Raw genomic sequence first — 72,089 nt, forward strand, 5'->3', positions numbered from 1 at the left:
TCAAATCCAACTAAAAAAGGAGTAATATAAACTCAAGGCCATAAAAGACATAGAAGCTCAAAAGTGCGGACCGCAAAATATCATCTGCGACCGCAAATGATGAAGGAAAGGGTAGCAGATCTTTATGCAAAGTGCGATGGCTAGGAACAAAAGTTCAGAGAACCTGCATTCCAAGTCTCCCAGAAGTGCGGTCCACATAGGAATTGTGCGGCCACAGAAGAAGTGCGACCGCGGTTACAATTCTACGGACCGAAAAAAGAAGGCCTCGCGGCCGCAGGTCAGAATTATGCGGCCGCAGACCTCCAGTTCCTACAAGTTGAAGAAATCTGCGGACCGCATATGGAGTTGTGCGGCCACAGAACCTCTCGAAGGGCATTTTTGTCCGAAATTTCTAGCCTTGTATAAATAGACGAGTTTCACAATTTTAGGTCAACTATTGACATCAGCAGCTACAATAGTCGTTTCTCTTTACTTCTTTTAGTAGTTTTTCATAGTTTGCGCTATTTATCATAGATTTTATCATTTTAATCTTGCAATATGAGTTTAATTATCATTTCTTCTTCTTTTTCTTCAATTTCAAGCATGTGTAGCTAGATTTTCACTAGGGTTGTGACCCAACCCTAGTGTGTAAACCTTATGGGTATTTAATTTAATGCTTGTTTATGGTTGTGTGTTTATTATTTAGCCTTATTCATGCTTTATTTTGTGGAATTAATGGTTACAAATATTAGTTCATGCCTATTTGACTGGGTCTCTACTTGAGAAAGAGAGACTTATTCTAGAAAAGCTTGGCTAATAAGAAATTGGGTCAATCGAGAGATTGATAATCCCAATTAATGAGTTCAACCTAGAGATAGTAATAACTCAACTTGAGCTTTTATCAACCGTTTTGTGCAATACCCATTTGGACTTGAGAAAGCCAAATTGGGCAAAATAACTCTCTGACCGAGAGGTATTGAATGGGTAATTGAGTGTTGATAGCTATAATACAGCCCGGTCAATAAAACAAGCATTAAGATTTATATCCCATTAGGCAAACACCTAGGCGATGGTAATAACCCTAGGCTTTTTACAAAACTTGAAAAACAACAAAACCAATTTCTTAGTTTTAATTCTCAACTCCCACTCTTAGTTTTAAATTAGACTTAAAAACAACTTCAATTTGTGGAAGTGTAAATTGAGTTAGTCAAATTCACATACTACAATATATACTCCTAACTCCCATATATAGCTCCCTGTGAAAATCGACCCCGACTCTTGTTGGGTACTATCATTACATTCGACCGTTTCATAACCTTGAATTGAGGTGTGAAATTAGACGAGATCAATGTTTGACGCCATTGTCGGGGAGCTAAAAGCGGTGTTAGCTATATATTTAGGTGTGTTTTGGGGAATATATTCTTTTCCTTCCATGTTACTAACTTGTTGAGAAATTGTAGGTGCAATCATGACAAACAATAAGCTCGAAAACTTACCTTTGGGGGATGTGGACGTTGAGGATGATCAACTGGATAAGGTCCCTCTTGAACCTCAAGTAAATAGACGAGGCCGACCACCTCATGACAATGTACCCGCTCCAACTCCACCTCCACTACGAGCGGCTCCACACTGGGCATTGCCGAATGAAGGGTATGCAAGTGATATATTCCCTCTCCGTATTAGGGCGGGCAACTTATAAATAACCAACACGATGCTCACTTTGCTCGAGCAATGAGGGTTCTTCACCGGTGCACCGGGTCAAAATGCATAAAAATACTTGAAGGGGTTCGTAGATACGTGTTGGGGCAGTAAACAAACAAATATTTCTGAGGATGCTTTGAGGCTAAGGCTTTTTCCTTCTCTCTACGGGGGAAAGTTTTAGATTGGTTGGAACGTTTGCTAAATCATTCCATTCATATTTGGGATGAATTAGTGGAGAAATTTATTTCTAAGTACTTCTCTCCCGGGCACATGGCTATTTTTCGGGATGAAATTCTAGCATTCAAGCAAGATCCCAATGAACCACTACACGAGATATGGGAGAGGTATAGAAAAATGGTGAAAGAGTGCCCCAACAACGATATGACAGAAAACATGATTCAACAAACTTTCTATTGGGGGATCAATACAACCAAGCAATGTGTAGTGAATCAACTTGAACTTCATGACTATGCCTTATGCGGAGGCGTGTGATATCTTGGATAAGATGGCGGATACTTCATCGGCGTGGTAATCTTGGGCTAATGTTCCACAAGGTGACCCCAATGTGATTCTCCTTCAGTAGGAGTTACATGATCATGGACAAGCCATAGCCGAGTTAACTACCACCATGAAGCAATTGGCAAAGGATCAACTTCTAGATGTGCAAAACTCGAGGCAAGTCAATGCAATGGAGGGAGTAGGTATGATGGTGAACAAGCGAAGAAAAAGAAGTCCACAAGTGCAACAAAGAGAGGAAAATTTTGTGCAAGATGATAGTGGATTTAATCAAGATGAATCTTACAATGACCAAGAAGAGGAGGTCCAATATGTGAACAACTTTCAAGGGCAAAGAAAAAACTACCAAGGCCCTAGCCAACAATAATGAAGACCTCAAAATAATCAAGGCAATTGGAATTCTCACAACCAAGGTAATTGGAGTGGTGGAAACAATCAAAGCAATTGGAATAACAACAATAGTCAAGGCAATTGGAGTGGAAGCAATAATCAAGGAAATTGGCATAACAACAATAACCAAGGCAATGAGGGAGGCAACAATCAAGGTGGGTGGAATAACAATCAAGGAAATCATGGGGTCGGGTTTTCAAAGGCCCCGATGTATCAACAACCGAGAAACCCACCTCATTATCCTTCCCATGGTTCTATTTCTTCCAACAATGAAATGGGCCATATTGAGAACATGTTCAAGCAAATGATGGAGAAGAATGTTGATTCTGATGTTTAACTTTCTTCACACAACACCTCGATTCGTAACTTAGAAGTGCAAATGGGACAAATATCTCAAGTTTTAAATTCTCATCCTAAAGGGGTACTACCAAGTGACACGGTGGTGAACCCAAAGGGTGGGAACAACACGGGGCATTCCATGGCCGTTACTACAAGAAGTGGAAGAGGTGGGAATGCACCTACCTCAAGTCAAAGGCAACTTGTGGATGATGAGCAAGTGGTAGAAGAAGAAGAGATCCCGAACAATGTGGTGAAATCAAATGATGAAGTGCGGATTGATATTGATGATACGGTAGAAGAGACTCAAGAGGAAGTGAACCCGTCTAGGGATCATGTTATTGACATACCGGAATTGGTAGTGCAAAAGGCTAAGGCACCATTGCCTAAGCCACCTCCTCCATATCCTCAAAGGCTCGCCAAGAAAAATGGCGAGAACCAATTCAAAAAGTTCATTGACATGATGAAGAGTCTCTCGATAAATGTACCATTAGTTGAAGCCTTGGAGTAAATGCCCAGTTATGCAAAGTTTATGAAGGATTTGGTGACAAAGAAGCGATCGATGAATTTTGAAACTATCAAAGTCACTCATCAAGTGAGTGTAATTGTTCATTCGATGGATCCTAAATTAGAATATCCCAGTGCTTTCATAATCCCTTGTACCATTGAAAGTACCGAGTTTGCCAAAGCTCTTTGTCATCTTGGGGCGAGTATCAATTTGATGCCCTATTATATTTTTAAGACTTTGGGAATTTGTCAACCAAGACCCATATCTATGAAAATACAAATGTCCAATCGTACAATAAAGAGACCGTTGGGAGTGATTGAAGATGTATTGGTACGTGTTGATAAGTTCATTCTCCCAGCAGATTTTGTTATTCTTGATTGTGAAGTGGACTATGAGGTGCCGATTATTATTGGAAAACCTTTCCTTACTACGGGGAAGGCTCTTGTTGATGTGGAAGCCGAAGAACTCACTTTCCGGGTGGGTGATGAAAATGTGGTGTTCCTCGTATGCAAATCTATGTGGCAACCGAATATAAATGAAGTGTGCTCTTTCGTGGACTTGGTGACCGATGTGATTATTGATGATACAAGTGCCAAGATTAATGTGGGTGATATGTTGGAGGCCGTCTTGCTCAACTTTGAATATGACGAGATGGATGGCTTTAGGGAATGTGTGAATTATTTGCAAGGAATGGGGTCGTACAACTATGCACCCCGAAAACTTTCCTTGGATCTTGAAAATAGGAAAACTCCTCATACAAAGCCTTCAATTGAAGAGCCTCCTACCTTGGAGTTGAAGCCATTGCCTCCACATCTTAGGTATGAATTTCTTGGCCCTTGTTCTACTTTACCGGTTATTCTTTCCTCTTGTCTGACTAACGTGTAGGTTGACTCTACATTGGCAGTGCTCCACAAGAGGAAGAAAGCTATTGGGTGGACTTTGGAAGATATTCGAGGGATAAGCCCCGCATTTTGCATGCACAAGATTAACTTGGAGGAAGATGCCAAACCATCCATTGAACATCAAAGGAGACTTAATGAATCCATGCAAGACATGGTCAAAAAGGAGATCATCAAGTGGTTAGATGTCGGGGTTGTCTACCCCATTTCCGATAGTTCGTGGACTTCTTCAGTGCAATGTATTCCAAAGAAGGGGGGCATAACAGTGGTCACCAATGACAAGAACGAGTTGATTCCCACAAGAACGGTGACCGAGTGGAGAGTATGTATGGACTATCACAAACTAAACAAAGTCACGAGGAAAGACCATTTTCCACTTCCCTTCCTTGACCAAAGCTTGATAGGTTGTCCATCCGTGATTTCTATTGCTTTCTAGATGGATATTAGGGATACAACCAAATCTTTATTTCCTTGGAAGATCAAGAGAAAACAACTTTCACATGTCCCTATGGCACTTTCGCTTTCAAGCGGATGCCATTTGGCTTATGCAATGCATCAATAACTTTTCAAAGGTGTATGATGGTAATCTTTACGGATATGGTATAGGACTACCTTGAAGTCTTCATGGATGACTTCTCGGTAGTCAGGGATTCCTTTGATGATTGTTTGGAAAATTTAGATAGAGTATTGGCAAGGTGTGAAGAAACGAACTTGGTGTTGAATTGGGAGAAATGCCATTTCATGGTCGAGGACGGCATCATCCTTGGCCACAAGATTTCAAAGAATGGCATAGAGGCCGACAAGGCAAAGATAGAGGTGATTTTTAAACTTCCACCTCCAACTTCAGTGAATGGCGTGCGAAATTTCTTGGGTCACGCGGGGTTCTACCGACGCTTCATAAAGGATTTTTCTAAAATGGTGAACCCATTGTGCAAGCTCTTAGAGAAAGATACTAAGTTTCACTTCAATGATGATTGCATGAGAGCCTTTGAATTGCTAAAGTTCAAGTTGACAACCACTCCCATTATCACCGCTCCTAATTGGAGTATTCCTTTTGAGCTCATGTGTGATGCTAGTGATGTAGTGGTTGGAGCAGTTTTGGGGCAACGCATCAATAAGTTTTTTCATTCGGTATACTTTGCTAGTAAGACCATGAATAATGCACAAGTCAATTACACCGTTACAGAGAAAGAGCTCCTTGCCATTGTGTTTGCAATTGAAAAGTTTTGCCCATACTTGATGGGTGCAAAGATTATTGTTCATACGGATCATGCGACACTTCACTATCTTATGAGCAAGAAAGATTCAAAAGCTTGGCTGATGAGATGGGTGCTATTATTGCAAGAGTTTGATATTGACATCCAATATAAAAAAAAAGGGAGTGAAAATCAAGTGACGGACCACCTGTCTCGTTTGGAGGAGGAGGGGAGGCCGCATGATGGCCTTGAAATCAATGACTCATTCCCCGACGAGCAACTCTTGGCTATTTCAATGAAGTAGGTGCCATGGTTCGCGGATCTAGAAAACTTTCTTGTGTGTGGAATCATCCCAGATGATTTCCCTTCAAATCAAAGGAAGAAGCTCAAACAGGATTGTCAAGATTATTATTGGAACGAGCCATACCTTTATCGGATTTGTACGGATGGGGTAATTAGAAGATGTGTACCGGACAAAGAGCAAAATTTTATTCTTTAGGCTTGCCATTCTTCTCCTTATGGTGGTCACCATGCCGGAGCAAGAACGGTGGCCAGAGTGCTAAGTTACGATTTCTATTGGCCCACTCTTTACAAAGATACACGTTATATGGTGAAAAGATATGATGAATGCCAATGGGTCGGTGGAATCTCGAAGAAGAATAAAATGCCTCTCACTACCATTTTGGAGATTGATATCTTTGATGTGTGGGGTATTGACTTCATGGGTCCTTTTGTGAGTTCTTGTGAAAACACCTACATCTTGGTCGTGGTTGATTATGTGTCTAAATTGGTTGAGGCCATTGCTCTACCCAACAATGAAGCGAGAAGTGTGATGGTGTTCTTGAAGAAGAATATTTTCACAAGATTTTGTACTCCGCGGGATATCATAAGCGAGGCCGAGGAAATACTTCAAAGGGGAGGGGTGAACCTTCTAGAGGCCGAGGCAAAAGTACTTTACCCCCTGCCCTCCAAAAGATAATCACAAAGAAGGCTACAGCCGGTCGAGGAAGTAATGCGGAGCCCTCCTAATCCAGTTCTTATGCCCCATGTAGGGAAGCATCAGAGGGCAACTCAATTCAAGAGCAGTCGGCTGTCCAATCAAAGCCACCGGGGAGGTATCAACTCTGGGACGAGCCTTCCACATCACATAGCATATCCGAGGGTTTGGAGAGTGCTAGTCAGGCTTCTAAGCCCTCCTTTACACATGTCCCTGAGGCACCAGTGGCTATACTTGATGATATTCTGGATGATGGCCAATGGAGGGATACTATAATTGCCGGCCTTGAGCGGTCAAAGAAGAAAGAGGTCTGGGAGGATCGGTTCGTCAGTCTGGCTGCCTTCACAAGTTTCCGTGGGTGGTGGCCAGTGAGATCGCTCACTCTTGAGCGACAGTTCCAACTAAAAGACCTTGAAAAGTACAATCCGGCAGTCCTGAGGCAGTTCCGAGAGTGGAAGAGGTGGAGTTGGTTCACCCAGAGCGTAGTTGACGTAAAGGAGTATCTTGTCCGGGAGTTCTACGCCAATATGGTGCACATAAAGAAAGGGAAAAAAATGATCAACGTGAGGAATCTAAAGGTGTGATTTGACCAGCACACATTGAACACCTACTTGGGGTTTAGTGATGTTGAGCCTGCAAAGTACTTGGAGAAGCTGGCAATGGGAGATGCAGCTCGCCCATGGCTAGCTGAGATTCTTGCAGCTCCGGGACCACCACCACCATGGGTCACAACAGGGGTTCCTATTCAGTGAAACACCCTAAACTTTGAGGCGAAGGGATGGCAGACCTTTGTCTGCATCAGACTAGACCCGTGCCAGAATGAAACAAACCTTCCTATCCCGCAAGCAGTTCTAGTATCCTCCATCATGGCCGGGTACCCGATCAATGTGGGTGCCATGATGTCGGCCAACATGTCTGTGGTCGCCAGGAAAGTTGATACCTCCTACCCGTATCCCAACACCATTACTGAGTACCTTACGGATTCACGGGTGGAGTCGAGAGAATTTATACGAAGGTTCGGGCTAAGAAGCCCTTCTCATGGTATTCTCTGATGGATGCACACAACACTAAGTGAAAGGGTCAGCCGACTACCACCATAGGCCAATCTGACGAGCCATTGGTGGTAGTTGCAAAGACAACTGACATGCCCTCCACTTCAGCAGAGCCTTCAGCCAGTGCAACAACCATTCCCCCACCTTTAGCCTCAGTGCCTTCTATCTCGGCTTTGAAGCCGGTGCCTATGCCCACTATTCCACTTTCTGCGCTGCGAGTCTCCCAAACACTAGCGCGCCTCAATAACTGGATACAGACAATTACTGTAAAGTTATCTATCATATTCGGTCATGTTGCAGCACAGTCATCCATTCCATCACCTCAGATTGCCCTCACAGTTGAAGAAACCTTGAAGAAGCTCTTGGAGAATCAGAACACAATTATGGCCACTCTGGTGCAGTATGGGTCAGTAATAGAAGAGCTGGGAAAGGAAGTGAAGAAGATGCGCAAGTCCCAAGCCTCCAAGAAGTCAGTGGACAAGCTCTGGAGACAGGTTACCAAGCTTTCAGCAGCTGGAGACATTCCATTTGATATGTTGATTGACCCGCACCACCCAGGCCTAGATCCTACAACACCTACAACACCAGCTGGCCAGTCTGAGGAGCCAGACATTGCTGCTGACACTGCCGAGGCATTTTGTCAGATGTTCACTAACCCAGCCACTCTCGGAGTTGAGGATGATGAGATCCAATTGGATGAGGCCAAGGTCGGTGCCACTGCTGGGGACACAGAGATGGCCACAGAGCCATAGGGAGTTTTCTTCACTCTGACCCTTCCTTTACTATTATTTTGTTAAGCATTGGGGACAATGCTTATTTTTATTCAGGAGGGGGAGGTGGAGTTTATTTGATATATTTTGATGATTCTGAGACATTTGGCCTGTAATTAACTTAATACTATTTTTCTTCTTCTTTCTCATTATGTATATATTCTCTCTACTCTCTTATTATGTATATTCGTTACGCTTTCAATTGTTTTTATTTTGTAGCTTCTTTTATGTTTGTTTTCTTATTAGTTAGTGTTTAACTAAGTAGCTTCTTTTTGAATTAGTAACTTCTTTTTGATTTAATAGCTTCTTTTCATATTTTAGTAGATAATAAGCCTTTGGTTTTCTTAATGCCACGGTTCTTTCCAAAGGTAGTTTTTGTGTGAACCGAGTGACTCTTCCCAACGATGGATGGCGTGACAACCTTCTTAAGGGATTGAGTCCATTTTTGGTGTTTAGGTAATAATAGTAGTAGTAATGAATAAAAAAACCTAATTGAGTCATGCTCGAAGAGTCAAACATGCTTCACTTGGTACCAACGCACTTAACTACGTACTTATGGTTAAAAACAAGGTTTTTGGAAAGACATAACTCTTGTTATTGACCTTGTGACTCTTGTATTGACTTAGGCAATCATCGAGTGGTTTAGTCAAACCATAGTGATTTTCAATCTTGAATATGGTCATTGTGGGCCCTCGACTCTATCCTCTTTAACAATCCATCTGTTTCAAGGCGAAATCTTAAGTTTTACTTGGCTTGAGAAGTGATTGTAGGCTTTTCTTGACTCACTTGAAATTTTCCTTTGCCCACTAATGTTGTTATCCCTAGTCAACCTATTTGAGCCTCAAACCTTTCTCATTTGATAACCATGTCACAAGCCTTTACCCGTTTTGTTGTGACCCTCTCACGGTATCCGAGCTTTCCTTAACACTCTTGTGAAATAATTGTCTTAAAAACGTAATTTTGGGGTAGAGACGAGGAACCTGAAAAAGGTATCAAGGCACAAAAAGAGAAAAGAAATGATGAAAAGGAAATAGCAAAAAGAAAAATGCAAAAAGAAAGTGAATAAGTGGAAAAGTTGAAGGGATTCAAAGAAAACTAATATTGCAAAGCATGGAGAAATCAAAGTGGGAGAAAATGAATGTCGTAATCAAGAAAGAGTGATGTTAAGTCTCTCTAGTTTCCCCCAAGGAAAAGAAAAATGCCTCAAAGAATTGGCAAAGTATGAGCCGAGAACAGAAAATGGAGTGCTTAAGGAAAGATGAACCCGCTCTATCATAGAATATCCAACCGTAGTCCAAAAGCCTTCATTGCATTTCGAAACAAAAAGCCATACATGATTTCAAGCCGAGTGAGCTTACATTAGTGGTGATCTACATGAGGGGAAAGCCTATGGTACTTAAAGCGGTATTTGCGACATTCTTTTGAGACAGATTAGTGAACCTTTCGAAACTCTTTGGATTGAGTGCTACAATTCTTAAGCGAGTTAGGCAAACGGAGAGTAGAAGAGGAGGAGTTTGGGATCCACAATGACCTACATGAAAGAGCGAGCTTCCTTGATGAGTAAAGTCAACTCTTGATACTCAAGTGTCACATAAGACCTATTTGTGCATAAAAGTTTAACTTATTGCCTTGTTGATAATTCATAAGTGGTGTGGGTAATTGTTGGTCCCAATTGATGTGTGAATGACTCACCTTTGATTAGCTGGAATGGTCCTTAACCTGTGGAGGTGGGAAATAATTTATTTGCTTTAGGACAAACAAAAACTTAAGTGCCTACTTATTGTCGCCTTTTAGATTTTGTTTTAGTCCAAAAGCGTTTAATTATGTTCCCGAAAACTTATAAAATGTGCTAAATTGCAGGAATATTGGAAGATGGACTCCCGAGATAAAATCCAACTCAAAAAGGAATAATCTAAACTCAAGGACATAAAAGTCAAAGAAGCTCAGAAGTGCGGACAACAGAATATCATATGCGGCCGCAGATGATAAAGGAAATGGAAACAGATCTTTGGGCAAAGTGCGGCCCGCACATGAATTGTGTGGCCATAGAAGATGGCTAGGAACAAAAGTTCAGAGAATGTGCCTTCCAAGTCTCCCTGAAGTGCGGCCCGCACAGGAATTGTGCGGCGCAAAAGAAGTACTACGCGACTGCAAATGTAATTATGTGGACCGTAGAAGAGCAAAATGCGACCACAGTTACAATTCTGCGGACTACAGAAAGAAGGCCTCGCGGCCGCAGGTAAGAATTATGCAGCCGTAGACCTCCAGTTCCTAAAAGTTGAAGAAATTTGCGGACCGCACATGGAATTGTGCGGTCGCAGAACCTCCCGAAGGGCATTTTTGTCAGAAATTTCTAGCCTTGTATAAATAGACGAGTTTCACAATTTTAGGTCAACTTTTGACATCAGCAGCTACAATAGCCGTTTCTCTTTACTTCTTTTAGTAGTTTTGCATATTTTGAGCTATTTTAACATAGATTTTTATCATTTTAATCTTGCAATATGAGTTTAATTATCATTTTTTCTTTTTTTCTTCAATTTCAAACATAAGTTGCTAGATTTTCACTAGGGTTGTAACCCAACCCTAGTGTGTAAACCTTATGGGTGTTTAATTTAAAGCTTGTTTATGGTTGAGTATTTATTATTTAGCCTTGTTCATACTTTAATTTGTGGAGTTAATGGTTGCAAACATTAGTTCATGCCTATTTGACTTGGTCTCTACTTGAGAAATAAAGACTTAGTCTAGAAAAACTTGGCTAACAAGAAATTGGGTCAATCGAGAGATTGATAATCCCAATTAAAGGGTTCAACCTAGAGATAGTAATAACTTGACCTGAGCTTTTATCAACCGTTTTGTGCAATACCCATTTGGACTTGAGAAATCCAAATTGGGCAAAATCACTCTCTCACTGAGAGGTATTGAGTGGGTAATTGAGTGTTGATAGATATAATACACCCTAATCAATAAAACAAGCATTAAGGTTTATATCCCATTAGGTAAACACCTAGGCGATGGTCATAGCCCTAGTCTTTTTACAAAACTTGAAAAACAAAAAAAAAATGATTTCTTAGTTTTAATTCTCAACTTGCACTATTAGTTTTAAATTAGACTTAAAAAAAACTCCAATTTGTGGAAGTGTAAATTGAGATAGTCAAATTCACATACTATAATATATACTCCTAACTACCATATATAGCTTCATGTAGAAATCGACCCCGACTCTTGTTGGGTACTATCATTGCATTCGACCGTTTCATAACCTTGAATTGAGGTGTGAAATTGGACGAGATCAGACCCCAAGTTAGCTAGAGCATCGGCCTCACTGTTCTGATCTCGGGGTACGTATTGCAGGGTCCATTCCATAAATTGATGCAGTGTTACCTGTAATTTGTCTAAGTACCTTCACATCCATTCTTTTTTTACTTCGAACGTCCCGTTAACTTGATTTACCACGAGGAGGGAGTCACACTTAGCTTCGATCACCTCGGCCCAAGGCTTTTAGCCAATTCTAGACCTGCAATTATGGCCTCATACTCGGCCTCATTAGTCAATTTCACAGTTCTGGTAGATTGCCTAATTACATTTTCCCGTAGGCAGTTTTAATATGATGTAGAGCCCGGACCCCCTCGCGTTCGAGGCACCATCCATAAAAATGGTCAAGATTCCCGAAGTGGTCCTCAAGGTTAACGGTAGTTCCCTTTCGACATCGGGTATTAAGGTCGGCGTAAAGTTGGCCACGAAGTCTGCCAAAATCTAAGATTTTATGGCGGTTCGAGGTAGATACTCGATATCGTACCCGCTGATTTTGGCATATTTGTCCAACCGAATCGAGAACTCGGGTTTATGCATGATGTTTCTCAGCAAGTAAGAGGTCACGACACATACATGGTGGCATTGAAAGTACAACTTTAACTTTCTGGAGGCGCTTAACAAAGCGAGCGCCAATTTTTCCAGGTGAGGATACCTTGTTTCGGTCTCGCCTAGAATTCTACTGACATAGTAAATAGGAAATTGCGTACCTTCCTCCACCCAGACTAAGACTACACTTACCGCTACTTCAATAACCACCAAGTAAAGGTATAATTGTTCGTCTGCCTTCGGAGTGTGCAGCAGGGGCGGACTCAACAGGTACCGTTTGAGTTCTTCCAAAGCTTGCTGGCATTCTAGGGTCCAGGAAAATTTATTCTTCTTTTTTAACAGTGAGAAGAATCGATGGATTTTGTCTGGGGACCTCGATATGAACCGACCCAGGGCAGCTATACGTTCGGTCAACCTTTGAACAGCCTTGACATTGTCAAGCACGGTAATGTCCTCTCTGGTTTTGATTTTTTTGGGGTTGATCTCGACCCCTCAATTGGATACTATGAACCCAAAGAATTTTCCTGATCCGACCCCGAACGCGTACTTCACTGGGTTCAGCTTCATATTGTATTTCTCCAGTATGTCGAAGTTCTCCTGCAAATGTTTCAAATAAGTCCTCAGCTCGCATAGACTTGACTAACTTGTCGTCAATATAAACTTTCATTGATTTTCCTATTTATTTTTTGAACATCCAGTTTACTAAGCGTTGATAGGTGGCACCAGCGTTCTTTAATACGAACAGCATTGCATTACAACAGTAGGTGCCAAATTTAGTGACGAAAAAAGTCTTTTCTTGATCGTCCGGGTCCATCCGAATTTGATTGTACCCTGAATAGTCATCGAGAAAGCTGAGTATCTCATGCCCGGCTGTCGCGTCGATCATCCGATCGATGTTAGGCAAAGGGAAAGAATCCTTGGGGCATGCCTTTTTTAGATCTTTGTAATCTACACACATTCTTAGCTTCTTCCCTTTTTAGGCACTACCACTTTGTTAGCTAACTAGTCCGGATATTTAACTTCCCGAATGGACTCTATTTTAAGGAGTTTGGATATCTCGTCCTTGATGAATGCATGCTTGACCTCAGACTGTGGTCTTCTTTTTTGCTTAACCGGATGGAACTTCGAGTCCAAACTCAGCTTATGAGTGGTTACCTCCGGCGGGACCCCTGTCATGTCAAGATAGGATCAAGCAAAATAGTCAATGTTAGCTTTAAGAAAATTAATGAGTTTTTTCCTGAGCTCGGTGGTTAATGTCGTGCCCAGGTATACCTTTCGATCAGATAAGTGTTCGATCAATATGACTTGCTCCAACTCTTCGACCATCGATTTGGTGGCATCAGTGTTATCAGGAGCTATGAACGATCTCGGAACTCCGTAATCCTCCTCCTTGTCTACTCCTCATTACTCCGGTTCGGCTGAGATCGGCATCGGTGATTGCTATTTAATTTCTTCCTTTCTAGTAGGCTCCGTGTTTCTTGATGTCTAAACCGCGGGCACCGGGATTACCTCATCGACTGCAAACATTTTCTTTGCGGTCGGCTGCTCTCCGTAGACCGTCTTTACTCCTCCCGTCATAAGGAACTTCAATGCCTGGTGCAAGATCGAGGGTACCACCCTCATGTTGTGAACCCACGACCTTCCGAATAAGGTGTTGTACCTCATGTTCCCTTCGATCATGTAGAACTTTGTCTCTTGGATCGTCCCGGCGGTGTTCACCGGCAGGGTTATCTCCCCTTTAGTGGTTTCGCATGCCATGTTAAATCCGTTCAACACCCGGACTGCTGGCACTATTTGGTCCTGTAACCCCAATTTCTCTACGACCCTCGATCTGATGATATTGGCTGAGCTACCTGGATCAATCAACACACATTTAACTCGAGATTTATTGATAAGTACGGATATTACCTGCGCATCATTGTGAGGTTGTACGATGCCCTCGGCATCCTCATCACTGAACGAAATGGTTCCCTCCGGGACATAATCTCGGGTGTGTTTTTCCCTTGTGATAGATACAATAGTGCGTTTTATCATTGGCCCTTAGGGAACATTGACCCCTCTAATGATCATGTTATTGACGTGCTGAGGCTCCTCTTGTTTGGCATGTTTGTTGGCATCCTTGTTCCTGAAGTGGTTTTTGGCTCGATCACTCAGAAATTCTCAGAGGTGCCCGCTATTGAATAATCGAGCAACTTCTTCTCTCAATTGTCAGCAATCCTCTATCCTGGGGCCATGAGTTCCATGATAATTACACATCAAGTTAGGATCTCTTTGGGTAGGGTCGGACTGCAATGGTCTAGGCCACTTGGTTTCCTTGATGCGCCCGATGGCTGATACGATGCTGACAGTATCAACGTTGAAGTTATACTCTGATAATCTTGGTGCTTCCCTACCCCCGAGCATCTTGTCAAAACCATTTTTGCTCATCAGGCCTCGGCTATTGGGCCCTCGATTTCCTCTCTTTCATTCCTTGTGGGGTGACGCCCAGACCCATTTCCCCTTTGGTCCGTGCTGTATGGTTGGTACCGATTCAGACAGGCCTTGGATCATGGTCGACGACTCTCTTATACATGTCGTCGGCCCTAATGGGATAAACAGACCCAGAAGGGGCTTCGAGTTGGTTGTCCTCGACTCTGATCTTTGAGTGGTACCTATTGTGGGCGTCTGCCCAAGTTACCATCGGGTACTCTACAAAATTTATTTTAGATGTTGTGAAGCCAAGGAGCTTTGGGGGTTAAGTCCTTGGGTAAATGCCTGAACGGCCCAATCATCTGTGACCGGAGGTAGGTCCATCCATTCCATCTGGAACCTCGACACGAACTCCCTGAACCTCTCGTTGTCTTTTTGTTTAACCTTGAAAAGTTCCGAATTTCTGGTCTTGACCTTGATGGCCCCGGTATGGGCCTTCAGGAAATCATTTGCAAGCATAGCAAACGAGTCAATGGAATTCGGGGGTAAGTTGTGATACCATATCATTGCTCCTTTGGACAAAGTTTCCCCAAACTTCTTCAGTAACACCGGCTCGATCTCATCATCTTCCAAGTCGTTCCCTTTGATTGCGCATGTATAAGAGGTCACATACTCATTCGGATCTGTGGTTCCATTATATTTTGGGATATTGGGTATACGAAACCTCTTTGGGATCGGCTTCGATGCCGCGCTTGGAGGGAAAGGCTTCTGGTTAAACTTCTTGGAATCCGGCCCTTTCAATATCGGGGGTGGTCCCGAGATATGATCGACCCTGGAGTTGTATGTTTCCACCTTCTTGTCATTGGCCTCAATTTTATTTTCACCTGACTCCACCCGCTTAGTAAATGCTTCGAGCATTCTCATTATTTCGGGATTGACCCCGGGCTCAGCTTCACCTGGTCTCTCGGTGATCTGCTCATTTCTTCGGATGTTTTCCCGGGACTGTTCAGGCTAAACTATGTTGGGGGCATAGCTTTGATTCTGTAGTTGTGCTATCGCCGCATGTTGAGCCTGCAACATTTCAAAGATTAACCATATGCTTACCCCCATCGACTTCGCCTTCGGGCGCTTCTCGAGCTGTTGGTCGGGGTCCCCCGTGAACGCTATTTTCGGGATCAGTTGGCAGGTTGTCGTCGATGGCCACCTGTGAGTTAGCATCAGTCGGATCGGCAACTAGGACTCCGTTTGGATCAGCAGGAGGTACCTCGTTTCTAGGCACCAGATTATTATTTTCGCCATGATGGCCAGACTCAGCGTCAACATTCAAGTGGGCAGACTGAGAATTTGACATTTTTAAACTGACCTGACATTAAGACTTTAAAGAACAAGCGTAAAATAGAGTGTGTTATGGAGATTTGTATCAAATTACCACTATTATCCTTAGCCCAACGGTGGACGCCAAACTGTTTACCCTTAAAACGGATAACAATTAAATTTGTACACGATTTTAAGGATATGTGGATTGATTCAACAAAAATAATTAAGAATATTAGATAAACGAGTTAAAGACAAAATGAATAATCAAACCAATTGTAATGTTACGGCCAAACTCGAACTTAGGTTGAACAATAGTTTTGCCCTCAATCAGACCCTTGGTTCAGAGCCAATTGTGAATGAAGAACAAACAGTAAAGTAAGAACTTTGCAATAGCAAAAAACAAAAAAAATAAATTTTTATTGCCTTAGTTTGCGTGTTACAATGTGTCTATCAAAAAAAAAAAAATCTCCCCCGTATATAGTAGGAGAATTCCATCCCTAGTACAAGTCTAAAAAAGGTAAAAATCTTACTTTCCCATTAATTACTGATTTGTAACCGACATCGAGCGAGATCCACGTCGTGATATCCGGTCAGGTACGAATATCACAGCCCTTTATCCGTCGTGTGTGGTTTACCGTATTTTTCGAGGCTTTAGAATTCGTTCTGGATCCGGAGAGTATTGTTTTATCGCACCCGGTGATGAATACATCATTCTTCTTTCGTGGGTCTCGATACGAAAGATTCCTGGCCTCGATTTCAGTCTCGTGCGTTCGTTCCCTTCTTCCGTTTTCTTCACCGGAAAATCGAAGTATGCTTTATCCCCGATTTTATCGCATACATGGTATTAGTTTTACACAGTTGTTTTTCAGATTTCTCATGAACATTTATAGATGGATAACTGCATACAGTGGCGAAACTAAGTAGAAGGAAGGGGTATGACCGAATTCACTTCGTTGAAAAGTAATAATGAGTCATAGGTTCAGATCACAGGTATCATATTTTAAATTATTTTGAATTTTCTTAAATTTCTAACTCCACCTCTAAGTGCAAATAATGAACTTGTTAAAAATATTCACGCATAAATTGGACCCCAAACCTATCTTGTACAATTACAAATCATGGATGAAACTAGATTCCTATAGAAGGGAAATTGTGCAGGAAGACATAAATGTCTTCCCTTTAAATTCGATAATAAATCAATCACTTTTCCAGCACGGTTAAATACATTAGTATTGCCTAAGTATTATAAAATACATGCTCATGCTGCTAGGGGTGTTCAAACCGAATCGAAAATTACACCACACTAAAAAGTCAAATCAAACCAATTAAAAAATTCGTTTAAGTTTGGTTTGCTTTGGTTTAGTATTGAGTAAAAAAATCTGAACTTAACCGGCATATAAATATATAATTTTATATATACTTTTAAGATTTTATATAGAAGTTTCTTTAAAATATGTCTAGAAATATTTGGGATCCTCTCGTGGGATGTAATATTTAATAAAACTATGGAGTGCATTAATTCTTTTTACTTTACACAATGAGTTGTATCATCACTTTCTTGTCAAGTGTTATTGAAATACGTTAATCTCTTTGTTCGTTCATATTCACATGTCAAGATCTATTAAATTCTTATATATTTTTTGAATTTGAAATGATCTTTCGATAATTTAAAATTAAATAGAATATATCATTATTTAGGTATCATATTGATTTTTATATTTAATTATTAAATTTGGTTAACCTTGAAAGCGTACATCAACAAAAAATATTGTTAGACGACTAATAAAATAAATATGTATTACTAAAAAATATTCTCCCATAACAATATTTTAATAGATCATATGCTTGTCAATTTTTTCAATTTTTACTAAACATATATTCACTTATCAAAACTTTATCTATAACTTTAACAAAGTAAATTTAAAAAAATATTCATATAACAAAAAATTTCAAAAACTTGACAAAATCGAATTAATCCAAACCGATATAGTTGTTTTGGTTTGGTTATGATAAAAATCGAACCAATCTGGTCCATGTACACCCCTAAGTTGGCATTTGAATATAGATTTGGTTGAAACTTGAAAGAAAGAATTTTAGAAGTTATGTTGAAAAATAAGTTGCAGAAGTTGAAGTTGTGTTTGAACCTAGCATTTCATTTGAAAAAAATTAAAGTTTTGTGAGTGGAAGAAAAAATTGTACCTGCAAGCCCAAACTATTGTTTGGAACTTGAAAATTTTTCTTCAATATTTTTTTAAAAAATGATTAAATTCCATAAACAAACAATATTTCAAACTTTTTTTTTTGGAAAAAAGGAAAAACATTTGTGTCCAAACGGGAACTAATTTTCTATTACTATTAAGCTAACGTTTGCACATAGATTTGGTTGAAACTTGAAAAAAAGAATTTTCGTTGTATTAAAAAATAATTTTGAAAGTTGAAGTTGTGTTTGGACATGCATTTTACTAGAACAAACTTGAAATTTTATTAGTGGAAGAAATCTTTTCATCCAAAAACTAGCACAAATCATTGTTTTGGACTTGAAGATTTTTCTTCAAAATGATCAAATCCACGAATAAATAATATTTATATTTATGTAAAAATAAAAAAAATCTATTTCCAAACAAGAGCTAAATTTATTCGAAACTAAGAAAAATTGATCAGTACAAAATCTCTAAGCACACGTCTTGGTGGCTCATGTATTTGTAGGATTGCATATAGATGTTCGTAACACGCATCGAAAGACAATAACAATCATAAGCAGATCTTTTCGTGTTTAAAATTTATTTTACATGTCAAAAATCGGATCTAAGAGAGTCTCGTTTTAAAATTTTCTTTGATAGTGCGAAGACTCTATGCGTTCCACACCAAGACTGATCCTTGCTATCAACTCTTTGATCAATGAAACCCGTGAATAAATTGAACGAAATATTGTGTTGAAATTTTTCTCAAAAATCTCAACTCAACGGTAGAAGAACAAGAAACACTTTTTTTATAATTGTATTTTCTCTTTGTATTGCACTTTCACTTTCACAAAGTATTTTTTTCCTCAAAAATTAATGTGACGAGGAAAAGTTTTTCCTTTTTAGGAATAATTCTCGCTTTCTTTTGCGGCAGCCTAACACCCTTTTTATATCATCGAATAGGAACGTTTTTCCTATTTGGTTAAATAATGGTTAAGGCGTTGATTTTCTTTTAGAGTACAAGTTTAATTTCTAAAATTAAACTTTATATAATTTTCCTTCTTGAAAACCGAATTCATTCCAAAAGAGAATTGCCGACACGTCCTGGACTAACGTTAGTCCAACTCTAATTTGGATCTAACAAATTAGTCATCATTAATATTTATATAAATATCGTATATAAACAAATATTAATTACATGTACTAAATATATATCACATATATATTTTCAAGAGATATAATTTAATTTTCTATTCCAAATAGAAAACTTCAATTTGTTCGCAATATTAATTATATCCCCTGTGCTAGCAAATAATATAATAATATTTTATTTGGACTAACAATTTAATTTACTTGACTAATTAAATTATTTAATTTAATTATCAAATAATTTAATTAATTCTTTAGCAAAGATTAGAACACTCGTTAGTGTGCGACCCATTGGTTCAATACTAAACCGGTAGTAAACTGATCATATCAATATACTAATCAAGGGTAGCGTCTAGCAACACTCCTTAAGGACCGGATAACATGAAGTGTGCAATTTACTCTCAAGAACCCGTAGAAGAATAAAGTAATATTTTCTTCTATCCTTATAGCTCTGAGTCACCCTAGGATATGGTTCAACTGTCAAATCTCAATAGGCGACCAACTATGTGTTCATGTCAAATATAATCGACCATTGAATGACCTAAGAAAATATTTTCTTCTTTTCATTCAATTGCCCTGGCCAAGGTCTTAGTTTGGTCGTTTGTAATTCACGACAACATGGAGCTTAAACTCATTACCAAGAGTTGACAGATTCCATCTTGATCAATCACTAATTCTACAAGCATTTAAGCATACCCAATAATCCTTTCAACTATCGCCCTAGGGCCATAGGTGTCCAGTATCAAAGCACAATAAATAACTTGTCAATTACTATGACGATCTCAGGTCAAAGGAAACTCTTACATCACATTCTTCAAGAGAATATCCTATTGACAGTTTATGGTAATTCTAACCGTTAGAAATTATCCAATGAATCGGTTCAATGATCATATCTCTATATGCATCATCTATCTATGCGATTTAGTTAATGAGATCAACTAATCTTTATCCCATAAAGACGGTCACATAAATATTGATCTAATCGGATTACTAATGTCCAAATTAATAATCCTATGATCAAGAACAAATTTAGATTAAATTATAAGAAACTTCACTCTCATTATCATGATCTCCATCACAATGTCAAGTCTCAAAATTTAATCAAGAACCTTATCAAGTTAATCAAGCAATTTATAATAACAATGATAAATGAATATCAAATGTCATATATTTTTATATCAAATAAAGTTCAGAAAATATGTTCAAATCATCATTTATGATATTGGATCTAGGGCATATCAACTATATCCTTAGCGGTATTTGCCAAGCGTCAAACTCTATATAGCCTTGTTATCTACACATACTCATCAACTGAAACTTAAACATCAGTTACAAGAACTTTTACGCCCTATATCTACATGTTGAATGACTTAAGTTCCCAGTTTTCGTTATCAGTGGGATTGGTGAAAACAGCAAGAGAATTTACTCAATTCCTTGAAGTTTTCTTTTCTTACACTTCACTGTAAAAGGTTTTTCCCTCATATATTTAATGAAAGGAAAGATCTAATATGTCAGTAATTTCAAGTTAATTCATATGTTGCTTAACTATCTTGTTTCTATTAACTCTTGAAAGGCATCATTCCTATAACAATTGAAGTTATAGGCACCTCCACCGGCGAATTCATATTAGTCAAAGGGTGGTCAATAACTGAATTTTATTTACAAAATTACACAGTGTATAGGTGAAATTTTTTCCATTAACAGAAGGATGGCTTTCCGAATAATGGCCAGGGGGTTCAAAGAAATGCTTCAAATCATGTTTTTCACTCTCATATCATATGTGGTAATTTTTTTTAATCTCCTTGTCTCCAATCCCACCTTTGCTCCCGATCGTCGCGTATAAGAAAATAATATTTCTTGTAGACATATTTGACCCTCTTGTGTGGTTAAAATTAGTTTGAGTGAACTCTCACTTTATTTATTTGATGAGTTTAATTAGGATGAATTCATTTAATTTGGCTAGTATAGTTGATGGTCAACTAGAAAACCATTTGTAGTTTGGCAGAAAAATCCTTCATTGTGCCTATGTAACGCTTGTTATGTTTAGTTTGAACTAGATCTAAAAATATTTTCCTTTAAAGACCTATTTCGAAAGAGCTGAAGTATTCGAATTTCGCTTCTTTTTTTTTTTTTTTTTTTTTGGCTGTTAAAGAAAGTGAAAAGAGAAGACGAACATCCTTAGCTTTTGGCTTTCACCGAAATGATGAACCTACTTGAATATATCCTAAGCAAGAAGGTGTGTCGGCCTCAATTTCCTTTCCATCATATTCACGTGAAAAACTTATTCCGGCCTTTTTCAAATATAAACAGCGAAAAAGTTACATAAATAACAGCATGTCTATATATATTATGAACGTGACATTCCTTATTGATTAATTGTCTCATAAACAACAACTTCATTTGATATACGATTTTGTCAATTAGCTTTTATTCTATGTATAACGGATATTAATTAGTAGTATTTAGTTGCATGCCTTGGTACTCTTTCTCCTTATGATTTGATGAAGGCACAGATTGTTGGAATTTTAAACTTGTGTAGCTTAAAGAGCGTGAATGAAAAATGGAGGGAAAATGAAATATTTGAGTTTTCGTCCTTGACAAAGGGACATTGTCCCATATTGGAGGAAGAAAAGGCTTTTGATAGGTATATATATATAATTGCTCTTCTTCTAGCTCTTAAAGAGTTAAAAAGAAGGCAAGCCTCGCGTCATCGTCGCTCGCTCGGCTTCGGCTTCGGTCAAAGATTGATTGATTAATCTTTTTGGACAAAATTCCTTTCAATTATTTAATTAATTAATTAAATAATTAACGAAAAATTCAATCCGGAATAACCTGCGACCCGGTTCGGTCAGGCCCGTTTTCTTTTCCGGATTATTTTAAATTTTTCCGCAATATTTCAAACAACATGTTCCAACAGTCATGGCTATTTCTGAAAAGTTGCAAACCTTTTCAGAAACAATGCCAGCAACTCTATAAATATACTTTGAATCCCAAAATCTTTCCTTACGAAATTTTCTAATCTTCTTCTTCTTCTTCTTCTGCACAAAAATTCCAGTGTGTTTTATAGCCTTCGAGTGGCTCGCTGTCATTTTGGTACCAACACTCCGGTGAGTTAAATCGTTCTATCCTGGGAGGATATATTCCAGCACCTCGGGTACTTGAGGGGAATAATTTTCTTAAGGACACACTGTGTATTTAGTGGGCTCGATTTATTCTTAAACTATTTTTTTCAGAATTTATTTCGTTAAACAAGTATTACTAACTTTCTGTTTTATTTATATATTTCAGAAAGTTTAATGATTTAATTGTTTATTATAACAATACAAATTTATAACAATCTTAAGAAAATTACTTTATTATATTCTATATTTTGTTTGTGGAGATTAAAACCTGTGTGGTTTTCTACTCTTCTGAATTTAACTATTCTGATTTGAAGATATAAAAAACTTCATCAGAGTATTGAAATTCATAAAACGATTTGAAAAACATAAAAACTTCATCGTTTTCTGTGAAACAGTATATAAAAACTTCGGTTTTATTTATTATACATACTATTTTTTGTTAATAACAGTATTGTTTACTGTTCTGATTTTTTCATTAATTGAACTCTTCTGTTGTTTACAGTGAGAAATGGCAATTAATAACGGAAATTCTTCTGCGACTGTTGCGGCAACAACGATAGCCTCGTCAAGCCGGACTGTTGTTCCACCGGCAGAGAAATTGGGGAAATTTTTCGGAGCCAACTTCAAAGGATGGCAGCAAAGGATGTTCCTCTGGCTTACCACACTTGGTATGCAGAAATTCACTAGTGAAGAACCGCCAGTGCCTGCTGCGGACATGCCGGACAACGAGAAATTCATGATTGTTGAGGCATGGAAGCAGGCAGATTTTCTTTGCAAAGGCTATATCTTAAGCGCTTTAGAGGATGACTTGTACAATGTGTACAGTGCGATGAATACTTCAAAAGAATTATGGGACGCACTTGAGAAAAAGTACAAGACTGAAGATGTATGCTTGAAGAAGTTCGTGGTTGCCAAGTTTCTAGACTATAAAATGATAGACAGCAAAACTTTTGGAACCCAAGTTCAGGAGCTTCAACTTATTTTTCATGACCTTATTGCTGAAGGTATGGTTGTGAATGAAGCATTTCAAGTGGCTGCAATGATTGAAAAATTGCCTCCTTCGTGGAGAGATTTCAAAAACTATCTTAAGCACAAGCGCAAAGAAATGAAGTTGGAAGATCTTGTGATTCGTCTCAAGATTGAGGAAGACAACAAAACAGCCGAGAAGAAGTCTCGTGGAAATTCAATGATCATAGGAGCTAATATCGTTGAGGAGACTGCTCCAAAAAGTAAGAAGAGAAAGAGGTCTTCTGGACAAACTAAGGAGCAGAACAAAAAGAAATTCAAAGGCAGCTGCTACAGTTGTGGAAAAATCGGTCACAAATTCCCTGATTGTCGTCTCCCGAAAAAGTATAAGAAGAAGGGACATGCCAACATAGTGGAGAAGAATGATGACATTGATGATCTGTGTGCAATGCTTTCGGAATGCAACCTAGTTGGAAATCCGAAGGAGTGGTGGATTGACTCTGAAGCCACTCGATATATTTGTGCTGTCAAGGAAGCATTTGCGACTTACTCTACTACTGGTTCCGAAGAAGAGCTTTCTATGGAAAATACTGCAACATCCAAGATTGAAGGTTATGGGAAGATATTCCTGAAAATGACTTCCGGCAAGGTGTTAACGCTCAACAACGTTCTTCATGTTCCTACTATTAGGAAGAATTTAGTTTTTATTTCTTTGCTTGTTAAAAATGGATTCAAACGTGTATTTATTTCTGATAAAGTTGTTGTAAGCAAGAATAAAATGTATGTTGGAAAGGGCTACCTCACAGAGGGCCTCTTCAAACTAAATGTAATGGTTGTTGACAGTATGAATAAAATTTCAACTTCTTCTTATTTATTGGAGTCAAATGATTTATAGCGTATTCGTTTAGAACATGTCAATTACAAAACCTTGCGGAAGTTAATTAATTTAGAAGTATTGCCTAAATTTGAGTGTAATAAATCAAAATGTCAAATATATGTTGAGTCTAAGTTTGTAAAACATCCATATAAGTCTATTGAAAGGAATTCAAATCCTTTAGACTTAATTCATAGTGACATTTGTGATAAAAAGTCGACACCATCTCGAGGTGGGAAAAAGTATTTTATTACTTTTATTGACGATTGCACTTGATATTGTTATGTTTATTTGCTTAATAGTAAGGATGAAGCAATTGAAGCATTTAAGCAATACAAGAATGAAGTGGAGAATCAATTTAATAAAAAAATCAAAATGATTAGAAGTGATAGGGGTGGAGAATATGAATTTCCGTTTGCAGAAATATGTTCGGAATATGAAATTATCCATCAAACTACTGCACCTTACACACCTCAATCCAATGGAATTGCGAAAAAGAAAAATCGGACATTAAAGGAAATGATGAATTCTTTATAAATAAGTTCCAGATTACCGCAGAGTTTGTGGGGCGAAGCTATCCCTACAGCTAACCGAATACTCAACAGAGTACCCCACAGCAAAACGCAATCTATTCCATATGAAAAATGGAAAGGAAGAAAACCCAACTTGAAATATTTCAAAGTGTGGGGGTGTCTAGCAAAGGTACAAGTTCTTTTACCTAAAAGGGTTAAAATCGGACCAAAAACTGTTGATTGCATTTTCATTGGATATGCTACAAGCAGTAAAGCATGTCGGTTTTTGGTTCATAAATCTGATAATCCCGAAATTCACATTAATACGGTAATGAAATCAGATAATGTTGAATTCTTTGAAAGCATCTATCTATATAAAACTGAATGCGAGTTATTAAGTGAAAGACCTAAACGACCTTGGGAAGAACCAAAGGAAAATGCTCCAAGTATAGAAGATCCAAGGCGTAGCAAATGTCAAAGAACATCTATTTACTTTGGACCAGATTTTGTGACATTCTTGCTTGAAAATGAGCCTCAAACTTTTAATGCAGCTATGTCATCTTCTGATTCAGCGTTTTGGAAAGAGGCAGTCAATAGTGAGATTCAATCAATTTTGGATAACCATACATGGGAATTGGTAGATCTTCCTCCGGGAAATAAGCCTTTAGGTTCGAAATGGATCTTTAAACGGAAAGTGAAAGCTGATGGCACTATTGACAAATATAAGGCAAGATTTGTTGTCAAAGATTATAGACAAAAGGAAGGCCTTGATTACTTTGACACTTACTCGCCAATAACGAGGATAACATCTATTAGGGTGTTAGTGGCACTAGCGGCCGTGTATGGTCTTGAAATCCATCAAATGGATGTTAAAACAGCTTTCTTAAATGGAGAATTAGAGGAAGAGATTTACATGGAACAACCTGAGGGTTTTGTGGTTCCTGGTAAAGAAAATAAAGTGTGCAAACTTGTTAAGTCGCTTTATGGACTTAAACAAGCACCCAAACAATGGCATGCCAAATTTGACCAAATAATATTGGCAAGTGGGTTTAAAATCAACGAGTGCGATAAATGTGTTTACATTAAAAATACTCCAGGTCATGAAGTCATTGTTTGTTTATATGTTGATGACATGTTGATAATGAGCAAACACATGGCAGATATAAATGCTACTAAGCGCATGTTGGCTAGAAAATTCGATATGAAAGACTTAGGAGTTCCTGATATGATCTTAGGAATTAGAATTCACAAGACTCCACAAGGTCTAGCATTATCACAATCTCACTACATTGAAAAGATACTTGACAAGTTTAAGTATTTGAATTTCAAAATTGCCAAGACTCCAATTGACGTGAGTTATGAACTTCAAAAGAATGAAGGTGAAAGTGATTCACAACTGGACTATGCAAGAGTATTGGGAAGTTTGATGTATATCATGAATTGTACGCAACCAGATATAGCATGTGCTATTAGTAAACTGAGTCGGTTTACAAGTAATCCCAATCACATACATTGGATGGCAATGAAACGAGTTTTGGGGTATCTCAAGCATACTCAAAATTACGTTTTGCATTATAACAAATATCCCTCCATGATTGAGGGATATAGTGATGCAAATTGGATCACTGGATCATTTGAAGTTAAATCCACGAGTGGATATGTTTTCACAATTGGGGGTGGAGCAGTGTCTTGGAAATCATCCAAACAAACATGCATCGCCCGTTCTACAATGGAATCTGAATTCATAGCTTTAGATAAGGCCGATGAAGAAGTTGAATGGCTCCAGAATTTCTTGAAAGATATTCTATTTTGGCCCAAACCTTTGGCACCTATTTGTATACATTGTGATAGTCAAACGGCAATAGTCAGGGCAGGGAGTGATATGTATAACGGAAAATCTCGTCATATACGATGGAGACACAATACCGTTAGACAACTACTCTCTAGTGGTGTTATCACAATTGACTACGTAAAGTCAAGAGATAATGTGTCGGATCCACTTACAAAAGGCCTATCTAGAGAGGCAGTTGAAAGATCATCAATGAGAATGGGGGTTAAGGTTTAGGACAAGTCATCATGACGGTAACTCTACCTAGCAGACTGGAGATCCCACGAGCTAGGTTTAAAGAGATCAAATAAAGTTATGAATGACGGTTCAACATTGTCAAATAACTCAACCCATTCTCGTGATGAAGACAATGTTCAGAAATCGAGGTAAAGCATTAAGGCTTTTTGATGAGTCAACAAAGCTTAAAGGTTTTTTAATGCGCTAAGTCTGGCAGGATATGACCAGATAGTATGTCTATAGGATTACACGTTTAGAAATCACCTATGTGAGTGTAAAGTGTAAGCCGCTTCAAGGGGAATGAAAGTAAAGGCCCATTCTCTAAGCACTCATGAAACCAGGTGGTGTTCATGGCTGAAACGAACACAACCGTGAGAACCATAGATGGTTAAGGATTGATTGTGTGACTTATATTATCTAGGTATACAACAAAGCTCGACGGTTCAAAGATATCAAATCTACCGATTGGCCGAGTATATCCGATATAAGTTCACTACGGAAAGTTTAAAGGGAAACTTACTTATCCAGATGCAATTAATTCTTGCATGTAAAACACGCACGCGTCCGTGAAATCCTTTATTTTATAGCCATTCCCCATCCATATGGGGGATTGTTGGGATTTTAAGCTTGTGTAGCTTAAAGAGGGTGAATGAGAAATAGAGGGAAAATAAAATATTTGAGTTTTCCTCCTTGGCAAAGGGACATTGTCCCATATTGGAGGAAGAAAAGATTTTTGATGGGTATATATATAATTGCTCTTCTTCTAGCTCTTAAAGAGTTAAGAAGAAGGCAAGCCTCACGCCGTCGTCATCGTCGCTCGCTCGGCTCGGCTTCAGATTCGGATTTAGTCAAAGATCAATGGCTGTTTCTGAAAGGTTGCAAATCTTTTCAGAAACAATGCCAGCAACTCTATAAATATACTTTGAATCCCAGAATCTTTCCTTACGAAATTTTTTGATCTTCTTCTTCTTCTGCACAAAAATTTCAGTGTGTTTTACAGCATTCGAGTGGCTTGTTGTTCACCGGTGTTTTGGTACCAACACTCCAGTGAGTTAAATCGTTCTATCCCGGAAGGATATATTCTAGCACCTCGGGTAATTGAGGGGAATAATTTTCTTAAGGACACACTGTGTATTCAGTGGGCTTGATTTATTCCTATACTGTTTTTTCCAGAATTTATTTCGTTAAACAAGTATTACTAACTTTCTGTTTTGTTTATATATTTCAGAAAGTTTAATGATTTAATTGTTTATTACAGCAATATAGATTTATAACACAGATTGATAAGCTACAATGGCTTAATTTACGTATGGAAAAACGAAGTATCGTATCAACCAATTGTAAAGTTTATGTATAACAAAATATTAAATACTCCCCCATTCGTTTCATTTCATGAGAAATGAAGAAAGAAATCTTTTACAACTTTGTGATCTTAAATATGCCATAATATGTATGGTCAAAAAATAAGTAAAATAATTTTTTTTTAATTTAAATTATTTCTGAATATAAAATATGTCATTCTTTTAGAACAAACTAAGAAGGAAATAGTGTCATAGAAAATAGAACAAAGAGAGAGAGTAGAACTATTTAAAGCTCAATGTATAACCAAATACGAATCAATTAAAGAATATCAAACTTATTAAATTGTTGATGAATTTGTAATTATTACCAAATCTTTTTGTGCATAAAAATGATAGTTGGAATGTTTAAAATTCAAAATATATAAATCAAATGGTACAACAGATATTTAGGTATATTGCCACCCCAAGATTGTCAATGGGGTACAATGAGTTTAAATCTTAACGATGATGGACCACTATGGAAACTAGGAAGGACAAAATGAAGTGGGAGCCTGGGAGGGTACACACTACCTAAAGATATACTCCCTCCATTTTAATTTAGGTGACAATATTTGTTTTAGTCATTGTATGACTCAAAATTTAGATCTAGGTTACAATTAAACTTATACTGAAAAGGGTTACTCTAAATCAATATTAATATCCAAATAATAGATCTAGTGCGTTTCTGAATGATACCGCACATGTGCTATTGGAAAATAATATCTTGAAACAATAAATGAGTAATAAATGATTCAAGAATATGAAAGAAATCAATAAATGGTAATAAATGACATTTAAGTAAATAATAGAACAAGGTTCGCCCGATAAGGGTGAGATTTCCCATGATTCTTCTCATTATGATGGATAGTGATAAGACTTTGAATATTCTGATTCTTCTTAGTTCGGGGAAGAAAAGATAGATAAAGAAGTAAAAAGGCAAACTTTGTATGTATATGATAAAAAGAGAATCTTCAAAGAATTTCAATATTGTTCTTTACAAAAAGTGTCCAATCCCCTTTCTAGAACTACATCTCTTCCTATTTATAAGGGTACATGTGCCAAAAAAACATAGATAGTATAACAGGGAGGAATATTCACTGAAATATTCCCTACGAAATATAAATCTTGAAACTAGTTGTTACTGCACGCCGAGGAGGGGTCCTCATCCTCGCCTTTTATTGGACCACCTCGACCTCGTCGACGACCTGCCATCTTCTCGTGACGTCGACCTTTTGAAATCAAGTTATCGAATCCTATCGGTGACACGTGGCAGCCTCCAAAGGTTTTATTTCTATTGACCTAGTCAATATATGAATGAAGTTTTTCGCCCACATAGCCATTCCAAAAGAATAAAAATATTTTAAATTTGAATATTATTTAATTTTTTTAAAAATTAATCCATCGGGCCCGGGCTTTCACCTCCCATGGTGATGGGGGGTTTGGCATTGATCTCTACCTTATTTATTGATAATCAAAGTAAAGTACAAGAGGAGGGGGACATAAACCTAACCTCCCCAACACAAAATAAAACCTATCTTAATATCTACCTAGTACAGATAGCAGATTCAAAGTTATACTTGCTCCACAGATCTTTTATATGTGCTAGATAACTAAAAGAGCTTGTGACATATAACTCATTCCTTAACAATTATGTCATAGCAACAGGCCAAAGGGGCATTTATCGAGCAACAAAGATATTCTTGACCACTTTATGCTTGATGCTAGGAAGCTGTATTCTGTCAAGTTTGTAGTGACCATAGGCTTGCTTTGGCAAATCATTATCAGTTAAGATTATAGTCTCATGAATCTCATGATCCATTTTGCAAGTATGTCCGTCATATTATTAGCCTCCCTGTAACAATGTCTAATAGTAGTATTGTGTTGAAAAATGAGATGTTGTATTCAGAGTCGGCTTAGCGCTATTAGAGGCCTAAAGTCAAGCCGTAAGAAGAGCTAGGCCTTAAACTTGTTTAATAATAATAGATATTTTTGTTGAAATTTATTCTTTTTACATTTTGAGATGCAATATAATCTTGATGATGTAACCCACCCTTATAATCTTTGTTGAAACATTACTAACCTTTGATAAGATTTTATTAAGTTTAATTTTGAATTTTTTCTTTTCACATGACTGCCTACATAACTCACTATATAGCATTGCCTCCCAAAGTAACAATCATGTAAAAATTTGTATTTATAAAGATGATAAATAAATTAACTATAGTTTTTTACGATCTAATTAGCTTGAAGCATGCCTACAGAGATCTTGAAAGAAAATATCTTACAAAGTTAGAGTTGTAAAAAATATTATTAAGTTGGAGTAAGAAGAACTAGAAAATAAATGCAGATTTAATTGCCTTTCACTATCATTTTAATTTTCTCAACCAACTCCGAAAAAGACAACATAAAATATAAAACTATGTTATTAACGATTGGTGTCAAGGTAGCAAAAGATGGTTGAAACAATTTTCTATCACTATTTAATAATAAATACAATAAATGTTTAAATTACGTATAAGAAGAGTAGTTTTTGGGGCGTCTAATTTTGTGAGGCCTAAACCGGACGCTTTAGTGGCCTGGGTTAAGCCGTCTCTGGTTGTATCTCTCGAATAATGATGTTCATGTGCCAAGGGGATTTCAAATTATCATTCAACATATCAATCACTAGTTTGGAATCACATTCTAGGATAATTCTATCATAACCATTAGAATGACACCACTGTAGGCCTAAAAGTGCAGCCTTAGCTTCTGCCAAATTACTTGTGCCGCTCCCCAAACTTTATGAGAAAGCCATAATCACATTAGCTTCTGCCAAATTACTTGTGCCACTCCCCAAACTTTGTAAGAAAGCCATAATCACATTACCTCTGTGATCTCTTAAAATGCCCCAACACCAATCATATTATTACCTTGTTTGCTACCATTTGTATTAAGCTTGGCCCAACCAAATAAAGGTTTTTCCCAACGTACAGGAACACATATAATCTTTGCTGTTAAGGGCCATGAGTTTATCTCATATACAATGCCATGGGAGAAATCCCTTTATAGAAATGTTATGTTTAAAAATCACCCAATCTCAAATGGGAAAGAACCCGGAATTAAACAATGTTATTTAATTTAAACTTTACGTTTTATCTTTAATGATAAGCTTTCATAATCATATAAGTAATTATTATGACAAACTCTTAATTAAGATCGCATGTTTCAAAAATTTTGATCCTTTATTTCTTGTGATATTAGAAAAGCGTCCCCCTCCCCGGCCAAAAGAAAAATCGTGGGTCAAGAACTTACAAAAGAGGAAGCTTCAACTTCGTAAGAGCAATCTTTCTATATATAGTAATTATACGTGTAGCTTTAAAATACGCACATGCACATAAATCAAGGGTAATACTCTAGATCTCCAGAGTGTTCAACTCAAAGACCCTCTCCCTCCTTCAACGAGAAGGAACGAGAAAACTGTTGGCTATTCTGAATTCCGTTAGATGTATTGGTATTGACCATTTAAAATCAGAACCTTCAAATTTCCCAAAGACACAGTTTTACATTAAGAAGTTTGAAAATTTTCGATCACTTGAGTTATACTTTATCTGTATACCAATTTGTGTAATACTTTTTTCTAATCAGTTCCAAAAGTAAGCTATATTTCTATATTTAGTACTCTAATTTAACTTTTAACTTTATATTTTACTCTTAATATGATAATTAATAATTACACAAATTCTATAATTTATTTTAGATCGTGAGAAACTCTACGCCCAATCAAACGATATCACATATTAGGTAAAGTGCCGTTTTATTGTGGTATACAAGTAAATTATAGACCTGAATTCATTAGTAAGTGTGAATTGATGCTGAGTAAGCACGAAAACATGTGATTTCACATGCATGCAAACGTGAAGATAAACCACTAATACATATGACATAACTCTCTCCTTCTAATTGCATCATTCCTCACCTCTGCAGTTTTCTACTTATTCACATGAGCTGCAACTATTTCCCAAGTTTCATCCGTTTCTTCCCTAATTTCCTCCAAAATCCCCATTCACTCTTGGGAAGAGCCACTTTTTGTCTCCTCATTTTATTCAATTCTCACCGCCACATTTCACGAATATAAACATTTTCACCTTAGTCTCACCGTTCTTAAGACTTAAGACATAGTACACATTCTTTGATAAATCAATTACTTTGGTCTAGCTAGCTATATTTTCGTTTCTTTTTTCTTGCTATCTCGAAATCAAACATGGTTGAATTTCAAGAAATTATAGAGCCTTTGAGCCCAATGAGCGAAGTGGAAGAGAACCAAGAATTAGATGATGAAGAAATCAACTACAATGATCTCAAACGCCGCATGTGGAAGGACCGCATGCGTATGCAGAAGCTAAAAACCAAGAAGGAAATCAACACTTCCACTTGTAGCAAAGATTTATTAGAAGGTGATGAAGACGACGACTCACAAGCTAAGGAAGAACAATCTCGCCGTAAAAAGATGTCAAGATCTCAAGATTCAGTCCTCAAGTACATGGTAAAAATCATGGAGATTTGCAAAGGTCAAGGCTTCGTTTATGGGATCGTGCCAGAAAAAGGGAAGCCTGTAACTGGCTCATCGGATAGTTTAAGGGAGTGGTGGAAGGAGAAGGTGAGGTTTGAGCAAAATGCCCCAGCTGCCATTGCTGCATTCTTGCCTAAATTAGTGGAAGTAAATATATTGGATCCTAATTCATGCATGCATCTTCTTCAAGACTTGCAAGATACTACTTTAGGCTCACTACTTTCTGCCCTAATGCAACATTGTATACCTCCACAAAGGAGGTTTCCTTTGGATAGAGGGTTGCCCCCACCTTGGTGGCCCACAGGGAAGGAACTTTGGTGGGGTGATCAAGGTTTTGCACAAAAATTCGGCCCACCACCTTACAAGAAACCTCATGACTTGAAAAAGGCGTGGAAAGTAAGTGTTTTGGCTGCTATTATCAAACATATGTCTACTAATTTGGATAAGATGAGGAGGTTGGTGAAACAATCCAAGAGTTTGCAAAACAAGATGACAGCTAAAGAAACAGCTACTTGGTCAAAAGTTGTTAACCAAGAAGAAGTCCTTCTCAAGCTCACTGAAAAAGCTCTCAAGATTTCAACATCAAAGGAGGAGGAGGAGGAGGAAGAAGAAGAAGAAGAAGAAGAAGAAGAAGAAGAAGAAGAAGAAGAAGAAGAAGAAGAAGAAGAAGAAGAAGAAGAAGAAGAAGAAGAAGAAGAAGAAAATAAGGGAAAAGAAGATGAATATCTTGCTTTGGTACCCAAAATTGGTAATCATGTCAATTTATTTGATGGCTCTACTTTGATGAGAAAGGAGAAAAGGAAGGGTGTTTTTGAGAGTCACATAGACATGGAGGATGAGCTTTATGCTACCCAAAATTCAAATAATTGCACGCAAAGTGATTTAGGTAATTCAAGAATTGACTCCGAGAAGGGGGAGGATCAATTACTTAATATGTCCATCAACAACTTTCCTAGCTTGATTGAAGCACAACCAATTCCAAATGAAGAAATAATGGTTGGCCATGGCCAACATGATTGGGTGAACATGGAGATAAAAAGGAGCTTCGATAGCTACAATGCATCACAAAATGCTAATGGAGGATCAGTTGTGGAGAATTTCCAAGGATTTTGGGGAGGCAATGTCCTTGAACAACTTCATTATGATCCCTCTACTTATGGAAACATGAATTTGAATGCTACTCCACAAGAAGATGTTGTTCTACATCATCAAGCTCCTATTTCTGTTTGGGATTTGGCATATGAGGATACATCTGATTAAAGCTCCAGTTAAAAGTAAACAATTAGCGCTTTTTGTGTTTCCATTTTCTTCTTTCGAACATTTAGTTAATTACCATTGTGGATTACTTGTATTTCTTATTTTAGACACGCTTTATGGACATATATAAAAAAATTGGTACAATTATCTTTTATTTTTTCTCTTTGATATTATCATGTTTTATAGATGAAGGGGAGCCTTAGAATAATGGTAAAGCTGTCTTTGTATGACTTAGGTCACGGGTTCAAGTCGTGAAATTAATCAGTCACGCTTATATCATATCCCTTAGTGAAAATCTTTCTTGGATCCGATGTGAACGCGGGATATTTCATACACCAAGTTGCCCTTTTTATAGATCATTTTAGAGGTTTTCCTTGGATTATTCAATACTATCTTAGTTTTGTTAAAAAAACATTTGTCTACTACATGAAATTTAGGGGCAAAAAAAGTGCCTAGCGTACCTTATGAGATAATAGAGGGAAACCTTTCTCCCTCAGGATCCTTAAAAGTTGAACTGTACAAGATTTTAATTAATGTTAGTTAGACGAATTTCTATTTCAATAATGATAGGAACTGTGTCTCAGGGGTATTAAATCTTCATACTCCAACCTAGTAGCAGTGCAAGAAAAACCCTTTCTAAACTTTGCGTTCTTGTTGTTGGCCTCTGCCTCCACATCCACGGCAAATACTGCACAAACGGGTCTATGATCTGAAAATCTTGACTCCCCTCGAATATAAGATAATAGTTCAATACCCTCGCCTCGCCATAATATTCTATCACACCTGAAATTTACAATATATGTAAGGATCAAATATATTATAAGTCCCAATTTAGAGGTATATACGTACACCAGTTGACTAAAGGTTATTGTTCAGGAAAATAATTTTTTCGAAGGAGTCTTTTTCTGGTGTTTGGTTACCAAATATTTTCCATCAAAATGGGGGAAAATGACTTCCCACCCATGGCCAGAAGTCATTTTCTGTAGAATTATCTTCACTTTAAACTTTTTATTACTTGATCCAGCTCCCACTTAGATACTAGTAATCTTTAACGCTCAAAAATTTCATCAAACCGAGTTGCTCATATGATTATTAATTTTTAATACAATTTTTTTCTAAAAGATATTTGACTAACCAATCATATATCAAAAAACATTTTAGAAGAAAATATTTTTCATGATAATTCCTTGAAAAATGACTTTCATCATACCAAACACACTCGTGTTATGTCCGTGTCTCATCTAGGTGAGAGGTTAATTTTTATTAATCCCTCCGTTTCAAATTAGATGATGTACTTTTGTTTTTAGTCTGTTCCAAAATAAACGACACATATCTAAATTTAAAAATAATTTAACTTTAAATTCTTCATTTTACCCTTAATGAGAAACTTTTATAACGACACAAATGTAATGGCCCCACAAATCTTTTACCCCTTGAGCTTTTAAGACCATAAGTTTCAAAGTTTTCTTTTTTTCTTAAACTCCGTACCGAGTCAAACTATCTCATCTAAATTGAAACGGATGGAGTAATATATAGAACAATATGCACTAAGGTTAGCTTTTAGAGAGAGAGAGAGAGAGACCATGCAGGGGTTCGACGTTTCTTCTTTGATTTGGTAGTCTCTCCGGCATAGGAATCTGAATTATGAGAGTACTTATAAGTTGGGGCAAAGAAGATCTTGCCTTCATTCCACCCACTGAATACTCTTCCTGCTTCTCTCTCCACATTCAGCTGCCATCAACATATAATCAGCAGCAAATTAAATATGGATGATTTTGGATATATTAAAAGCTTAATAGTTCCTTCATTTCCTCTAGGGATAATAAGGATATTTAAATATTTAGCTCCGAAATCTTTAATGACCTAATCAAGTACATAATTCTTCAGTCAGGTTGACACCCTAAGATCTTGTAGGTCCAACATAATTTTCAATCAGTACTAGGTGTCCCGTTGACTTTATGTTATCAGAAAAATAAAAATTTCCCTTTTCCCAATAATAAGCACCACACAAATTAAAAAAAGAAAAAAAGGCACCAAACCTGATCCTTTTCCAGAAGAGAGTCCCAGTCATTATCCTCTAACAAAAGTCTTGTTTCCTCATAGCTCAAAGACACTCGGTAGTTCAAGTCTCCAAGCCATATCACACGGCTGAAAATTAAAATTTCAACTCTACATCATTATTTACTTTCATAGAAATGTGATCTTGAAAAAAAGGCCAAGTAAAAAGAGGTAAACAAAATTCCGTACTCTGAATTGATGTTTTGAATCTACTTACAGCTTTATATAACTTTTTGGATGCTCAAGATACTAAAACGGATTCAAAATTTAAGTATGATGGATCAACCTTTGAACTTTGTAATATTTAATTTTTTGTACTTTTTAAATTGTAGGTTTAAAATTTAATACCAGTGATTTTTCTAATATATATCTATGTCCGTGACAAAAATACATAAGTTCAATTTAAACAATCGAACAAAAGCTCCACCCGCCTCTAGTTTTACATACTAAACAAATATTTATTATTCTCTTTGTCCTAATTTAGGTGGCAGCGTTTTGCTTATCGATACTCAATTTTGACTAATCTCGAAGCTAAACTAGATTAGATTAATTTAATATTTTAAAATTAAAATTTAGTTATTCAAAAACTATAAAAAAAAAAAAAAGCACTATAAATTACATTTCTTCCCATGTCAATATGATTAAAAATATATATTTTAAAATATTGATTAAAATTCGCATAGGTTGAATTTGGAAAAGCTAAAGATGCCACGTAAATTAGGATTAGGATCGAGAGAGTAAGTCTCTAGCTTGTAGTTATACGCAAATTAAAGTGTTATGATCGAAATGACCACTAGATAATAAAAAACTTACTCATGATCACTAATTTTCTCTGCCATTCGGCTGTCTGGAGCCGTACAAATTCTCGAAAATTGTATGCTTTTGAGAATCTCAGCAACATCAGCATTTCTTCTCAGCTCATCCCCTTCTTTCTCCCCAGAAGCCAAGTGACTGCACACAAAGCAAAAGCTCGTTCGATACAGTGACATGCTTATTGCTATACACCCCTGCATATATATTATATATAATAATATAAATCACGTTCCATAAAAGTCAATGGAAAACTGATACACCAAAATTGAAAATGCTAGATTCAATATAAAACCAAATATAACTAGGCATATTCTTATTGTAAAGTTGATTTCTTTTATATATTTGTAATGGCAGTGACCACGCCAATTTGTGCTAATCTCGACTGTTTCACCGGATACCTCTTATCTCTCACCAATACATGTATCGGGCAACTTAATTTGGCCACCAAAAATGAAAAGTTGATAACAAGCAAATTTGGTACATGAAAAGTACTCCTTTCCATCACTTTCAATTATCATGTCTATTAAAACCTATCATATTCAATTTTTAATAAAAAGGAAGAATAGTCAAATATTAAAACATTCTTGAACCAACCTTGTTTCCAAGACAACCCATGATACCTCTTCCAAGAGAAGATATTCTGAGATGGCCAATATGATGTGCTAACTCTTTTCGTGCCCAAACTGAAAGGAAAATCCCCACCATTTGCTTACTCGCTATGAGATTATAACTCAAACCATTAGAAGAAGGAAATTCTGCAATTGATTGTAAATCTTCTTCACTCGAATCGCGATGATGGTTCAAGGGAGAACAAGAAGGATCACTCAGCTTTCTTTGACGCCTTGTTGTTGTTGACTCTAAAGGGCAATTACAGGTCTTGAGAATGGTACTATTAGCCCTTAAACTCTTGCTAAGGCTTTTAAGAGAATGTTTATGAAAAGAATTGGATTTTGAGTCCTTTGAATGTTTTGAATTATGGGAGCTTGAATCACAAGAATGGACTGATTCATGATATGATTTGTTTAATGCATGGCTTATGAGGGCTAACCATCTTGCTGCTGGCTCACTATCTTCACTCACTAATACATTTCCTGCATTTAATGGAACAATTTCTTGAAACCTGAAAATTAAAAGAAAAAACATTATCAATAAAAATAATCACATCTTGTTCGACAAAATTATTATGTATAGTTAATCATACCCCAATACATATACGTCTGCTGAACCTTCCACTTGCAAGAAATCTTCAAGATTAAGTCCATGATTAGGAGTTTTTCCTCCTACATTCCATGTCCCGGCAAAAACCCTAAAAAATTCCAGTCACATATTCTAGTGATAAAACCCTAAAAACAATTGACTTGAAAATCAAGAAAGTTTGATGTGATATGAATTAATCATACCTAATACTTTTAATCATAGTAGCAGGTGCGGTGGAATGATCAAATGTCGAAAGATTTAGGCCTTCAATCCGTGCACTATTATGCCTTTCTGAGAGTAGATAAGAAATTAGTCCCATTGTTGTGTGGTTTGGATTTTCTTTCAATATTCTTGAGTTTGAAACTAAAAGATATATAACCTTTTCAATGGGCAAAGTCCTTACAGGTCAATTCTATAATACGAAAACTACTTACACATTATGTTTAATTTTACAACTATATAATGAAAAGAAATAGCATTGCCAATAATCAATTATACACTTTAGTCTTCTGTTAGGTGAGCTACCAAAATACTATGCCAGAAGCTAAGCAGATGTTAGTCTTTTGGCTTGATGGTATACGTGGCTAACGCACATTACACAGTTTCTATCCCTAATTAACACGATTTTAGTTAGAAATTTCATATTATTATTTTTCTCCCTATACGACATAAACCCGGTGATGTAATTAAAGGTTGGAGTCATATGGCTACATTAGTTAGACTAAATGCACTATAGCTCAATAATGATAACCTTAATGGGATATGTCGAAGTAGTACCATAATACAGATTCAAAGGATAATATTATTTTATTCCCTCACATACGATGAAGATTAAAAAAGGTTCGTAGAATTATACAAATTCAATTAATATAGATGATTCATCAAAAGCACAAATATAAAACTTTACTAGATATGTTACTTTAAGATGAACATACAATGGATATATTTAAAGAATAGTACAATTCCATCATGCACTGGAAAAGTTCCTAAAATTTAATTAATACCCATGCATTAAAAATTTTATTTGAAAAATAAGTCATGTTGCTGATGATAATTAATCCCTACCTGAGAAACTTCTCTTCACTGTAGCAGACGTTTCAAGAAAAGCTTTTCTCCTTGATATAATCTTCCAATCCATTTCTGCTCCCAAACCACCCAACCAAAAATTTAAAAAATCCATTATCATATAAAATCAAAGAAAAAAAATATATATTACTGCAAAAAAAATGGCAAAGGTGACTATTGAAAATCGAACCTTGATCATTGTTATCTGATTGTGTTAGATCCTCCTCATAGCTTCCTATACTGCTTCTTTTGGAACTAAAGAGCTTTGGGATGATACACTTTTATTTTATAACATGAAAAAAAAAATCAAAATTCTATTTTTCCAACAGATCAAGAAAAATAAAATAAAAACAATAGAAAAATAATAAATGTACCTTCTTTTTTTCACCCTTAACAGAATTGTCAGGGGTGGTGGCTGGGGAGCTGCTAGGGGAAGTGCTAGCGCCGCCGCCGGCGGTGGTGTTGACGGCGGCTGCCTTAATCATGTGGATGTTATCATCAGATTTACAACGCCTTGTTGGCGACGTCATTCACGCATTCATTCACTTCAAATTGTAACGTTCGATTAAATATAGTTCCAAAATTGGGGTCAAGCCCCAGTTTTTCTTATGGATTAACAACTAATTAATTACGTTTAATTAATTAAATAAATCTACCAATGCACAAAACACCAAAGAAAACTCCAAGAAACTTTCTTGATTTCTTTCTTGTCTACCTAAATTTCTGTGTTCTTTTGCTTTGTGTTTGACTTTTTATTTCCTTGAATTCTTTTTGTTATTATTATTATTACCATAATTAATTAAACTTTTTCTTTTTTTTTTGCTTTTAGGGTTTCTCTTTTTTTCCATAAGTTTTTCTTTTGTTAATTTGTAGTTTTAATTTATTTTCTTTAAAAAAAAATATCCAATGGAAAGAGAGTTTGCCGCCAAATCTTTCGGAGATTTTGGGGTAATTGGTGATTAAACAGTTAACATCAAGGGGAGTAATTTTCATTAGTGGTTACCCCCTGTTGACAGTTCATTATCAATATCTGTCCCCCCTAAATTTTATTTTTATGTCCCCCTTTGATTAATTAATGTATAGTTTAAGTACAAGATTGGTACTCCATGACCCCACTGAATAGGGAAGTGGAGATTGAGTAAACTAATTTGAGAGATGTGGTTTTAATCAAGTCGTTGCAATTAGTCAACAAGTGTGAATATCATGCAGTTTTATTTGGTGCACAAATCAAATTAATCAGTACCTGAGAATCTGTCTCCACAATTAATGAAAACAGATTATTTGTATAGCAAATGATGATACTTACTTGACACTTGTTATAATATATTATATTTTTCCTTTAGATTAATGAGCAATGCCTAGACCTTATGTTTAACGATAAATTTACAATGTCGTTTTCATTCTAAATCTTACACCTCTGCTTCAATATGCGAATATACAGTTGCATCACATAACTCATTTTTTCCTACTTTAATGTATTTCTTTAACCCACTTTGACATCTCATTTCTCCACCTGGCCAAAAGATAAACTCGAGTCGTTAATTATAAAATTGTTTTTTTAAGTGAATCCAACCATTATTCAAGCCGTAATATTAACACAAAATTACACAATGCCCATAGTAGCAGTATACGTACACCAATGAAAGACGTGCAGCGCTACATTTGGGATATTCACACTAGATTCAACTCAGAAAAAAAAAGGCCAAATACATTAACAGTCCCTCTAAGTTGGCATCAATTTTCATTTTGGCGTTTTAATCTCAGCTTTGTTCCATTTTGACACTCCAGTCCATTTAATATGTTTCGTTTCAACACAAAAGGCTGACTTGTCACATTGGGTGAGTTTCCTCACCTCGTAGGTGCATAAGGCTCTATTTTAAATGCCCAACCTCCTTCCCCATTATTTCTTTCATCTACACTCTCAAAATAATTCCTTGGTTGCTTTCGATCTCCATCTCCAGAAAGCTTTGAAGCTTTGCCTTATTTTAGTTCCTTGATTTCGTTAGTGTTTTTCTTTATTTATTAAAATCTATATCTTCATCTGACGCTTGAAGTTCCAAGCTTCAACAATGTTGGTGATATCTCTAGTGGGTTCAACATTGTCGTAGTTCAATTTGTGGAATAGGCTAGTGTTAGGTCTTGTGTGCCTTTTATTATGTACCTTTTGCTGTACCTATTTTGGAAGAAATAAAACTGATTCTAGGTACCAATTATGTTCAGCTGCAATCGGTGGTTTCATCACCTAACTACGACAAGGGATTTTGGAAACGAGATTAGGATTTCATCACCTGCGACCAGAAATTTTGGGAACGAGATTAGGGTTTCATCACCTACGACTAAGGATTTTGGGAACGAGTTTAGTGTAGACGAGTTTATGACTTAAGGAAAATAGCGCGATTCTTATTTTACCCATATCCCATCTGGGTTATTAGTGTAGGGTTTCGGGTAGTTGGGTTAGACCCGTTTGACATGGACTAAAAACAGTTGGCTACATTTCATTGGATAGTTATTACATCTCAGAAGCGATTATACACACGCTCTTTACTTTTTATACCGTGTCAGTTTTTTGTGTTAAAATGAAACATATAAATGGGGTTGGAGTGCCAAAATGGAACAAGAAAATAAAAATTGATGCCAAGTTAAAGGGACTGTATATGTATTTGGCCAAAAGAAAAATATTAATAAAACCTCACGTGACAGTCTCTCTACTTCAATCTCTCTCTCTTTCTACATTAGAAAAGTAGTCTAAATATATTAAATAAGAAAAGAGATCCCCACCAATATCAGTATAAATGGGGCAGAAAAGTTGAGATTAGGCAGGCAAACTTGTTTCAGCTTAAGTAAATGGAATGGATTGTAGGAGGGGACGTAAAAACTAAAAGGTTTTTTTTTTCTTTTCTTTTCCAGAACAGGGTTGAAGCTACTTTCCTTGTTAGTTGGTAAGTACAAAGATGAATTTATGAAGACTCGATAACACATTAGCAAACAACTTGAAGTGAAAATGAATAGACAAGTCAATATTGAAGCAGATCAAAAGTCAACAAATAACAAAACGAGAAATACATTGCAAAACAATACCAATAGACATGTAGACAACAAACTCTCTAATGTAAGTATTAGAAGCTCTGGCTAAAGAAACATGAAAAAATGAATTGATAAAGTTCCTCAATTGAGGATAGTAATAATCAGCTAAGTAAATTACCCAAAAAAAAAAAATCAGCTAAGCAGAATCAGCTTTGGGTCTGGTCTCCACAAAAAGTGCTCAAATTATTGTCAGATCTTCACTGGCATACTCACTTGAACCACAAAGAGGGGCACAATGTGTGTCCAACTATTGATTGTTACATAAGGTAGCTGCAAAAAATGTCTTCCATCTTGGCTCCGCTTTCTCAGAATTATTGATGACAGAAAATGCCTCAACGAACTTCCAGCGACATGAGTCCATCCTAGATTTTCTTCGGGGGCAAAAAGTTACAAAGACACTTCATCTAGCACTTCATCTAGCAGATTTTGCTTGTACAAGGCCAAGCTCTGCAGAGAGGGATATAAACTACATAAATTTTGACAGCTCTACAAGCTTCATGCATCATATCAGACGTGCATCTAGCAGAAAAGAGAAAAGCATTGATGATAAGGTAATGGTGTGACAGAAATGGTTGTTAAAGTGCATTAATGACAACATGAGATGCTGTCATCAAAATAATTCTCATTCCGGAAGGGAAAGTATGAATGTAGAGCAAGTGCCAGGATTGCACCTTTCATCAGAAACAACATACACGCTGCAGTAAGTACCCTTCCACCAATCACCAAAGGAATCATATAGTTCTACAGCCTTAAAAATGACACCTTTACCACTTTATTATACCCACGCCTGAAATCTACCGTAAGAGGAACTTGTCTAACACTAGTAGATTATCGTTGGGCACGCATAGTCCCTAAGTGGTCCTATAGCTTATGCAGCATGACTCGTCGAACACAAAATATGAGGCCTGTAGGCAAGTCCGTCACGTGGAATGCCAAATGGGAGGCCTATAATAAGTCTAGGAGAGGTCAACTTGGATATTCTATAAATGATTCATGCAGATCTTGCTGATCGTCTTGGATTTTGAATGTCGCCAAAGATCTGATAGGAAATTAAGCGCTTATTATAGACCCTTCTCTTCCAATGGAAACTACCTATACATCTTGTTTGGTACCAATTCAATCGTGTCCACTTTTTACTAGTTCTTAACTATTTTCACTTCGAACAGTAATCTCGAAAAATATTGGGACTCATTTCTGATTTTCTGCTTTTTCTTTTGATAAATTGTAGGGAAGGAGGGAGGGCCTTCTATCTTTTCACTAAGAAGAGATTTTTGTTCCTATAGGTGGAAACTAGAGACATAGATATTATGGAATTATATTTTAACAATCAAACAATATTATGGTAATATATAGTTACACGCCGTATCATCTGAAGCAATGTATCAACAATGACTTTTATGTTTGTCTTTTTCTCTTGATCATTTGCTACAAAATTCCTAAAAATCAAGATAAATATAATTCTTTTAATGAGCATAAAACAAGTATATTAAAGGTCATTTCACTTAACCAACTGCTCCATTCAGTACACAGAAGTCTCAATTTGCAACTCCCTACTATCAGACCCTCCATTACCGCCATGAGAAAAAGGAGAAAAACATTGATAATTTTATTGTTAAAAGCTCACTTGAGGTAGGCTTAAACCCTGAAGCTAAGTGCAGCTTCAGTGCTCTCACTCTCACTCTCAGGGCTCCCTTTAGTAAGGTCAGACTAAACAATGGATATAGCGAGCAAAGTGATATAGTCATTACCAATGGCGGAGGCAGGATTCCAGCTAAGCGGGTTGAAAAAAAGAAAAAATTTAAAAATTTAAAAGAGACTGTGGCCAGTGGGGAATTGAACCGGCAACCTTACAAAAGTTTTGAACCCCCTTGATCCCTTAACTATGCTTTTGGGTTGTATCAAGGGGATTCAAAATATAAAATATAGAGGTACACACCAAATTTTGCTTTATATGTACTGTGTAATTTTCCGGCGAAAGGGGTTGAACCCCTTCCGCACCCCTAAATCCGCCGCCCCTGGTCATTACTAAGAAACGTTATGAATGATTATCTGAGAGATTAAGAGTAACAAATTAAGAATATAGCATAAGAAAATCAGTCACTAAACGTAAATTAAATATTAAAGTTGCTTGTTTTGTATCTCAATTGGAAATTTTAAACTGAAAATAGATTTCGAACCTGATTGCTGTGGCTATTTTTTAAATCTTTTGTTGATATAATTGTTGTTATGTGTTTCATAGTTACCTTTTCATGAATTAACTTTTTGCCATTTAGGCTTTATTCACTAAAACCCACACTTCAATTGCGCTTTGCGCTTAGAGCCTTAGCAAACATTGTCTTTTTTCTTAACTCTTGTTGCCTTTGATAATATTCCGATTTTAGCGTTATGGTCAAGGAAGCACATCTTGATCTTCTATTTGAAACTTTCGTCATGCTATTGTGTCCTTGGCATCATAAACGTGGCATCTCAATAGGGTAATAACATAACGTCAGCTTAAACTGAACTTTCTATCAATTTACTAGTGTTTTTTTCAGTTTCACATCTGAAGTACTTCAGGATACAGAAATAAACGGAAGCTACCTACCAAAATGACATACATTTGTTAAGCAGAAAAGATATCTTACCTCTGTATAAGCATAAACTCCAGCCTCCATAGATCCCAAGGGACTTCCCTTCCTGATGAATTGATTCCCTTTGTATATGTAAAGCATTGGCACTCCAGTTGAGAGTTCTAAGTGGATGACCTGTTACCAAGAAGCTATTCAAACCCAACTAACATGCATGCATAGAAAAGGCATGGTACTAATGAGAAAAAATGACGATACTCATTACCTCCTCAGCAGTCAACTTATCAAGATACATTAGGATGGACCTCAATGAATTTGCATGAGCTACTACCATTACATTCTTTCCACCGGAAAGTTGGGGTTCAACCTGCAAGTAAATGCTCAATTATGAGAGGTCATGATCCCTGCATCAGTAGAAACTTGTCTCCTCTATATGCATTTATGCTTTTTATAAATCACAGCAGCTTACTTGCTCTTTGAAATAGGTAACAGCTCTTCGCAGGCACATTTCCAAGCTCTCACCGTTGGGTGGCTGAGCATCATAGCTTCGGCGCCATTTATAGACTTGCTCTTTCCCGCATCTTTCAGCTGTTTCCTGCTTATTATACCCTTGAAGTTCCCCGTACCTGTAAAATAACATCTTTTTGAAGCGGGGACAATATCATATTGGAATAACAACAAAATGAGAGCTGTGAAAGTACATTCTTTCATTCAGTTGCCATGCTTTAATAACAGGAACAGATTGCATCTCAGTGCCTTCACTATAAATTTGACTCCATAATTTGGCTTGTTCAGTCTCATTGTGTATAATAATGGGCACCTGGAATTCAAGTAGGATTAAGTGCTATATATTGTGGCCTTTTCTTGGATAATTTTAATATCTTTCTGCACATTATATTGGATATAAGAACAAAGAGCACGTAATCATTGGCATACCAACATTTCAGTAGTATGGAGACAATTTACACTACAACCAGGAGGGAGTCTCATTTCTTGAATCTCTATATCGTTCCAATTTTATTGGATGTCCCGAAGGGGCCTCATTTCTTGAATCTCATGGAAAGATTTAACGAAATACTGCAATAAAGACATTTTTATTTATTTATTTATTTATTTATTTATTTCCTGAAGTGTTTATTATAGATACTAAATCTTGTTTTACCGCCATCCATATAGCTTGCAACATGAGAAAAAAACCGAGAAAGAAACATTAAGCCATGCATAACTAAGAAAAAGACTTTTTAAAAAAGGATAACAATATCCAGGAAGTAGGAAGAACATTTCCTGGAACCAGCCAATAGTATTACTATTTGTTTATGAAGTCTAGCATACTCTTATTTCACATTGCTAATTCGAGCTGTATCCTCATGGATTCTGATTTCTGAATCAGAAATATTAACATGAACTAGGTTAAATGATTCAAAACAATTAGCAAAACAAATGTAGCAATTGAAGGGGAACTTCCTCCAAAATGGCTCACCATGAAAATGATCCGTTTTGGCATACATATTATAGATCCTAAGGGGACTTGACATAGCATAAGAACAGACACCATGACGACAGCAGTAATGGTCCAACTGTACGGGAAGTTTCAATCTAAAAGCTAAATTCAAGATTTTTGTGTATCTTTACCGTAAGTCATTACAAAGAATTGCATTAGTTAGCAGGACCATGCTTCAAAAAGACAAGTTGTTTAAAAGACCAAAATGCAGAAGTACCTTCTTGCAGTGATGCTCTGTTAGAGCAAGCATAGCCGTCATCTGAGAACGAATCAACGCAGAGATGTAGACGACATCAATGGGTAGGTGTCTGATTCTCTTACCGGCTTCTATTGCTTCTTCTACTCCTTTATTGGTGAGTGGCACATCTACACAACCAGTGAATAGGTTCTTCTCATTCCACATCGATTCTCCATGCCGTATTAAGATCAAATATGATTCAGCTGCAGGGAATAAAGCCTTAAATAGGAGAACAAGATCACGAACTAGAATGCAGATACCACACAATAAATAATGAATCCACTCACTTTTTGATAGATGATAACTGAAACTGAAAGAAGTCAAGAACTATTGGAGAGGAATGTACTCACGTACTGATCTCTGTGAATCTTTGATACTTGACAATGAGGAGAAAATTGGCTTAATAGCACATAAAGATGAATTTGGTGAATGCCCTTTGCATTTTACAGACTGCCTCAAATTGCAACTTTCTTTTATCAAAACTGGTTTCATTTTAAGACCCCCAAATGAAGATGTGACCAAGAAGTTCCTAAAGCGCTCATTGGAAACACAAGTGCTGCAACTTATGAAGTGTATTGCTTGGTGATAAGCAGCAGCAACCATATTGACTTTTTGCAGTTATCCCAACTAAAGTATCACAAAAGGAAAATGAATAAACATACTCAAAGACCAGCTAAAATTCAGAAACAAAGCAAGTAACTGCATTTCATACATACTCGGATGAGCTAATGAACCATTTTAAAAGGGGAAATTATGATAAGTTTATGATCAACTAGTAAAATAATTTCATGGATAGTTACACTAGAATTGTGTTATCATACATCCTATCAAGTTGATCACACATGTTCATAGTCATGTAACTAAGAACGTGAAGAAAAATCTTCCAAATCGAGAATGGGGTCAAATACATAAGCAGAACTTTAAACAGATGCATTTAAATAGCTCAAATACATAAAAGCGATACAAAAGAAAAAGAATCTTGATTACATATATGAGTTAACAAAAAGGTGATGATACGATCAAACTGCACCTTTCAAGTACTGTGTAAAGCACTTGGAATTAAAAGAATGCAAATACAAAGAAGATCATACATGTGAACGCGGAGATCTCAAAGACCGGCTGCCGGAGGTCGCTGTCATAACAGTTAGTTGCGACGTCGTTTCATGCCTCAAGGGACTCGTCACAGTAAGTTGCTCGTGTTCAACTTCGGCTTGCTTCATTTGGGCCTTTGTCCATGGGCCGTTTACATGATTTTGTTAAGATTTACAGCCACCTTCGTTGTTTTATTTAGGGTCATATTCCCAAAAGGTTTGTAGTATAATCTATGTATACCGGTTAAGAAAGTAGAAATTATACTAGGTAGTCATTCTAAAGGGCTGCTATTCAGGAATTAGCCAGTGCGTCTTGAATTTTAATTTTTCAAGACAAAAATTTCCTGAGTTGTCCTGAAATTAAGATTTATAGTTTAAAATTTCAGGACAAAATAAATACTGGTTAATCTTTAAATAGCAGCATTGAGAATGTCTATCTGTGCACTTGCCCCGTTAAGAAAAGTAAACAGTGAATCAAGTGGACTATTTATATAAAGATCCCTTATGATAATTCCATAATCTTTCTTCCATTAAATATTTCTATTTAGTAATCCTACCATAGTCCCAATGGTGTCGTCATTTTGTTACATTTTAAAGTTAGCACCATGTTTTGCTTTTTGGCACAAATATTACTTGTTGATTAAATTTATAGCATCCTTTAGGAACTGAAAATGATAGACCAAAATTCTTGGTGCCAGTTGGTGCTAAAGCTACGTACCATCTTCCAAAGAGAGATAAAAACTTACCCGCATCCTATGTTTACACATGATCATCTTAATTTACTATGGACAAATCATAAATTACGATAAGAATATTAACTATGGTAAAATGATAGAGTGTAGATGAAGATGTGTCATGTATTCATTTAATTGGTATATAAACTCTTGGCGCCCGTATTATGAAGCAGATTGTACGCTAGTAAGGCGAAAGCAATTAGGACAATAAGCAAGATATATATGCCCCTCTTAATTTTACAGGTTTTAAGACCAAGACAAGGTGTTTAATGTAACTCAAACTCTTCATCTCAGCTCAAAATGGTTGAAAATTTAGTCGTGGTAGAGAGTTCAGCTCTATTTTTCCTTTTTCCTTACTACTTTGCTTCTTTGCTTCTTATTGCAAGTTATCCTTGATACCAATATGAATTCCACAAGTAATATCATGTAACTTATGGAACCAGATATCATTATGCCCTTTAGGGTTCTTACAAGGTAATATGTTAGTAAGGCACAAACAAGTAAAATCTGAGGAATTTACCATGGTAAAATTATATATTAATGCAAGAATGTATATTAATTGACTGTAGTTTAATAATAAGAATGTATGTAAAAACATGTATTGTACATTCATAGGATTAGTATAGATGCAGATAAGTTTTAACTCACAAACACTCCCACTCCCTAGAATGACACCAATCAAGGCTTTTTCCCCCTTGACCCACGTCCACTATAGGCACTTCAACAGGAAGGATGTGAATGGAAATGATCTGTGGGGCAAAGATTTCACTGGAAAAAACAATTATTGGAGAGATCAGAAGCAACAATTTTAATCCTTAATTTAAAACTAACTTGAAGTGTAAGATCATGTAGTAACAATTTTAATGAGCCATTAAAATTTAACTCAAAGACTAAAAAACAACATAACACTTAGAAGTTGAACATCCAGATACAATAACAAAGATATAAGTATGAAGTTTGATGCCTAAAGCATCATCATCAACATCATAAGAATAAATAAGCTCTAAACATCAAACAAAAGATTCATAGTAAGAAGTCATTTGTTGATGTTCCTTCAATATTGGTCCTCGGTCAATTGGTATTGCTGGAGGATCTGAGTGCAGGATTTAAGAGGCGCATCAGAGAGGAAACCCATGTTGTTGGCGTAACGGACATCAGAGGACATGCCATTGTTGCGGGTAAGGATGACACGGGCACGGTCACGGCCACCATTGGGTTTGCCACATCTTTTATCAGAGCTCTCGACGAGCACAACATCGCAAACATCGTCTCCACAGTCACGGTTTACCAAGATGTTGTATTCACCCTGTGAGTTGGTCACACCATCAATTGTGTATGTGATTTCGTTGGTCACCCTGTGTCTGCACTCAATTTTAACCTTGGATCCTGTCCAACATAGGCACAATTTATCAAACTATAATTCGAATGTCGATTCCATAGCTTATTTAAAATAGATCATTTTCTTGAGCATTTGGTATAAAAGTGTGATAAGAATCTGAACAATCAATCTAAAATCTTAAGACAGGGGTGGAGTAATTAAGGGCCATTTAGACTCTTTCGTAAACTCTTGAGTTAACCTACGAGGAATAAGGAGTCGTTTGGTATGAGGTATAAGGTGGGATAAGATATAGGATTAAATTTATACCTTGTTTGATTGGAGGTATAAATTTATCCTGGATAAATTTATACCTCCAATCAAACAAGGTATAAATTTAATCTCAGACGTAATCCAGGATATCTCATCTTATCCCACCTTATCCATTCAAATGTGGGATTACTTTATCCCATCCCTCATGTGGTATAAATTAATTCTTAGATTATAATCCCGTGATAATTTAGTCCACGTATCAAACGACCCCTGAGTGTAGCAATATCTAAACTATTGATTGGGAACATCAACATGTTGAAGTTCCCAACTAGGCAAATAAACAACAGCGTAACAAGTGCAATCCCAGGGTCTGGAGAGTATAATGTGTACGTAGACCTTACACTTGCACTACCGTTGTGAAAGTAGAGAGGCTGTTTCTAATAGAAAAAATTCGGCTCAAATTAGGCAACTAAGCACATACTACAATTTGCGCAGGCATAGGCAATTGAAATATAGATATAGCTACAAAACAAGCTAATGTGGCAAGAAATTAACATTCCTTCAAACATTAACTCAAGAAATTTTTAACTAGAACAAGATTAACAGCACAAGGACATGAACTCTTCCTATTGTTTCTTCAACTGTTTCTTAGTAAATAAATACTACCTCCGTTTCAATTTATGAGAAAATATTTAACTGGGAACTGAGTGTAAGAAAATATAGAAACTTTTGAACTTGTGGTATAAAACGAGAGGCGTATATTTTGTGTAGCTATAAATTCTTGCATTAAGCAAATTATTTCTAAATATAAAAAGGATTTATTCTTTTTGGCACGGATAAATTGAAACGGAGGGAGTATAATATCACCTGGTAGTAGATCTATACACTAGATCTGCAAATGGGAAGTCAGGAAATCACAGAAAAGACAGAAACTTGAACAGATCTTGAAAGTGGGAATAATCAAACCAAGAATAGGGAAAAAATGCAGAATGATTAAGAAAAGGGGGGTTTAATATTTACCAGCGAGATACTTGGTAGCTTCGGTCTCAAAGCCACAGCGGCAAGTGTCACAATAACATTTACCCTTAACAAGGAAAGGGGAAGTGGCAGCTGCCAAAGAAGCAAAGAGTAAACAAAGAGCAACGAATGCAACTAATCTTGCCATTTTTGGAACACCTAAGAAATTTCTCTAACTTTGCTTCTTCTTCTTCTTGTTGAAGTTGTAATGAGATAAAATTAAGGAAAAGAGAGGAAAGTGGGAAGTGAATATAATGGAGAAAGGCGTCGGTGGATGGGCTGGCAAAGAGAAGTAAAGTCACATGGGGGCATGAGCATCAAATGAATTTGAACAATAAAGAAAAGCAACAAAACAAAAGCGCGTCTTACGCCAATCTATTCTTTATTTCTCAACTTGCATTGCTATTCAATTCAATGCTTTCATTAATTTCGGTCCGTGGGTTCCACCTGCCCCCCTTCTCCTTACGCGGAGATCTGTACTTCAGTTTTTGAGTTACTTTTACTCTTCTGCTCCAAAAAACAAAAACCAAACCGAAAATCGAATTAAATCGACTAAAAAAATCGATACTTTTTAGGTTTGGTTTGGTTTTGGTTTTAAATTTTAAAAACCGATCAAATTTGATTTGGTTTTGGTTTTAATAAAAAAATAACCGAAAAAATCGAATCAAACCGACTATAAAAGTAGCTATATAAATTTATTATTACACATATATATATATATATATGTATATTTTTATATAAAGTTTATTTTTATATAAAGTTTCTGAAATTTTATGGTACATATTAGTCATTTGTATTTTTAGTCTAGTTCTTTGCTATTATAATAATCTAATTCTTTGCCTTCTAGTTTGAATGGTAATTTTCTTTTGCTAAGTACAAGAATTTATTTCATGTTAAAAATAATCGATTTTTAATTGAGTACTTAAATTATTGATCACTATTTGAGTCAATTATCATCAATATATCTTGTTAAATGATAGATTTCTCAAAGAGCAATTAGTTTGATAGTGTTACGTTGAAAATGTAGTCGCCGAAATATGCGTTTGGTAGTGTATGTCTCATATTTAAGAAAAAACCGATAAAGAACCGAAAACCCGAAAAACCGACAAAAAACGAATTGATAAAAAACTGACTTAATTAGTTTGGTTTGGTTCCAATATTTGAAAAACTGACTTACTTGGTTTGGTTTCTTTTTAGGGGAAAACCGACTCAAACCGAACCATGAACACCCCTAACTACTAGTGTTATTTCCTTGTTATTTTTCATTTAAGTTTACTTAACTACTGGTGAGTTTTCTTTTATCTCATCTGGTGTCCGATACCTGTATTAGGACCCGACTAAATTTGGATTCGCGTCGGAGAGTCCCCTGTTGGTGGGTAAAGCGCTCCCTAACAAAGGCGACTCCATACACAGGGCTCGAACCCGAAATTTCTGATTAAAGACGAAGGGGTATTTATCACTTCACTACAACCTTGTTGGTAACTGACGGCTAGTTGAGATAGTGTTAGCTACTTATTGATAAATTTTAGTAGTACTACTTCTTTGAAGAGATCTATTAATTTTTTTTATCCTATATCCTACCCTCCCCATACCTCACTCGTAAAATTATTACTGGATTAGTTGTTGTTGTTGTTGTTGTAAAGTAGAAATGATACAAATAGATTTCATTAAGAAACTTTATTTAAAATAGCACTGTTGTAATTTTAGAACTATATTTTTTGTTAATAGTGAAAAATGTAAAATAGAATGCAAAACCAAAAAACGACAATTTTCTCTTATGAGTCTTTCAAATTATTGACAAGATAAATAAGAGTTAAGTTTATATTGATTATAAATATACTTGCATGGTTAATGTATTCTGCATTATTCAATTTACTTTCCAAGAAGATGGGTGTAGATTTGAAGAAGTATTCCGCAACAGCCCCTCCCCCACCCCAAATGAAAACCAACAAAGCAATAGGGTAAAAATAGGTATAGGGCCCACCAATTTCTTTTTATTGATCTTTTAAAAAATAATTCTTTTTTGGTAGCGTAGATAGTTAGTACTTGCCAGATTGGCCGCTATAATCATTCAAAATTATGATGCAGACCCCACATTTATGTAATTTCGGATGCTTCCTTACAAAAAAAAAAGGAATTTAAAACCAAAAGGAGAACTTTCCCTTACTCATTCTTTGACACTTGACAGACATGAATTTGATGAGAAAGAAACTACAAAAAACAACCAATTAAACAAGTGAATTGGATTTTTATGTGTGTGTTTGGGGGTTCTAAGCAGGCATTTGGACATAAAAATTGTAATTTTTGAAATAAAATAGTATTTGAAGTTAAAAAGTGGTAAAAAATACTTTTTGGTTTTTTGAAAAACTCTTTCAAAAAAATTTCAAAATTACTAAATTTCATGGACAAACATATTTTTCAAACTTTTTTTTGAAGAAAAGGAAACACTTAACTGGGCCTAAATTTACGGATTAACACTTAGCGATACAACTTAGCGGTACAGTCAAACCTCTCTATAACAGTCTCGTTTGTTCCGAATATTTTTAAATGTTATATCAAAGTGTTGTTATAGAGGACATATATTATAACATAACATAAAAAATGGTTTCGAAAAAGTTTGGTTTTTATAGTGAAGTGTTGACACATAAATGAATTTTTTAGCTGGTCGATGTTTCTGTTGAGGTTTTGTTTTTAAGATGAAATATTCTTAAAATGAGGGTGAATGGGAAATGGAGGGAAAATGAAATTTTGAGTAAAATTTTAGGTTTCTCCCTCTTGATAATGAGACATTGTCCCATATTGGAAGAGGAAGACATTTTTGGTGGGTATATATATAATTGCTCTTCTTGTAGCTCTTAAAGAGTTAAGAAGAAAGCAAGCCTCGCGCCGTCGTCGTCGTCGCTCGCTCGGCTCGGCTTCGGCTTCGGCTTCGGCTTCGGCTTCGGCTTCGGCTTCGGCTTCGGCTTCGGCTTCGGATTCGGATTCGGATTCGGATTTGGTCAAATGATCGATTGATTGATTAATTGATTACCCAAGTCCAGGAATTGGGTAGATAGCAAATCTTGAAACACAAACGAAAGAAAATGTCCCTTGAAGATCTCATTGTTCGGTTGAGAATCGAAGAGGACAATAAAGCTGCTGAAAGGAGAGGCCGTGGAAATTCAACAATAATGGGAGCAAATATTGTTGAAGCTAACAAAAAGAGGAAGAAGGCTTTTGGTCCAAAATACAACCCAAGCAAGAAGCGGTTCAGTGAAAACTGCTATAACTGTGGAAAAACTGGACACAAGTCTACGGAGTGTCGTGCTCCGAAGAAAGACAAGAAAAGAGGTCAAGCAAACATGGTAGTAAACCATGATGATGTTGATAACTTGTGTGCCATGCTTTCTGAATGTAACTTGGTGGGAAATCCTAAACTGTGGTGGTTTGATTCAGGAGCCACTCGCCATGTTTGTGCAGTTAGAGAGGCTTTTGCTACCTATGCTCTTGCTGAACCCGGAGAGACAGTTTATATGGGAAATGCTTCAACAGCAAAAGTTGAAGGATATGGAAAGATATTTCTGAAAATGACTTCTGGCAAGGTCATGACTTTGAACAATGTCCTTCATGTTCCCGAAATGAGAAAGAATTTAGTCTCTACTGGACTTCTTGTTAAGCACGGTTTTAAGTGCGTTTTTATGTCAAACAAGGTTGTAATTAGTAAGAATAAAATATTTGTAGGAAAAGGTTACCTCACCGAGGGCCTTTTCAACCTAAATGTAATGGTTGTGGAAAATAATAATAATATTTCAGCTTCTTCTTACTTACTTGAGTCAAATGATTTATGGCATGTACGTTTGGGTCATGTCAATTATAAAACCTTGCGGAAAATGATTAACTTGGAAGTACTGCCCAAGTTTGAATGCGAAAAATCAAAATGTCAAACATGTGTGGAATCTAAGTATGTTAAACATCCTTATAAGTCAGTTGAAAGGAATTCAAATCCTTTAGACTTAATTCACACAGATATTTGTGATATGAAGTTAATACCATCTCGCGGTGGAAAGAAGTATTTCATAACTTTTATTGACGATAGTACTCGATATTGCTATATTTACTTACTGAATAGTAAAGATAAAGCAATAGACGCATTCAGGTAATACAAAAATGAAGTTGAAATGCAACTTAACAAGAAAGTAAAAATGATAAGAAGTGATAGGGGTGGTGAATATGAATCTCCTTTTGAAGAAATATGTTTAGAATATGGAATTATTCATCAAACAACAGCCCCTTACACGCCCCAATTTAATGGGATTGCGGAAAGAAAGAATCGCACATTAAAGGAGATGATGAATGCGTTGTTGATAAGTTCTGGTTTGCCACAGAACTTGTGGGGGGAAGCCATTCTTACGGCTAATCGAATATTAAATCGAGCGCCCCATAGCAAAACACAATCCATTCCATATGAAAAATGGAAAGGAAGGAAGCCCAACTTGAATTACGTTAAAGTGTGGGGGTGTTTGGCAAAAGTGCAAGTTCCTAAACCCAAAAGGGTAAAGATAGGACCGAAAATCATTGATTGTGTTTTCATAGGATATGCGACAAATAGTAAAGCATATCGATTTCTGGTTCATAAATCAAAAAATCCCGATATTCATAATAATACGGTTATAGAATCAGATAATGCTGAGTTTTTGGAAAATATATATCCGTATAAAAAGGAATGTGAGTCGTTTGGTAAAGGATCTAAACGACCTCGGGAAGAAACAAAAGAAAATACATGTAATCAGGAGAATCCAAGACGTAGTAAACGTCAAAGAACGTCTACTTCATTTGGACCAGATTTTGTGACTTTCTTATTGGAGAATGAGCCTCAAACATTTAAAGAAGTTATGACTTCTTCGGAATCATTGTTTTGGAAAGAGGCAGTCAATAGTGAAATAGAATCCATATTGAACAACCATACATGGGAATTGGTTGATCTTCCTCCTGGAAATAAACCTTTGGGTTCTAAATGGATTTTTAAGAGAAAAATCAAAGATGATGGCACTATTGATAAATTCAAGGCAAGGCTCGTAGTTAAAGGGTATAGACAACGAGAAGGTCTAGACTACTTTGATACATACTCTCCAGTTACAAGAATTACGTCCATACGAATGTTGGTAGCATTAGCTGCAGTGTATGGTCTTGAAATTTATCAAATGAATGTTAAGACTGCCTTCTTGAATGGAGAGTTGGAGGAAGAAATTTACATGGAACAACCTGAAGGGTTTGTGGTTCCAGGTAAAGAAAAGAAGGTATGTAGACTTGTTAAGTCTCTTTACGGACTAAAACAAGCACCCAAACAATGACATGCGAAATTTGACCAAACAATGTTGTCAAATGGTTTTAAGATAAATGAATGTGATAAATGTGTGTACATTAAAAATGTTCCAAATCACATAGTCATTGTTTGCCTATATGTGGATAATATGCTGATAATGAGTAATAACATTGCCAACATAAATGCTACTAAGTGTATGCTCAATAGCAAGTTTGATATGAAAGACTTGGGAGTTGCTGATTTAATTCTGGGAATTAAGATCCATAAGACTCCTCAAGGTCTGGCATTGTCACAATCTCATTATATTAAGACAGTACTTGAAAAATTCAAGCACTTGGGCTTTAAAGTTGCAAAGACTCCAATTGACGTGAATCTTGCATTAGCAAAGAACAAAGGCCAAAGCATATCACAATTGGATTATGCTCGTGTGTTGGGATGCTTAATGTATATCATGAATTGTACACGACCAGATATAGCTTGTGCTATAAGTAAACTGAGTCGATATACGAGCAATCCAGGCCAATCTCATTGGATGGCAATGAAACGAGTTTTGGGATATTTAGAACATACCCAGAACTTTGAATTGCACTACAGTAATTTCCCTGCGGTGATTGAGGGATACTGTGATGCAAATTGGATCACCGGTTCAACTGATTCTAAGTCCACGAGTGGATATGTATTCACTATTGGTGGAGGAGCGGTATCTTGGAAGTCGTCCAAACAAACATGTATTGCCCGCTCTACAATGGAGGCTGAATTCATAGCCTTAGATAAAGCCGGTGAAGAAGCTGAATGGCTCCGGAATTTCTTGGAAGACATTCCATTTTGGCCCAAACTGTTGGCACCAATATGCATACATTGTGATAGTCAAGCGACAATTGGAAGGGCTGGGAGCGTTATGTATAACGGTAAATCTCGTCATATACGACGAAGACATAAAATCGTTACGCAATTACTCTCTAGAGGAATTATCACGATTGACTATGTAAAGTCAAGTGATAATGTGTCGGATCCACTTATAAAAGGCCTAACTAGAGAGGTAGTTGAGAAATCATCAAGGGGAATGGGACTATGGCCGAGAACAAGTCATTGTGGCGGTAACTCTACCTAGAAGACTGGAGATCCCAAGATCTAGGTTCAAGGAGATCAAACAAAGTCATTAATGACGGTTCAACATTGTCAAATAAAATTTTAGTCTGTTCTCGTGATGAGATAATGTTCAGTACCAAGGATAAAGCATTAAGGCTTTTTAATGATTTCTAAATTTGATACGGGGTATATCAAATAGTGTATCTACAGGATGATACGTTTAGGAATCACCTATGTAAGTGTGAAGTGTTAGCCGCTTCAAGGAGAATTTTGTAAGGCCAGTTCTCTACGCACTTATGAAACCAGACGGTGTTCATGGCTGAAACGAACACAACAATGAGAACCAAAGACGGTTAAGGGTTGATTGTGTGACTTATGGTTGTCTAGGTATATACCAAAGATCGACGGTTCAAAGATATCAAATCTACCGATTGACCGAGTATATCCGACATAAGTTTACTACGGAAAGTTCAAAGGGAAACCTACTTATCCAGATGCGATTAATCCTTACTTGTAAATCACACAATTTTTTCATGCATACTTCCGTGATATAGCCATTCCCCATTCATGTGGGGGATTGTTGAAATTTTGTTTTTAAGATGAAATATTCTTAAAATGAGGGTGAATGGGAAATGGAGGAAAAATAAAATTTTGAGTAAAATTTTAAGTTTTCCCTCTTGACAATGAGACATTGTCCCATATTGGAAGAGGAAGACATTTTTGGTGGGTATATATATAATTGCTCTTCTTGTAGCTCTTAAAGAGTTAAGAAGAAAGCAAGCCTCGCGCCGTCGTCGTCGTCGCTCGCTTGGCTCGGCTTCGGCTACGGCTTCGGCTTCGGTTTCGGTTTCGATTTTGGAATTGGATTTGGATTTGGTCAAATGATCGATTGATTGATTAATTGATTAATTTTTTGGACCAAATTTATTTGTTAATAGTAAATATTAACGTAAGATTATTCGCATTTGTAACGGATATTTTCCAATCCGTGTATTGACCATTTGGCAGCCGCCTAATGCTCTTCCCACCATGAAGTGCTTGCTCCACAAACATGAAATGCTTGCTCCACAAACATGTAATGCTTGCTCCACCATGGAGGGTGGACGTTTGGTCTTCTTCAACATTTTGCTGCTATATATATGTGCAGCAGATGTTGAAGAAAGACACTCAACACACAACATACAATTCGCTCAACAAATTGACTATACATTGCACTCCTTCCTCTCAGCATTTCCATACGATTTTCTGAGTTTATACTCCTTCGTTCTGCATTGTTTTTAACTTCAAACAAAGCAACTGTAAGTGTGATTTGCTACCGAACTTTGTGTTCGCTGAAACACTGGGGTTTGAAGTACCGCTACACCAGTGTGTTATTCGTTCTATCCTGGGAGGAAATAATTCATTACCTTGGGTACTAGGAGGGGGTTAAATTCCTTAAGGAAACACTGTGAATTCAGTGGGCTCGAATTTATTATTGTTTCATAACGTTAACTTATATTTTGCAGAATTATTATTTACAAATACAGCAATATTGGCGGTTTCAACAAAATAGTAATCTGTGGCTGATTAGTGATATACATAAATGACAAAACTACTATTAAAAGCATTTATCCTCCAGAATACATTTTTCTCCAGTAATATTTTTTTCTCTTTCCCCCCTTCTTAATCCTCTTATAATGTATACTTATAGTATCCCTAAAGTTAGCCCAAGTTTAATAGCATCAAACCTATGAAGCGAAGTCATTAAACCTATAAAATGATAGAGAGAAATTAGCATAAACTAAATTAAAATCTCAATTCCATCTATAATTTAAGTATCCTATTTAGTCAAAGTTTTACAAGTGGTAAGATGCGAAGTGGGAACAGTGTCATTTAATTTGATCTAAACAGTTACATGTGTAACAGCTAACTTTATGCATGAGAAATCTATATAATTTTACAATTTGGGTCAAAGGTAGGGCAGATCCAAAAGCGTGCAGTGGATTGCGGGTGATTTAAGCTTTTGAGGATTCAAATGATAATTGATAACCCGTAATTATTACTTCGGTTAATTATTTCTATAATTTTGTTTCTTTGTAGAAAACTTATTGTTGTGAATCTCCATAGATAAAATTGTCGTAATAAACACGACTAAGTGAATGGATCACTAACATTTTTCAGCTTGCATTGTGAGGACCGGGAAAGAGGTATAATTTGGATTTTGGCATAGAACCGAAAGCATGTGCATGGAACATATTATACTAATTTATCATACAAGTAATAAATTAAAGTAATAATATGTATTAATTATTAACTATGTGGTTTAGAAATAACCATGTATGTAAAAATATGTATTATATATTTATTTGTTTGGCGAAAAATACCAGGTGCAGATAAGTATTTACATTAACTATAATTTAGTTCATATTTAAAATATGGGTGAAATAGTGAAAAACTTGTTCGAGGAGTATAAAACAATGTAGATTTTCACTTAAAATTTTAACCTCTCTTTTTTCAAGTGAAATTTATGTCAAAATATAATTTCAGCCTTCAACTAATCTTATTAACTCTAACATTAACTTTAAATAAATAAAAAATTCGTTTTAACATCAACCAAATATTATCCAAACACCAATTTTCTAAAGTTTCACTTTTACTTTGCAATATTGGTCCATGAAATCATAGAAAATATGAAAACTCTATTCTGCCTATTGTTTATTCGACCAATTATATTATACAATTAGTAGATCTGTATTATAAGTACCTTTGCGAAGTTAAAAAATAAATAATTATTCCGAGAAATAAAATCAAACAATTTTAAACTATATAAAAACAATATTTTCAAAATTAATAAAAACATTAGTTATAGACAGAGTGCTTTAGTTATATTAGTTTTTGTCTTTAAAAAGCTGACTGTGCTAATTCAGCTTTGCTTTGTAAATTTCATCCTTGGTGATTAATAAAAAATTTAGTTACCAAAACAAAATACGTAGTAAACTTAAATATATGAAACAGGACGTCAATTCATTCATTTTTTATCAGTTCGTGGACTTATTCAGACCCGAAATTAGAGAAATTATCGAAGTCACAAGAGAATGAGACCTAAGTATAGCTTACAAGGGAAAAGTTGGACGGCTGAAAGATATTCAAGTTTGTGGTCTAGTGGTCGAACTAAGAAAATATTAATATATTTTTTTTATCAATTAAATGATATTTGTGCTCGTGGAAGATTACAGCCATAAGGAAAAGGAGTTGAATGGCCGAAAACAAAAGGGTCACAGTGTTGGTAATTCCTAATTAATAATGTAAAAGTAAAGATTTTTTACGGATCCTTTTTTTCTCTTACTTCTTTGTCATATTATTAGAAAGAAGTTGTTCCTCATATATTAGGAAGAGCTCTTATTTTTTTTCCCACTTTATAATGGGTTGTCCTTATTAGACTTGTAGAAAGCTAGTAAAAGAGAGAGGGCTGGAAAATGGGCTTGAAGGCAAAATTGCTAGATTTGCCCTCTTGCACGAGATACGCAGTGTCTAATCCAAATTTGATTTTATTCGATAAGTTGTTTTCGTTCTTTCTTTTTTTTTCTTATTAGTATGATCATAATTTTTTAACAAATTAAACTACTAACCAGTTAAGCGTTGGTTATGAACGGAAATTAATAGTGTCTTAGGTTTGTTTTATTCTTTCACTTATTTACTTGTACTTATTTAACCATCAAGAGATATTGTGTGTCGATTGTGATCATTTTATCCTTAATAGATGTGTCAGATTCGAATATTGAGAATTGATTCTTTTTTGGTAGAGAACATGTTATCCAATAGTGAGCCTACCCGACGCGAATCCAAATTAGTTGAATTTTTTTTTCCCAGATGTGTAAGCTCATTTTGTGAAGCGTATTCCTTTGAGCTCAATTTTCTCTTTCTTTCACTTGATTTTGTTCATGGTGATTGATTAATAGTTGCTTGTTTTTAATCAACCGATATGGTATCGGAGCGAGATTGGTCCCTATTCTTCAATAAAGGTACTTCCTCTCACATTTTCTTCAAGTTTGTTTCGTTTTATAATGTGACCTTTTGTTCCTGGTTTTGCTTTTAGGATTATTAAAAAGAATAAGGAGGAAATAATTCAAAAATAGATGAAATGTAGTCTTGTGGAAGAATGACAATGATGTTTTATGATAGAAATATTAATTAATTTTCTTTACGGAAAAAATAAAATTAACTTATCAATTTTAGATGATAGATCGTTGAATATTGGGTCATGACCCCTAAGAAGGAAAAAATAATAATATAAAAAAATAAAAGTAAAACTTTTTGCCTAACTTCTCTCTAGTGGTTAGCCGAAGTTATTAATTTAAAAATCTTTTCAGTTTCTATATATATATATATATATATATATATATATATATATATATATATATATATATATATAACCTTCTTAATTGGTCACAAATTCTGTCTCTCAACCAAAAGTTGCATATTGCTCAATTGTTCATAAATTATGACAAATGAGCAAGACTTGGTATTATACATTCTAACATATTGTGTTAAATTGGTCACAAGTAATTATGTATTGGCAAATGTTATCTATATTGTTCAATTGTTACAACTTTTTCCTCCATTTTAAAAGAGTCATTCTTATAATCCCCAAAATAATGTTCTACCTTTTTAACTGAAGAGATATGTTCAACAATAATTTAATTTATCATTATTAATTTAAATAAAAGTACGTTAGTCAATACAATTGAAAATCCTGCCCAATAGACAATACATTTCAGTATCTTCAATCTTTGTAATTTTTTGAAATATTTCCAACTTCTACCTTGTATTATGCGCATATTTGAAATAGAACATATGTCTGATGGGCAAATTAAGTTTTTGCCCAACGATTTTTTTAAAGTTAAGTCCACTTTATAAAAAATTTGCTAAGCGATGATAAAATCTCAAACCATTCCTTATGGTATTTTATTGGGAAAACTACATTGTATAGCCGTACTAAAAAATAATAACTAGCAAAAAATATATAATATATATATAGAGAGAACAAACATATGTCCGATGGGCAGAACAAGTTTTTGTCCAAGGATTTTTTAAAAGTTAAGGTCACTTTTTAAAAAATTTGCTAACCAGTGATAAAAGCTCAAACCATTCCTTATGGTATTTTATTGGAAAAACTACATTGTATAGCCGTACTAATAAAAATAGCTGGCATATATATATATATATATATATATATATATATATATATATATATATATATATATATATATATGATACCAAGTAATTGATGGGGTGTAACTACACTCTTCAATTCTCAAGAGGGGACTGATAATTACATGGTATAATTACAAGATTATTTTTTGAATCTCTTTTCTTTTCTTTTTAATTAACTTTAATTTTTATTGTTTTTAATTTATTTTTCATTTTTTATTTTAAATTTTAAAGTTTTATTTTCAAATATTATTCTTTTTACATTATTTATGTTTTATTTTCTTATTTCTCATTTCCCAACATTTACTTCACATGTTTATTTCTCATATTTTATTTCTTTCTTAATTATTTCTGTATTGCACTTAGCTATGTTATTATTCTAAATTTTCTAAAAAATTATACCTCGGAATCTTAGAAAGAATAAGTCATCTACAAACTTGACTTATAATGAGTGATGTTATTAAAGTTGATAACTATGTTAAAATGATAGACTACTTTTTAATATTTAAATAATATTCTCATTTTTCAATCTTTATTTTTTGTGATTCCATGTAGTTGCTCGTTTTTTTTTATTTTTTTATTTTCTTCATTCAGATAATTGTGTTATTGCTTTAGTTTTGAAACTACACCTCCTAATATTAGCAACAATGAGCCATAATAAACTTGGTATATAATGAGTAATATTATTAAGGTAGAATCTCATTGTTTAATGAGGTTATAGACTTATGTTTTCCTTTCCTTTTGATTATATTTACTTAAGTTATGCTGTTGAAACTTATTTTATGTGATGTTGTAATTTTACATAAGAGTATTATGTTATTTTTTTTTGGGATTTTAAATTATATTATATCTTTGATTTCATTTTATTTGCTTTAGTAGTATTGACTTATTAATTCAGATTGCATGCCATTTATTTTTCAGTTAGAATTGATAGATTATTTTTTTGTAAAACATGTGAGTAATGTTGTGGCACTAATATTTATAAATATTAATCTTTTTATTAAGCATGTGTTCCATGATGTTCTTGAAAAATATGTACTTTTTTTTTGAATTAATTAAGTAAAATATTTTTAATTTGAAAAATATATGTCAATTATTTTTACAATATTAGTTAGAAATATATGATTTGTAATTAATATATTTTTAAAAAACAATATGTATCTTAAATATCAAATTTAATACTATTTATAAAGGCATATATTTGTTATATCTTAACTTTTAATTTTTAATAATTAATTTTATATTTAAAATTTAATTTAATTTAACTGTGTAATTATACTTGTGCAATCAACAGTACACTTGTAATTACCCTGTGATTATATTATGATAAATAAATATGTCATTGTAATTATAATACTGTATAATTTCTAGACTCTATAATTATTATTTTAATAATTATACCAATTCCAATTATCCGGTGGCTTTCCAAACATACCCTATATTTAAACCGTACCAACTGGGTCCGTTTCCCAGAGGGAAAAATAGAAGAAGCCCAATTTAGAAAGAGAGTACGATAAATGAAGTCCAGTTTGAAATGTATGGCCTTTCATAATCAAATTTTAGAAAGCCACATTCATGGACCCATTGAGTTAGTCTGTCTATAAGTCGATGATGCTTAACGAGAGAGCATGGAGAACAAACGACTCCAGCTCTAACTCATAAGAAAAGCGTCTCTTAGTTCAATGAGACCATTTCAAAGCTTCACACCGTTAGGAGTTTTTGCAAACCATCACCAAAAAAAATTGCGAGGTATTAGTTTGTGGATGGAGACAAACTTCTTTATAAAGTTCATAATATGAAAAAGTTGGAATTATAGCTATGTTATCACGATTAAGAAATATTGGATTTATTTCACAGACAGTTTAGAAACTTTTCTTTTAAACGTAATGCAAACAAAGATGCGAGGTATTAGATTTGTCATATGGTGCAAGTATTAATTACTTAAAATACAAGAGAGTACTTTTACTTTTTGGTGTAACCACCTACAGGTCAGTTTGAGTTCTAACTTTTTGTTTCGTAATTTGAGACTTTGAATAACTTCATTAGATGATTTAAGATTTCTATGCGTGGTTTGTATCGATTTTCGGAAAGTTCAGATGTGTTTTTTAGAAGAAAACTTGCTTTTGAAATTTTAAAGTTGTTGGAGTTTATCACGGCCAACATTCTTTGTAAATGACCTAGGATCGATGTTTTGACGATCCCGGTAAGTTCGTATGGTGATTTTGAACTTGTACGTATATTAGTATGGGTCCCGAGTGACCCGATGCCGTTTCGACGCTTATTGTGAAAAGTTGAAAATTCGACTTATGAACACTTGAAAATCTTTGAGTTTCATGCGTGATTCCTTGTTCGTGACGTTATTTTGATATTTTGAGCTTATGAGAGACTTAGTGTCAGATTATTATACTTTGTGCAATGGCGGAGCCAGGAATATTACTAAGGAGTGTCAAAATATAAAAAGTAAATACTGAAGAAAATAAGTCAACTTATAATTGTAACGACCCGATAGGTTGTTTTGAGTACTAGCACTTATATTCGTGTTTCGAGACCTCTATTAGCTTCATTTAATATTTTTTGATTTGTGTGTGTGGTCCATGTCGTTTTATGAAAAGATTATATGTAAAAATTTGAAGAAAATGTGATTTTGGCTTTACAAAAACAACTTGAGTTGATCACAATCAACATTCTTAGTAAACGACCTCAGATTGGTGTTTTGATGATTCCGGTAGGTTCGTATGAAGTTTTTGGAATTGTACGCACGTTCGATTGGGATCCGGGGTGACCCGAGTGAGTTTCAATGCATTTTGTGAAAGATTGTGAAAAATAAGTTGTCAAGTTAAAATCTTGAGCTTTGATGATCGATTCTTGTTATTTGATGTTGTTTTGTTGATTTGAGATATCGAGCAAGTTTATACGATGTTATTACACTTGTTTGCATGGTCGATTTGGTAGTTTCAGATAGGCTTCAAACCATTTTTGGACTTGTATGCTGGTTTTTACTTCTTGAGTCTTGTGCTTCGCGAACGCGAAACTTCACTCGCGATCGCGAAGGGGAAGGATATGGGCTGGGGGCTGGTACTCTTCGCGAACGCGAGAGGTTGATCGCAAATGCGAACCTTGGGGAGATTACCCTTTGCGAACACGACTCACCCTTCGCGAACGCGATACCTTATGGGATTTGGGGGGATAGCAGGTGGTCCTTCTTCGCGAACGCAGAGGCTTGGTTGGGCATGCCATCACGAACGCGAGTGGGACCTCACAAATGCGTAGGCCTTTTGGCCAGTATCCTTCACGAACACGAAGAATACCTCACGCCCAACTATTTAAAAGTTGAAAGTAGGGATTTGGTCACTTTTCACCATTTTTGAAAGTTAGAGCTCGACCTAGAGGAGAATATGAGGAGATTTTTATCCCAACTTCACTGGTTAGTGATTTTAAACTAGTTTTGATGTATTTTCATACTTACCCATTCATTTTACCTTTAATCGATGGATTTCATGGTAGAATTTAGGGGTTTTGGGTAAAAATTAAGAATTATGTAAAATTGAGATTTAGATCTCAAATTGAGGTCGGATTTCGAAATAAATCATATAACCGGGCTTGGGAGTAAAATAGGTAATCGTGTTTTGGTCCGAATCTCGGGTTTTAATCAAAGCGGGCCCGACTTGACTTTTTTTAACTTTTTCTAAATTCACTAAAGATTGAATCTTTTTCACTCGTGGGTAGTTTTTAAAGCTTATTTTAAATTATTTGAACTATATTTGGCTAAATTTGATTGGTTTGGAGGCTAATTCTAAAGAAAAAATTGTGGTTTAACATTAAATTGGTTGCGGGAAGAGGTAAGTATCGTGGTTAACTTTGACTTGTGGGAATTAAGACTTGTTGGTCTATTTGCTATATGAATTATGTATGGCAACGTCGTATATATAAGGTGGCGAGTATATATGCATTTCATTGGGTTAAAGCATGGGGTGAAAATTATTTTATTGTACTATGTTATTTTATTGACTATTCTTTCTATGCCTTAGTTAGATTATTATTTCATTATTTGTTCGTCTTCGTAATTATTGCTTATTTTGAAGTTCTTGGGGTATTGAAAGTTGAGTTTGTTTATTATAACACTATGATTGAAGTGAAATTTGCTTCCCACCTTGCATTGGTACCTTGGATTATTCTTGTTGTTTGGTGAGGAAGAGCAAAAAGTATGAAGGGTGTTGTTGTGCCTTGTTTGCATATTACTTTCATTGATTGAGAGATTATGAGGATTAAAGCACGAAGGGGATATCGTGCACTTGATTGCTTATTATCATTTATCATATCATGTGAGGAAGAGAGTAAAAGCACAAAGGGTGATACCATACCAATTCATTTATCACATGATTATCATATAGTGAGGATGAGAGTAAAAGCACGAAGGGTGATGCCGTGTCATTGCATTATGATATTACATGGTGAGAATGAGAGTAAAAGCACGAAGGGTGATGCCATTTGCTTTATTTGAATTTCGGATTTGTGATTTACTCGGTTGCATTATTGTTTATTTAGGAAGTAGGCTAAGTGGTAATTGTGTACTTGCCTTTCTTATCCTACTATTCATTTTACATGTTCCATCCCCGTTATTATTTTAAATGCTCTACTTGTTATTTCTGCTGTTTTATGTATATATTTGCACAAGATTTTAGTAGGTGTCTTGTCATAGCTTCGTCACTACCTCGCCGGGGTTAGGCTCGACACTTACAGAGTACATTGGGTAAGTTATACTCATGATACGCTTATGCGCTTTTAGTGAGATTCTGGTGTTGGTCCCAGCGGTGTCTAGCGGTGCTTCTGCTCGGATCATATCTACAACAGAGACTTGAGGTAGAGCTGCCGGCGTTCGCAGTCCCTGAAGTCCCCTTCTATTCTATCTTTACTATTTGTTTTATTTCAAACAATTGTATTTCATTGAGACCTTACTTTGTAGCATTCTAGTTGCTTATGTACTGGTGATTCCAGATTTCTGGGATTAGACTAAACTGCGTTATGTTACGGATTTATCTTATGTATTTCAGTTCCAGCAATCGTTAATAATTGTTATTACTCTATTTTAAATTGTTAAATTGGTTAATTGATTATCTAACATTGGCTTACCTAGCAAGTAGATGTTACGCGCCATCATGGCCAAGAGATGGTGGCAAGATTATGTTCGAGTCAGACCATCAGGTTCACCTCCACTCACTTGGGATCAGTTTTCACAGCTATTCTTGGAGAAGTTAATCCCTTTTACCTTGAGAGAGGAGTACCGCAGCCAGTTTGAGCGCCTCCAGTAGGGTAGCATCACCGTTACCTAGTACGAGACAAGATTTGTAAATTTATCTCGCCATGCAGTTGTCTTGCTCCCTATTAAGAGGGAGAGAATGAGGATATTCATTGATGGTCTTACTTTTGGCATCAAGCTACAGATGACCAAGGAGAACGGGGATGATATTTCCTTCCAGCGAGTTATTGATATTGCTAGACGAATCGAGAGGATTTGTGGTCAGGGTAGGGAAGCGAAATCTGAGGAGATGATTCGTCATTTTGGTGGTTTCAGTGGTGCCTCAACTGGAGGCAGGGGTTCATTTGGTAGAGGCCATCCTCCCAGGCCGATTCCGTCAGTGCTTCAGGTATCTCACGGTACTTCGGGCAGTCATGGTTCTTATGAGTCTCATCCTGAGTAGCTAGCCTACATCTCATCTTCAGCTTCGGTCAATGCACATCAGATTCAGAGTTATCGGGGTGGTTATTTTGGTTCGATAGGGTTAGTTCCAGGGTCGGCAGTCACAACAGTCGAGGACTTGTTATACTTGTGGAGATTCGAGGCATGTCGCGAGGTTTTGCCCTAGATCACAGAGCAGCATGCCATAGAATGGTACTCATGCCATGGTTCCGGTACCGGTTTCCCCACCGCCTACTTAGACAGCTAGAGGCAGGGGTTTGGCCGCCCGAGGTGGTGGTCAGGCCATTAGTAGTGGAGGCCAGCCAGGGAGAGGCTATTTGAGAGGTGGATGTTAGAATACTGGGGCTCGGCCCCATTTTTATGCATTCCCAGCTAGACCTGAGGCAGATTCATTGGATGCGGTCATCACAGGTATTATTCTAGTTTACCATTAGATGCATCAGTTCTATTTGATCCGGTTCCACTTATTCATATATGTCATCCTATTTTACTTCATATTTGGATATGTCTTGTGATTCTTTGAGTGCTCTTGTTTATGCGTCTACGCCTGTAGGAGATTCTATTGTGGTAGACTGGGTATATCGTGCTTGTTTGGTCACTATCGGGATCTATGAGACTAGGGTAGACCTTCTATTACTTGAATGTGGTAGACTTTGATGTTATTTTAGGCATGAATTGGTTGTCACCTTATCATGCTATATTGGATTGTCAAGCCAAGATGGTGACCTTAGCCATGCCGGGGTTACCTCGATTAGAGTGAAGAGGGACTCCTGACCATTATACTCGCATGGTCAGTTCATATATGAAGGTTCGACGTATGGTCGAGAAGGCGTGTCTGGCATATTTGGCCTATATCCATGATCCTAGTGTAGAGGTTCCTTCCATGGATTCAGTACCAGTTGTGCGTGAGTTTCTAGAAGTGTTTTCTATAGATTTGTCGGGGATGCCACCCGACAGAGATATTAACTTCCGCATTGACTTGGTTCCGGGCACTCAGCCCATTTCTACCGCACCATACCATATGGCCCAGTTTGAGTTGAAAGAATTGAAGGAGCAGTTGCAGGATTTGCTTGATAAGGGATTCATTAGACCTAGTGTCTCGCCTTAGGGTGCCGCGGTGTTGTTTATAAAAAAGAAGGATGCAATGATGAGGATGTGTATAGATTATTGGCAGTTAAACAAGGTCACTATGACTTATTTGATCAGCTTCAGGATGCCAAGGTGTTTTCTAAGATTGACTTGAGATCTGGCTACCATCAGTTGAAGATTAGGGCATATGATATCCTTAGGATAACTTTTCGGACCAGGTAAGGTCATTATGAGTTTCTGGTGATGCCATTCGGCTTGACTAATGCCCCCAACAACCTTTATCAATTTGATGAACCGGGTGTTCAAGCCCTATCTAGATTCTTTTATGATAATCTTCATTGATGAAATTTTGGTTTACTCACGCAGTCGAGAGGAACATGAGCAGCATCTACGGATCGTACTTGAGACTCTAAGGAGTCGTCAGTTATATGCCAAGTTTTAAAAGTGTGAGTTCTGGTTGGACTCGGTTGCCTTTCTGGGTCATGTTGTATCTTCCAAGGGCATTAAGGTGGATCCTAAGAAAATTGAGGCAGTTCAAAACTGGCCTAGACCTACTTCAGCTACTGAGATTCGGAGCTTCTTGGGTTTTGTGGGATTTAATTGTCGGTTAGTAGAGTGGTTTTCATTTATCTCAGCACCATTGATCAAGTTGACCCATAAGGGTGCTCTTTTCAAGTGGTCCGATGAGTGTGAATTGAGCTTCAGAAACTCAAGACTACATTTACTACAACGCTAGTGTTGGTGTTGCCTACAGGGTCGGAATCTTACACCATGTATTGTGATGCATCACGTATTAGGCTTGGCGCGATATTGATGCAGGACGGTAGGGTGATTGCCTACGTATCTCAGCAGTTGAAGGTTCATGAGAAAAATTACCACGTGCATGATTTAGAGTTGCCGACCATTGTTCATGCGCTAAAGATTTGGAGGCACTATCTATACGGCGTTCCATGTGAGGTCTATAACGACCATCGTAGTCTCCAGCATTTGTTCAAGCAGAAAGACCTTAATTTGCGGTAGCAGAGATGGTTAGAGTTATTGAAAGACTATGATATCACCATATTATATCATCCGGGGAAGGCCAATATAGTGGCCGATGCATTAAGTATGAAGGCGGAGACCATGGGTAGTTTGGCACATTTACCGGTAATGGAGAGCCACTAGCTATGGATGTTCAAGCCTTTGACAATCAATTTGTGAGATTGAATGTTTCAGAACCTAGTCGGGTTCTTGCTTGCGTTGTGGCACAATCTTCGTTGTTGGAGTGTATCAAGGCTCGCCAGTTTGATGATCCTCACTTGTTGGTGTTGAAAGACACGGTGCAACAGGGGGGTGCTAAGGAGGTTGTGATTGGTGATGATGGGCGGTTTCAAGGCCGGATTTGTGTTTCAAATGTTGACGGGTTGAGGGAGTTGATCCTTGAGAAGGCTCACAGTTCACACTATTCCATTCACCCAGGTGTCACGAAGATGTACCGTAACTTGAAGCATCACTATTGGTGGCGAAGAATGATGAAAGATATCGTTGCTTATGCATCGTGGTGTTTGAATTGTCAACATGTGAAGTATGAGCATAAAAAACCCGAGTGGATTGACTCAGAGATTGAATATACTAGAGTTGAAGTGGGAGCGCATAACTATGGATTTTGTGGTAGGCTTACCGCGAAACTTGAGATAGTATGATGCAGTCTGGGTTATTGTGGTCCGGTTGACTAATTCCGCACACTTCATTCTGGTGGTGAGTTTGTATTCTTTAGAGCGGTTGGCTCAGATTTACATCCAGGAGATAATCCACCTGCATGGCGTGCCCATTTCCATTATTTGTGACCGAGGGACGTAATTCACATCGCATTTTGGAGAGCCGTGCAGCATGAGTTGGGAATTCGGGATGAGTTGAGCATAACGTTTTATCCTCAGACGGACGGAGAGTCCGAGCGGTTGGAGGACATGTTACGTGCTTGTGTTATGGATTTCGGAGGTTCATGGGACCAGTTCTAAACTTTAGCAGAGTTATCCTACAACAATAACTATCAGTCGAGCATCTAGATGGCTCCGTACGAGGCCTTATGTGGGAGGCAATGTCGTTCGCCCATTGGCTGGTTTGAGCCCAGAGAGGCTGGGTTGTTGGGCACTGATTTGGTTCATGATGCTATGAAAAAGGTTAAGGTGATTCAAGAGCGACTTCATACAGCTCAGTCCAGGCAGAAGAGTTTTGCGGACAGAAAGATTTGGGATATAGCATATATGGTGGGTGAAAAGGTTCTTCTCCGAGTGTCGCCTATGAATGGCGTGATGCGATTTGGGAAGAAGGGCAAGTTGAGCCCGAGGTTTATTGGGCCATTTGAGATCTTTGAGAGAGTTAGGTAGGTTTCTCATAGGCTTTCTTTGCCTCCTAGTCTAGCAGGAGTACATCCGATTTTTCACATTTCCATGCTTCGGAAGTATCATGAGGACATGTCACAAGTTTTGGACTTCAGTACGGTTCAGCTTGATGAGAATTTGGCCTATGAAGAGGAGCCATTGACCATTCTAGACCGACAGGTTCAAAACTTGAGATCTAAGAGTTTTCCTTCTGTGAAAGTGCACTAGAGAGGTCGGTCGATCTAGGCAGCTACGTGGGAGTCCGAGTGTGATATACACATTAGATATCCCCACCTTTTCACCAATCCAAGAACTTTTCTATGTTCGTTCGAGGACGAACGTTTCTTTTAGAGGTGGAGAATGTAACGACCCAATAGGTGGTTTTGAGTACTAGCCCTTATTTCCGTGTTCCGAGACCTTTATTAGCTTCATTTGATATTTCTTGATTTGTGAGCGTGGTCCATGT

The 72,089-nt window shown here is 36.4% G+C and overlaps 4 protein-coding genes across 9 annotated transcripts; 1 reads left to right on the top strand and 3 right to left on the bottom strand.

Moving 5' to 3' along the window:
• Window positions 1-32,096: 32,096 nt before the first annotated feature.
• On the top strand, window positions 32,097-34,156 carry LOC107764093 (putative ETHYLENE INSENSITIVE 3-like 4 protein). Its single transcript, XM_016582622.2, has one exon. The coding sequence runs from the start codon at window positions 32,377-32,379 to the stop codon at window positions 33,943-33,945; it is 1,569 nt and encodes a 522-aa protein (XP_016438108.2). The 5' UTR covers window positions 32,097-32,376; the 3' UTR covers window positions 33,946-34,156.
• A 181-nt stretch (window positions 34,157-34,337) lies between these two features.
• Window positions 34,338-39,852, bottom strand: LOC107764086 (type I inositol polyphosphate 5-phosphatase 5-like). The gene is made up of 10 exons (XM_016582611.2): window positions 39,450-39,852; window positions 39,266-39,353; window positions 39,076-39,150; window positions 38,214-38,301; window positions 38,015-38,119; window positions 37,408-37,933; window positions 36,814-37,007; window positions 35,982-36,090; window positions 35,525-35,673; window positions 34,338-34,725 (listed from the first exon to the last, which is right to left on the bottom strand). The coding sequence occupies exons 1-10, from the start codon at window positions 39,603-39,605 to the stop codon at window positions 34,500-34,502; spliced, it is 1,716 nt and encodes a 571-aa protein (XP_016438097.1). The 5' UTR covers window positions 39,606-39,852; the 3' UTR covers window positions 34,338-34,499.
• Window positions 39,853-42,071: 2,219 nt separating this feature from the next.
• On the bottom strand, window positions 42,072-47,706 carry LOC107764111 (2,3-bisphosphoglycerate-dependent phosphoglycerate mutase 1). Of its 6 annotated transcripts, none has more exons than XM_016582652.2 (8): window positions 47,557-47,706; window positions 46,816-47,092; window positions 46,445-46,668; window positions 45,428-45,546; window positions 45,196-45,352; window positions 44,992-45,093; window positions 44,784-44,903; window positions 42,072-42,606 (listed from the first exon to the last, which is right to left on the bottom strand). In XM_016582652.2, exons 2-8 carry the CDS (start codon window positions 47,066-47,068, stop codon window positions 42,547-42,549), a joined length of 1,035 nt encoding a protein of 344 aa, XP_016438138.1. In that variant the 5' UTR covers window positions 47,069-47,092; window positions 47,557-47,706; the 3' UTR covers window positions 42,072-42,546. The 6 variants fall into 6 exon arrangements, with proteins under 6 accessions (XP_016438138.1, XP_016438133.1, XP_016438126.1 ...); XM_016582647.2 differs by having other exon boundaries at window positions 47,496-47,596; XM_016582640.2 differs by lacking the exon at window positions 47,557-47,706 and adding an exon at window positions 47,453-47,556.
• A 1,475-nt stretch (window positions 47,707-49,181) lies between these two features.
• On the bottom strand, window positions 49,182-51,281 carry LOC107764102 (pollen-specific protein C13). The gene is made up of 2 exons (XM_016582630.2): window positions 50,899-51,281; window positions 49,182-49,676 (listed from the first exon to the last, which is right to left on the bottom strand). The coding sequence occupies exons 1-2, from the start codon at window positions 51,041-51,043 to the stop codon at window positions 49,345-49,347; spliced, it is 477 nt and encodes a 158-aa protein (XP_016438116.1). The 5' UTR covers window positions 51,044-51,281; the 3' UTR covers window positions 49,182-49,344.
• Window positions 51,282-72,089: the final 20,808 nt, after the last annotated feature.

The sequence above is a fragment of the Nicotiana tabacum genome, chromosome 13, assembly GCF_000715075.1.
Source record: "Nicotiana tabacum cultivar K326 chromosome 13, ASM71507v2, whole genome shotgun sequence".
Taxonomy (NCBI): Eukaryota; Viridiplantae; Streptophyta; class Magnoliopsida; order Solanales; family Solanaceae; genus Nicotiana; species Nicotiana tabacum.

What these genes read in the sequence shown, in the direction of transcription:
- LOC107764102 (XM_016582630.2), bottom strand. Translation starts at nt 51,043, where the DNA reads ATGGCAAGATTAGTTGCATTCGTTGCTCTTTGTTTACTCTTTGCTTCT. An exon ending in AGCTACCAAGTATCTCGCTG is followed by an intron (nt 49,677 to 50,898) that starts GTAAATATTAAA and finishes TATGTTGGACAG; the next exon opens with GATCCAAGGTTAAAATTGAG.
- LOC107764086 (XM_016582611.2), bottom strand. Translation starts at nt 39,605, where the DNA reads ATGACGTCGCCAACAAGGCGTTGTAAATCTGATGATAACATCCACATG. An exon ending in ACTATGATTAAAAGTATTAG is followed by an intron (nt 38,120 to 38,213) that starts GTATGATTAATT and finishes GGAATTTTTTAG; the next exon opens with GGTTTTTGCCGGGACATGGA. An exon ending in TGGGTTGTCTTGGAAACAAG is followed by an intron (nt 37,008 to 37,407) that starts GTTGGTTCAAGA and finishes ATATATATGCAG; the next exon opens with GGGTGTATAGCAATAAGCAT.
- LOC107764111 (XM_016582652.2), bottom strand. Translation starts at nt 47,068, where the DNA reads ATGGTTGCTGCTGCTTATCACCAAGCAATACACTTCATAAGTTGCAGC. An exon ending in TGGCAACTGAATGAAAGAAT is followed by an intron (nt 45,353 to 45,427) that starts GTACTTTCACAG and finishes GTTATTTTACAG; the next exon opens with GTACGGGGAACTTCAAGGGT. An exon ending in ATAAGTTGACTGCTGAGGAG is followed by an intron (nt 44,904 to 44,991) that starts GTAATGAGTATC and finishes TCTTGGTAACAG; the next exon opens with GTCATCCACTTAGAACTCTC.
- LOC107764093 (XM_016582622.2), top strand. Translation starts at nt 32,377, where the DNA reads ATGGTTGAATTTCAAGAAATTATAGAGCCTTTGAGCCCAATGAGCGAA.